Consider the following 72,089-nt stretch of genomic DNA (forward strand, 5'->3'; position numbering starts at 1 on the left):
GTTGAAGAAAAATCCATTTGCGAAAATCCATAATGGGCTCTACAACTAGTTTCTCATTGGTTTGGGGATTTTTATATTCTTTTCTTACTTCTTCACAAATAGGAAAGTGAGATACTAAAAGAAATGATGAGTTGAATGCCAAAGTGGTCCACCCTTCCACCCTTATTTGAAATAGCCAAAGAATTGTCAGTTGACTACAACTCATTAATTACAGTTAAAATATACAATGAATAGTCCATCAAGTAAATATTTTACTGTTTTACTTGTCAGTTCTTTTAGTAAATGCTCCATCACTGCTCATACTTACCAAACAAGTAGAACAATTGGTGATTGGCTACTTTATCGTAGGTGTGCATGAGCAGACAGTCAGGGCAGGTCTGCAGGAACCTGTGATAGGAACTGGCAATTTTCACTGTGCAACAAAACACAAGCATTCATGATGGGAGGATAACAATTCTGATCAACTGAGCATGCAAATTGTACTGTGACAAACATCACACACCTGAGTGACAGATGTAACTGATGTGATTACATGTGTACATGCTGTATGTTGTTCACTGAAGCAACTTACTGTAGAACTCTAAGTCTTTGCCATCAACTAGGGACATGTTCTGAACATTCCTGAGGCAGCGATCCTCCCTAAAACAATGATCAAGCAGAATGGAAGTGGAAAATGGCAACATTAAAATTTCATCTGGATTGATAATGAGACACCAAAAGAAATATTGACTTGCACACCATGACGTTTTTCTCATCTGAATGCATCCTTGACCGACACTTTCAAACCTGATTTGACTTTAATAATAGAAGACTGAGTTCTAAACAGAGTAATCTGTGGCATTTTTTAATCAACACAAATGAGGGCGGCATGGTGGCTCAGTAATGACCACCGTTGCTGTTGCTGTTCCTGGGTTACCCCAGAGTGGACCTCTTTGTGTAGAGTTTGCTTACGTGGGTGTTCACTGGGAGTTCTGGTTTCTTCTGCCACTGCTCTTACTATAGATACTCTTAATCTGAAGAGTTTCACTTTCTGATTAAACTAATATTTTGCAGAATATAAAAATTGCATGATGCAACCACACTAGTTTTTATATAAAGTTGCAATCAGTTCATTTCAGTATCAACCAGCTTTCTGCCAACAGTATAGCAAATTGGAAGTATTGGAATTTCAGGAGTGGGACCACACCTCCAAACATGCTCCTTCCGGTTCTGATCAATGTCCGGTCGTTAAGCGATGACGTGACGAATCCTACTTCCGGGCCTAAAGTAGTCTGCGTTTAATATGGCTTTTGTGTTGTTAACATGTTTAATGTTTTGTATTTTCTTCTATTTAATCTCAAAAAGCTCCTAAAACAGTCAGTGATCACCGTTGACCTCCCTCGGCTTTTATTACCTCTAATCATTTATTTAAGCTCAGTTTTTAAAACCTTAGGATGTAACTACAGCAGACTGAACGACCGGATATGTTCCCCCAGTTCACACCCTCCCTCGCCTTTTCAACTTCTTCTCTTCTATTTTGTACATCGGGAGCCGTCACCAGTCCCCTTCGAGGCCTCCCCCAAACCACAGCTCAATTAATGTCCAAGCCATTCACCTTTATCTACTGAAACACTATCAAACGTTAAATGAGGATGTGAAATTTGAGGTTAAAAAACCAGCAGACCTGTTGACGCAGCGCGAGGTAGGGAGTAACATGCTAGCCAGAATAAAACAGTGTAAATGCAGCTCTCTGAGTGAGAGTTGAGAAACAGGTGGAGAATAGGATATATCCAGAGAACAGCTTTGCTATCAAAAACTATTCCACCATTATCTCCGCCATTATGATTTGTAGAACAGCACAATACATCTCAGTTAATCTGATCACCTCTCAGATGAATGAGCTCCTCACCCTACAGTTAGGTCCATGATTGAAGGCTGCTTCTAACAGCTTGGATGAGTTTACGGACACTGTCACCTCCTATATCCACTTCTGTGAGGACAGCATTGTGCCATCACGCACCAGGGTGAGTTATAACAATGACAAACCCTGGTTTACTCCTAAACTCAAAAAGCTGTGGCTGGAAAAGAGAAAGGCGTTCAGAAGCGGAGACAGGGACTGCTACAGAGAGGCCAAGTACAGGTTCACTAAAGAAGTGGACGTTGCTAAACATCAGCACTCTGAGAAGATGCAGCAGCAGATCTCAGAGAATGACTCGGCCTCTGTGTGGAAAGGTTTTAGGAATATCACCAACTACAAGCCTAAAACCCCCCACTCCACTGATGACTTGCTCTTAGCCAACACCCTCAACGACTTTTACTGCCGTTTTGACGAGCCATCAGGCAGCCTTCACACCTCCAACGGCCCCAACAATAGAGACACTTTGGACACTCATTCCCCCACCTCTCCCCCCTCCATAGAGCCATCACCCCCATCAAACACTTCACCTACAACACCTCCCTCCAAACCCCACACCAAGGAGGATTTCACACCACCTCCTCCCACCACAACTCTTCATATTCATGAAGCAGATGTGAGGAAGCAGTTTAATACATCTTATTCTTATCTGTATGCAATATCATTTTGTCAAAGCTACTGGTGTAGATACAAGTTGCATACAAAGTGTCTGTGTGTGCAGTGTGTGGCATGTGATACACATTTGTAAGGCATAATTCAGTATCTTTTAACCCAAATTACTGCACAATCTTTTCTTATTGTCAGCCTGGCTGCGGGTAGTGCCTACACTTATTCAACAAGTCAAAATAAAACAGTCCTGACAGGGGAAGGCTTCTTGTGAAAAAGCTACAGATCCTGTTGATAGCAAAATTGATGTGCGTACTGAGTAAACAGGTTTGGGGGGCCGTTGCAAGCAGACGAGTAGCCAGCCACAGTCTGTATCTCATAGTTCAGCGGCCACATGTGGCTTTGCTTGTTCTTTCACAGTACAAGTTAATTTGGGTAAACTATGATTGCACAGTTCATGTCATCTTGTGCACCTAACAAGTGCAATATTTTCTTTTCCCCACAGAAACAGTTCTCAAATATATGCAGATGTCAAAATTTATGAATTGTTAGAATTCTTGTAGAGTCTTGATTAAGCAATCCTTGGGTGCCTTGAAAGGTGCTTTCAAATAAAATTATTATTATTATTATTATTATTATTATTGTTGTTGTTATAGTTATATCAACATTATCTAGTTGTGTCAGTGTATCCATCCCTCCATCCACCCATTTGTCCTGTAAATTACACACCAATGTAGAAAGAATATTTAATTTGCTAGTGTTCCCTGTGGCCTATGAGTGGTCCACAATTCTTATACAGGGAGTGCAGAATTATTAGGCAAGTTGTATTTTTGAGGAATAATTTTATTATTGAACAACAACCATGTTCTCAATGAACCCAAAAAACTCATTAATATCAAAGCTGAATGTTTGTGGAAGTAGTTTTTAGTTTGTTTGTAGTTTTAGCTATTTTAGGGGGATATCTGTGTGTGCAGGTGACTATTACTGTGCATAATTATTAGGCAACTTAACAAAAAACAAATATATACCCATTTCAATTATTTATTTTTACCAGTGAAACCAATATAACATCTCCACATTCACAAATATACATTTCTGACATTCAAAAACAAAACAAAAACAAATCAGCGACCAATATAGCCACCTTTCTTTGCAAGGACACTCAAAAGCCTGCCATCCATGGATTCTGTCAGTGTTTTGATCTGTTCACCATCAACATTGCGTGCAGCAGCAACCACAGCCTCCCAGACACTGTTCAGAGAGGTGTACTGTTTTCCCTCCTTGTAAATCTCACATTTGATGATGGACCACAGGTTCTCAATGGGGTTCAGATCAGGTGAACAAGGAGGCCATGTCATTAGTTTTTCTTCTTTTATACCCTTTCTTGCCAGCCACGCTGTGGAGTACTTGGACGTGTGTGATGGAGCATTGTCCTGCATGAAAATCATGTTTTTCTTGAAGGATGCAGACTTCTTCCTGTACCACTGCTTGAAGAAGGTGTCTTCCAGAAACTGGCAGTAGGACTGGGAGTTGAGCTTGACTCCATCCTCAACCCGAAAAGGCCCCACAAGCTCATCTTTGATGATACCAGCCCAAACCAGTACTCCACCTCCACCTTGCTGGCGTCTGAGTCGGACTGGAGCTCTCTGCCCTTTACCAATCCAGCCACGGGCCCATCCATCTGGCCCATCAAGACTCACTCTCATTTCATCAGTCCATAAAACCTTAGAAAAACCAGTCTTGAGATATTTCTTGGCCCAGTCTTGACGTTTCAGCTTGTGTGTCTTGTTCAGTGGTGGTCGTCTTTCAGCCTTTCTTACCTTGGCCATGTCTCTGAGTATTGCACACCTTGTGCTTTTGGGCACTCCAGTGATGTTGCAGCTCTGAAATATGGCCAAACTGGTGGCAAGTGGCATCTTGGCAGCTGCACGCTTGACTTTTCTCAGTTCATGGGCAGTTATTTTGCGCCTTGGTTTTTCCACACGCTTCTTGCGACCCTGTTGACTGTTTTGAATGAAACGCTTGATTGTTTGATGATCACGCTTCAGAAGCTTTGCAATTTTGAGACTGCTGCATCCCTCTGCAAGATATCTCACTGTTTTTGACTTTTCTGAGCCTGTCAAGTCCTTCTTTTGACCCATTTTGCCAAAGGAAAGGACGTTGCCTAATAATTATGCACACCTCATATAGGGTGTTGATGTCATTAGACCACACCCCTTCTCATTACAGAGATGCACATCACCTAATATGCTTAATTGGTAGTAGGCTTTCGAGCCTATACAGCTTGGAGTAAGACAACATGCATGAAGAGGATGATGTGGACAAAATACTCATTTGCCTAATAATTCTGCACTCCCTGTACTTCTAAACCTAAAAAAAGATGTAAGAGAAAAGAATTCTGATATCCCAGAATTAATTACTTAATTTATTTACTGAGTTGCTTGACCTACCCTGATAATTTGCCCAGGCGTCCTCTCACAGTAACATGTTTTCTGGGCTAGATGCATAAGCACTGTTAGGAGTGCCTTTCTAGGATAGTGCTCTATAACTGTTTAAGTATTATATATTTAACAGATAGCACTGTAGATAGATCGATTCCTGTTGTTTGTATTATTATTCACTCAGTTTTATTCATTCATTTATTTATTTTTCTTCATTCACATTTCTAACCAAGCACTCCATCTCACACACACACTGGATTAATCCTAATAAACCAAAGCAGTTTGTCTTGTGTCTGTAATAACTGTGTGTCCAAGACACAATTATTACTATTGTTGTTCTATAAGTTAAAATTAAGTCATGAATGTTGAAATGAATGACACGCGCTGTACTTGATTATTATGTACAGTTTGTCCAAAAGTTTAACAAACTCAGGTCTTGTTTGGTAAAAAAACTAAAGTTGAGATTGTTTTTCTTTCTTTCTTCCTTTTTCTTCTTCAAAGTCACGCAGTACTGAACAAAAGCATCACAGGCGTTGAAAACCTATAAAGTCGTTCTTCAGCTTACATATGTTGGTCACCTCACAGGTGTCATTTGATGCCTTTGTCAGCTTCGCTATGTTTTTTTTTCTCGGTATTTTTCCGTGTGTGTGTTTTCTTCTCATTTCCTGGTGCAGTCTGTCACATAGAGGCGCCTGCTTTTCATAGCTGCTCATGTTGTCTTGCACAGTTCAGACGGTGATTTTTCTTGCACCTATATCAGAGACAGTGTGTGGTTGATAGATGTTATCAGTTATCAAGTAAATTCCTATCACAACGTGGCTTATACAGTTTGTGCTACTGCAAATTTACAGCTGGGCTTCAGTCAGCAGTGTTAGTGAGGTACAGCTTAAGAAGTCACACATTTAAAACATATTCCTTCAGTAGATAATATGTCTGGCGCTTAAAGGTTACTGTATTAATATTACTGCTGACCATGTAATGCATTTAGTATGTTGATTTTGCCATGTTAAAGAAGAGCCGCCTTTGTGACGCTGAAAAGTCTGACGTTCAACACATCTTATAACAGAACCCATTAATCTTTATTCACAGTGTGCCCATCGGTTGTTTCTAATTGTTCTGGAAGTGGTGAAAAGTTACATTTTACTGGATGCAAAACATTTCTGTCTTGAATGATTTTTTCCATCCTGGAAAGTTGAACCTCATAAATGAACTAAAGAAATCCCAGAGAGATTTTCCATTTATTATGATAATGGTGTTTACACTTGTTTGTGAAGCTCTGTGATTTAACCAACCTTAAAAACTCTGGTTTTGACTCTGTTCATTCTGCAAACCTCAGGTGGGTTATGTTTGCATCTGCCAATAAATATTTGTAACTGCCTGAATTACCAATTAATTACAAATGAAATAAGCTCATACACTGTAAAACCTAATAAGTTCACAGAACTCAAAAATTGTTGTGTAACAGATTACACAACAATTTTTTAGTGATGTTTTTAAAAGTTTTAAGTTTAACTAAAATAAAAATTATAGTTGCAGTTGCCTTAAATTACCTCAATGTTAACTCATAAATGTTGATATTCCTCAACTTATAATTAGGGAGTAATAAACTCAAAATGTTCAATATTTTTCAACTTAATTAAGGTGGGAAATACACTCAAAATATTTTACATATTGCAACTCATACGATGTGGGAAATAAACTCAAACTTTTTCATATTTTCTAACTTATAATATGGGAAATAACACTTAAAATCTTCAATATTTTTAAAATACTGTGGGAAATACACTTACAAATAATTCTAAACTGTTTGCCCAGTAAATTATAATCAGCTAAAAGTGTTAGAAAACATGAAAGTAACAACACTAACAATTTAACAACTTTTTATTAAACACAATGTGCTTTCAAAAAGGCACAAACAACAGAGCTCACTCATAAAAAAGTGCTTCATAAATAAAACAAGAGAAAAAAGACTCCAAGGGTCTCCATCTCAATTCTAAAATTCAATAACATTTTCAGTATTAACAGCAATTGCAGCTATTAGAACATTGAGGCATTTAACACTTACTGTACCTTGACAGCTGCAGCTCACTTTCTTTTTTAAAAATACATAAAAAAAACAGTACTGTTTCCACTGCTGTACTTATAGGGAACAAACATCAAGGCAGTGCATTTACGTATTAGGCAACAGAACATTAAACATGAATAGTGCATGAACTGAACAGTCATTCATCTTAAATGTGAGGTAGAAGAGGCAAATGATTAGGAAAAAAACAAACAAAAAAGGCTTCCTCAATACTCAGCTCAACAAGTAGTCCATTCTGAGTGATTCACTCATTGAACAAATCATTCTTCAGCATCAGTAGACGCCCTTTCAGTGGTTTGTTGTCCTCAAGGCACATCACAACCTTCTGGATAAATGTGAATGTAAGCTCAAGTTTCTTTGGGTATTGTAGGTCTAGTGCATAGATGTACCCAAAGAGCAGGAGAAATGACTCAGCCAGATTTGTGGGACCATTCACAAGTATTTCATCCTCAACGACAATGCAGATGCTTTCGGGACTGAAGAGGGCCGAATCAGTAGTGTCATCCGTGACAACTGTCAGCTGTTGAAATCTCCCAATTCTTTGAATCTTTGGGCTGAAGGAAGGACAATACTCGGTGTATCAATGCTCAATCAACAATCATTTATTTCCATACAATTCAACAGTCAGAGCATTACAACGTCCGGACGGGAGAGATGCTACCAGAGGGTCAGGCACATGTCTCAAAATGGTGACGGGTTGCTCAGCTTTTTATAGTCTCTAGTGGCCCCCAGCTAGTCGTAAAAGCCAAAACATCACATTCTTTCTCTGTTACAGCGCCTAAGTTATGACCTCGGCAGTTGTTTCTCTGCTCTCTGTAAGGTGGGGGTGTGGAATGTGGTCTATCTCCCCTGTCTTTAGACACAGAGTCTCCTGCTTACAACCTTCTCTTCATGATTCAACAATTAAGCATGTCAAGAAAACAGTGTAACACATTCCCAGCAGATCAAGGATACAGAGTGATGCACATTTATCTAATGAACTAATATGTGAATATGTTCTGTTAACTCAAAAGTATAATGAGAACTAAACTACATACAGATCACACACTCTATATTAAAGGGTATAATGTGATCTACAGCAGTATTCTAATTCAACTACTTTGATTACATATATAAGGTAACATATAATAACAGAATAATCTAACAATTCCCCCTTTTGATCTCTGAAAGAGATCACTTACAACATGCACTCCAGCATTTGCAAGGTCCAGGTCTTCTTGATCCTGAGGCCCTCTGTCCCCCTTTAACGGGTGGACCATATGTGGGATGACCTCTGTGTTCACGCAGTTCAGATGCAAGCAAAGTTAGATTTACAACCATAACAGCAGTTACAGATGACACTCCCATCATTCCCAATTTTCCCACAGCTTTATTTTGGTGCTCCAGTTTTCCACTCCCATTTTAATGCCCCCTTATACCTTTCAAATGTACTTAGACTAGAACCTCTGTCTAAGGAGCTTTTAACCTTTATTTTTATTGCTGCAGCTACCAGTGTCTTCCAGTTGGGTGATTCTCAGCTTCTTACTTCGACCTCCGGGGTTAGACCACCCTTTAGTCATTGCACAGTTCTGGGGATTATTCTGCCCCGATTTCAAACAAAGATCTGTGTGTTTTGGGGTCACCGGCGTGTCCCCCTTTTTGCCAAGAGCCTCTTGAACCTCGTTGGTCTGGTGTTCCTGGTTTTCGCCAACCCCTTCATGGTTATTGCTGTGTTTGTGGGATCCATGTTCTCCAGGAGCCCAAACGCCATGACACTTGACCCCAGTTGCTGTCTCGGCAGTCCCTACATCTGTCTCTGCTGTGAAGGGTCCTCATATCTCCGGGTCCCCGTCTGGTGTCTGTTCCTTTCTCTGCAAGAGACAGAAAACCAAAACACCTCTCTCCCTAGGCTTAATAATCTAATATTGTTATCCATTGTTGTTCTAATGATTCAAATTTGGCTTAAAATATTATGTTCAGGACTCTCTGACCCAGGGACTTATTCTAATCATAATCTATGTGTGTGTAAAAGAAATCAAAAATTAGTGAACCCTTTCTAAGTCTAACACATTATAAGCTTAAGTTTTACCATAGCTAATTTATTAAACACAGAAATAACGTCATAAGATGTTCATAAAACCATTGTTTGATGTTCGGACTCAACTCCCCCTTTTTGACACACTCCCATGTGTCAATTCATTGGAGCTAGACACTTAAAAGAGAAGGTTGGTGACATCATATCTCAGAAAGTATCAGAAATTCTTCTCTCGAGTACCGTTGCTCCAGCCTTGTCATCTCAGAGGATCTTCAATCCTGAAAATGTCCCTTCTCCTCATGTAATAAAGTCTGTCATCCTTGCATGCCCTGGTAACTGGTCCATCCAGAGCTGTAACATTTTGAAATGTACATACAACAAGCCAAACCACACCTTGGTCACACCAACCCTTTTCTGCCCTGAAGATGTCCAACGCCATCTTAGTCTGGACCAGGGTTGTAATAGTTTTGCAATTTTCATCAGTTTTTATTTTTATTTAGCTTCGACTTCAGATTTTCAATTTTATATCAGTTTTAATCAGTTTTTACCAATTGTTTGCTAGTTTAGTTTAGTTTTGATTAGTTACAGTTATAGTTTTAGTTGTGTCTGCAATAATTAAGTGTAGCAAAATCCCAGTCCCATCATATCAGTCATGCTCTTGTGCTTATCCTTGGGTATTGTGACTATTAACTCTTGCAGCACCGGGTGCTCCTAATTTTGGTTCAAGTGAATTTATAAACTTTGTGAAGGGAATTGACTCCTCTGCACACTGGAATAAACATAATCAACATAATCAACATGATCCACATTTTACTGCGTGTTATTTCACCATCTTATTGATTCAAATGCTCCATCCTTATGTGGTTTGCGACATTATGTTTATCCACTCTGTCTCTAAATGTTTGAAGAATTTTCCAGTTTGGGGTTAAATTTTAAGAATTTGACCATAAGTGAAAGTTATGGTGTCATCACCCCCTTCAGGGCTTACCTTTCCCAGTTTTGATGATATCTGCGCCCTATTCTTTGCAAATACCCCCTGTTGGTGGCGAGAAACTGTTGGTGTAGTCAAGTGGGTGCTATAGAAACAAAAGCTCAGGACAGAACAGTTATCAGTCATGTACTTCCTACAAAATTAGCATATATTGAATTTCATATTGATCCTCTGAGCATAATGGTACATTTTAATTTGAATTTATCCAAACTAAACACAATAGGTTTTCTTTCTTTACTTTGCTCTTGTTCTTTTGCAGTACCACATCCTATCAAATGTCCCTGTCAATTATATTCTACATCTAATAACTTACTATTTCAAGTGAGAACCTAAATCACGTGGACCAATGTTTGTTATGGCATATCTCTATTCTGAATGTGGCCAGTCATTCATAGGTATTGTTAAGGTTTTGGCGATTTTCCTCTATAAAATTTAATTGACTTTTTACAGTGGCCTGCTATGGTTAATAATAACATATTCCAGTCATGAGTGGTATCAAAAGTCTTCTCCACTGTAGCATTTGGCATTCCCAATAATATAACATGATACCTTAGTCCAAACACAGCTAATATAGCACAGTTTTCTTAATGCAAACATCAGTAACTCAAAATTAGCAACCACAGTGTTAAGTCTGCAGTTCATACTTATGTGAAGCTAGAGTCTCCTCCTCCAGTCTCTCTTATCCTCCTGCTCCTGAAAAAACAAAACAAAACAACGCGAAGCATCCACCCTTCTCTTGTCGGCTGGGTGAATTGTTTATTGGCATTTACTAATCCTAAAGTGGGTGCAGTCATTGTCTCAGTATCAAGTCAGTCAAAGCTTCCAGTCCGTCCATCACAGTCCAGTCACATGCATACCTCCACACACATTCATACCAGATGTTGCTGATAATGGAGTCTCCCGCGCAACCTATTCGAGCCTCCATCACCAGAAAGATGACGTCATCATTTTAAAGGAAAACAATTCCTTGTTGTTTTTTGGACCGGATTGACTCGGTGCAATCCTTTTAGACTCAGAACTTCTCAGTGTTCCCTATAAGTGAATTTCTCCCAAGCCAATTACAATCATGGAGAAGCACACTTTGCAACTGTTTACAGTAATAATATTTTATAGCGCTTTAAATTTCAATCTTTCAGGCCTGGTTTAAAGAGCTGATTGTTAAATCATGAACTCACAAAATATCACCATATCACCACCGGTGGATCACACCTCTCAGATGTTTTTTCTTCAGTGCACTGTAACAAAAACGAAAACAGACGTAACCAACAAAACACTACTAACAATAACACAAACTAGGGCCCGTTGCAGACATGTCCAAGCATAAAACTATCCCTCTCTCGCTTACGAGAAAGAACACAAGCCAAAGCTCACTGATAAAATCAAGCTAGCGCTAAGCAAAACCAAACAATCAACCAGAAATTCACAGGAACATTTTGCTTCCTGCCGGGACAATATTGTGTGGGAATGAGAACCTCAGGTGCTGTAACACCTTTCGTTCCTCCTTGAATTAAATCTCAATCACAGAAAATGCCGTACTCCGACCTAAACTTACACTATTAATTCATCATCTTGACTCTGTGCCACTGTTCCTCATCAGGGCTGTGTGAAGCACAGCAAAGAATTCAGTCAAGGCCTTGAGCCATAAACAGACATCACGCACAGACATTGTTTTCATAACCAAACCGTTTTAGAGCTTATTCCTAAAATCTACATAAATGCCCTCTGGGTGACATATAACACATTCTAAGTATTTAATGGTAATCAATGGCTCCTCATAAAAATTATGCATTGGGATGTTTGTGTGCAGCATTTTGCATATCAGCATAAGCAAAGCATTCTTCATTGCATCAGCGTGTGTGTGTGTGTGTGTGGATCACTCTTCATTGCACAAGCGTGTGCATGTGTATGTGTGCATCACTTCTCAGTGAATCAGCATTCCAATGTGTGTGTGTGTGTATGTTTGTGTGTGTGTGTGTGTGTGTGTGTGTATATGTGTGTATTTCACTTCATTCTGAATCTGTGTGTTTGTAGACGTGTGTGTGTGTGTGTGTGTGTGTGTGTGTGTGTGTGTGTGTGTTTGTTCATCACTTTCCTGTTCTGGTGTTCTGGGTAAACCACGGCCTGAAGCATGCCCTGGGGTCCTGCCCCCCTCCTTTTCAGTTTGTTTGCGACCATTGCTGCTGCTGCTGCTCAAAGTTCAGTCCGTCCTGGTTCTGACCCCAATTGGGGCAGTCCTTTCTCCAGTGTCGATGTTCACCGCAGGTGAAACCTGCATCTTCTTCTGTGTTTTTTGTCCATTCTGAGGTGCCTTCTGTCCTCAGTTACTCCTCCTGTCTCGGTCACGCCCTTTTTGCCGCCCGATCATCCGTGTTGGTCCATCACTGTCCTGCACAGTGTGAATGCAAAGTTATCAAGGTCAGCATTCTTTCGCTCGGCCTTACTTTTCATTCGGGCTTGGCGGGCGTCTCGTCACAGCTCTGTCAGCTGACGCAGTCTGGGAATTTTCCCCCGTGTAGTGAAACGGGCCTTAGGTTTAGTGCTCTCCGTCTCGGCTGCATGAGATCACATTCCTGCAGGTCTGTTGACATTCTCAGGTCGTTGTTGTGGGTCCAGCTGTTGCAGCATTTGGTCAGTGTCACGTATGGGGGAGAGCAGGAGTCCAGTCAGCCTCGGCTTTCAGGGCCGGCAAAGCAGCCTGTAATTAAATATGTATAGAAAAAACAAAAACAAAACAAAACAAAAACAAACGAAAAACAAAAACAAACGAACAGGAAAATGATGTTGTGTTGGCTGTGTTATTCAGAGGGGAGGCAATGGGGCCAGGCCCTGTGTCAGCCTTCTCTCCCCTTTTTTTTGTTTTTTGTCTCCCGATATAATCAACTCCTAACCCACCAAGTTGACAGGACAACACCGGTATATGTTAAAATTCTTAAGATCATGTTTAAAAGCCCAAAAAAGGAACTTTCTTTCATTCAGTAATCACTTTTATTAATCAATCAACAGAAAACATGTCACAATTTGAATCTTTTAACCACTAAATTTGTTGTGTCTTGCCCGGTTGGTTAGACCAGTGTCCCCTTTTTTTTTTTTTTTTTTTTTTTAAGTTAAATTGTTGTCCTGCAACCCAGAGAGTTTATTTGTCAGTAATGTATTTATCCTTTAACACCAGATGTATGTTAAGTTTCGCTGCTGTAGCCTTGCTGGAAAATCTTCACGTGTTCATGAGTGTAAGCTGTTTCTTCATTGCGTGTATGTGCATTTGTAGGCAGGCAGGTTAATTTTATCTTTTTCTCAAACTAGGCGTTACCTTAAAAGGAGCCTTTCTCTCAGATTTCTCTGCTTGTGTGTTTTTGTTTCACCTTTTTGTTGTGATGCTCCGGACGCCTTCCCAACCTCCACAAGTCCGTTGGCCCCAATTTTATGTGTTAAAACTTCTCTTAATTTCTCCTCTAATTCTCTCCTTGCTGCTGTCTGTTTCACAGCTGCTGATTCGTGCTGGGTGTGGTTCCCATTACCTATAATTTTGCTTCGGCCGCTGTGCTTGTGGGGGCAGTTGGTCCAGGTCCGCAGCTTCCTGTATTAACACACTAAGAGATTTATTTTAATTTCATTTTCATCACATGTTAAACAGATAAGCAGGCAACCCGCCTACCTTGACAGCGTAAACTGTACGCCAGTCTCCCAACACATTCCTCTCTGTACTCCTCCATAATTCTCCACTGCACACCTCTTACTATCTCTCCTTTTTATTTTTATTACACCACAGAGTAATACACCCAATTATGCCCGTCTATCTCTATGTGGCTCCAAATTCCCTCTTTATTTTAATTTCACACTCGTCAGGGGACAGGCACACAACAATTTCAACCACTGAAACGAGGAATTCAACCTTTTTATATTTCTTTACTAATCTAGACTCAACCTTTGTTTGCAAAATGTGTCTTGTTCTAGTCCGGAATAAATGTGAACCCGCGATTACACGGCCGTTCCAGTGTTATTTCCGTAGCTAATGCGGGAGTCCTCAGTTCCCAAGTTGCCACCTTGGCATCCAGACGCCGCTGGGCCTGGCCGCGCGTCCACGACCAGGAGGGTTGCCACACCTTGAACAAAATTATTTCCACAGGTACACTAGGCATCAACCTTTGATCCTAAAATGTGTCTTTGCTCTAATGTCCTCCCATTCACACATCAACCGTCACTGTCACCATGTTCATATTTCACACACAGAAACACACAGAGAGCGCGTCTCACAAGCAGAAACACACACAGAAACCTCTGAGCTCACCTTTGAAAATGCAAGCACACCATAAGCCAGACTCTATTTCACCTCTATTTCATATGCTAAACTTTGGCCGCGTCTTAGAAGTTTTCCCCATTTCTTGCAACAGAAGCCAGTCATAGACAAAGTTAAATGTGGAGGGTAAAGTGGCTGCAACTAGTCCAACGTAGTATGTTATTAGTATCTCGGTAGAAGCAGTTTACTTAACACACTGGAATTCAGCCTCAACTTATGTTGTTAGTATCTTGCGCCAAAAACCAGACACCGACAAATTTACTGTGAAAATACATGTGACTCAGCGAACAGATTAATTTGGAAAGCCCAATATGCACATTTGGTATTTATAATACAACAGGCTGTGCTTACCTTTCTGTTTTAGGCCGGCCTTCTGTTCACTTTGCCCCACGATCTCACCAAAGGCCAAATCTACACCTCCTCAGCACTCCAAAGATCCGGGTCACGGCACCAAGTTGTTGAAATCTCCCAATTCTTTGAATCTTTGGGCTGAAGGAAGGACAATACTCGGTGTATCAATGCTCAATCAACAATCATTTATTTCCATACAATTCAACAATAAGAGCATTACAACGTCCGGACGGGAGAGATGCTACCAGAGGGTCAGGCACATGTCTCAAAATGGTGACGGGTTGCTCAGCTTTTTATAGTCTCTAGTGGCCCCCAGCTAGTCGTAAAAGCCAAAACATCACATTTTTTCTCTGTTACAGCGCCTAAGTTATGACCTCGGCAGTTGTTTCTCTGCTTTCTGTAAGGTGGGGGTGTGGAATGTGGTCTATCTATCTCCCCTGTCTTTAGACACAGAGTCTCCTGCTTACAACCTTCTCTTCATGATTCAACAATTAAGCATGTCAAGAAAACAGTGTAACACATTCCCAGCAGATCAAGGATACAGAGTGATGCACATTTATCTAATGAACTAATATGTGAATATGTTCTGTTAACTCAAAAGTATAATGAGAACTAAACTACATACAGCTCACACACTCTATATTAAAGGGTATAATATGATCTACAGCAGTATTCTAATTCAACTACTTTGATTACATATATAAGGTAACATATAATAACAGAATAATCTAACACAGCAGAGCCACAGGAGTGTCAGTAGGGTCTGGACCATCTGCTGACTGCAAAACAAAAATAATACAAGAATGAGTTCAGCCCCACAAGGACACAAATCATGCTATTGATTAGAGGTGTGAATCTTCATAAGTCGCACGTTTCTTTTAGGATTATAATGTCAACGATTTAATTTGATATTGCGATACATCATGATGCATTACAATAATCTTAATTTGGGTTTGGTTTCAAAACATATGTTTAAATAAATGTTTTCAATAATAAATATATGCCAAGATATTTGTTTTTGTTATTTACCAAACATTTCTCTGACCACAACATGGCACCTACAAAAAAATAGAACACTTGAATTTTAAAAGGGAGAGTTTTTATCTGTGGATTTGTTTTTGTTTAATAATCTTTCAACTATTTTCATGTTTTCTGGTTTATGCGTAACAATCTTCTTGCAATCTTATTCAACAATAGTTGATATATGGGAGAAAACAAGTCAGATGAGGACTGTGTTGAACCTCCTTCCTGATATACACCCTGGTTCTCCTTGAGTTCTGAGTGATGTCATATGTTTGACTGAACAGCTAGGCAAAGGGGTTGATGCTGAGGCCAGTACACTTACATCACAAGTCCTGAATAACGTGGAGGCATCTTCACGCAGGTACACAGGAAGTGCACGAAGGACGAGGGCCCGTCTTGTATTTACATCATGCTGTTCCTAGATGAACATACAATATCTATTAGAATAGTATTTACACAAATGCAGAGTAAAAACAAAGTGTTGGATAGCCATGTTCTGATTGTCATTGTTATAGATCAGGGGTGTCCAAACTTTTTGTGTAACGGGCTAAACTTGTCAATCTAGAAGGGTAACCCAAAAAAATCTAAAAATTTCGAATAATTCAGGGCAAAATTCTCTAGTTTCTTTGTATTTATTTTTTTATTTAAATTAGGACAAATTATAAAACTCACCCACTGACAACTGGTGAAATGTTGACTCTCTGTAGTACTCTTTGCAGTCTGATATCTGTAAACAATATGTGCACAAAGACGACTTATTAATATTCAAAAACATTTTTTGCACAGCACACACACACGTAGTCAGCTCATCTCATCTGATGCAGATCTGCTCCTTGATCAAGTGACATTTGTGTGACGTCGAATCAGCACCGCAGCTGGATGGCCCGATTTACATACCCAGTGCAGCTGATACTCACCACAATAATTTACTAAGATTATATGCACTCCTGTTATTAAGTCCAGTTCAGTCTGTTAATGTTAACCGTTTCAAACTAATGTTGATAGGTGTGTTGCTAAGCTTAATAACTTAAATAACAAACTTGAAATAATAATAATGATAACACACTCATGTTGTTTATTATTGTTCGCTTCATGCTAGCACACACACACACACAGCTCAACAGCGTAAACTACTGACTGTGTAACACGGACAATTATTGAAATAAGTATACTCACAATACGCACGTGCATTACCGGCAAATACGACAACCGGTAGAAACGGACAGTAGAAAGTTTTAGTAGAAAGTTCAAACGCATGGAGCTAGAACTGCCACCGTCAACCTCCCGGGCAAGAATACAATGCATTATGGGAAATGTTGTCCCCCACGGAAAACCGCCAAAACGTTACACCATTCTAATTTGAAATAACATTACGTATTTGTCACATTCGAAAACTTCTAAAATTACAATTACTTGGATTCGAATTCATTTATAACAAACATTCACTGTGCACAAAGTACGAATATATTTCCAGTAAAAAATAAAAAAAGAATGTTTATCGAAATTAAATTTAAACAAAACAAAAACACGTTAGACTTACCAAATTTAGGGCAGTTGATGAAAAAAAATAAGGTGGTGGTCGTGGAGGGTTGAAGTTGGGGACTCTTAATCCACAGGGCTGGCCAAATCTTCCCTGCATCAAGGTAAATTCAAGATGGCTGACTCAGCTTTCCTGAGGGAGCAACAAGACTCCACCCACCAGAACGTCACTAATATATGCTTCTTAAACTTTTTGAGCGTTCCAAAAAAATTAGCTAAAAAATATTGAGCCCTATTCAATTAAAGCTGCATAAAAACCAACAGAGCTCAATACTTTATAGTTTGCTCAACTACAAAATGACATTTGAGTGTTATGAGCTTATTAGTTATGAGCTAGGACAACTGTTAGGGATTACAGTGTATCTTAATCACCGTATACATAAATGTGCTTAAAATACTTTTTTAATTGCTTATTTAGACTTTATAATGGCACCGCAACCTTATTATATATTAGCTCATTAAGGATAAATGTTTATTTTTACATTCAAAAATGACATTTTAAGGCAGGTTAGCTTGTTCAATGATGAGGTTTAATGGATATGAATTTCAAATTTCTCTGTGCCATGGGCCATCTGTCCACTCTCACCTCCTCTGGGTGCTCCTGATATGAGCTTAAGTCCTTCATGACAAGGGCCATTCAAGAGTAATCCCAGGACTTATAGGATGAAGCTGGTTGATTAAAAAGTTCCATTTCTGGATGTAATCAGTGATTACCGTTGGCCCAGATGAAATATCCATGAACACAAAGTGTGCTCCAACTCTTGTGATTTGTCCCAAAATAAATAAAATATAATTAAATTGAATAAAGACTGATTACAGTACATAAGGAATTTCTTTTTCACAGACATCATTATTATAGTCATAAAACGTTGCAATTTCTTACATAGTATTTATATTATTATAATTATAATTATATCATTATTAATACTTTTTATATTATTTTTATAAATATATGCATGTATTAAGCATCTAAAGAATAAATATCTTCTCCTAAAATCGTTCTGCATTGCTTCTTTAGGCCACTGTGAGCATCTATTACGTCACATCTGGCCATTTTCAACATAATTACTTTGATGTGTTTAGAACTTAGATGATATTTTTGTTTTTCTTGGGCTTCATTAAAGCCAAGACATAAAAATAAGAAATAAGATTTAAAAAATGCAATATTCAGTCAGAAATACAGCAATGTTGCAGTTCAGCTCTGATCTACATGGATATGCAAATTTACATACACAACTACAACAAAACTAAAATCTTATTAACTATAAGCAGTCATGCTTTTGATCACCTATTCAAGGCCAAAGGTCTTCACAGCTTTGTAGATTTCATGCTTCTCCACCTTTGACTCTTTCATTTCGCATCTGTCAGCTTCTATCATGGTAAAGACAACAGCAGAAAACATCCATGTGTCCTTATTCTGGGAAATGGAGAAAGAAAAAAAATATTGGAACGATCAAAACTTAACCATAAAAGATTCATATTTCTGAGGATATTGCTGTCATTAAGTACTTTACCTGTTGTGTTTTCTGACCACAAAAGTTTTTCTGCTGGACAAGTGCTTGATTACAGAATAGACAGATGACAATAAATACAAATGTAAGATTTTTTAACTTTTGATCTGTAGCGAACTGTGAGTAACTTTGATTACCTTTGTGATGATCATTGTTGTTTCTTTTGAATGTGTACACGAGGACAGCTATAACAATATTATACCCACACACAGCAGAAAAATAATCGTACTTCCTGGCTGTGACGACGGAGTGTCTCCTGAAACAAGTTTGATGTTACCTCAAAGTTATAAAAATTGTATTAATTAATTGTCACTGTACATACTGGCACTTAAATATTATATAATTTACATATTATATGGATTAATTTAAAAATCAATGGGACGGGTACCTTGAATATTAAGTATAGTTCCATTTCCAGATATTATTTCCCCACATGTGGCCACAGCGCAGTAGTAAGTCCCAGCATCAGAGGAGCTGACGTTCTTAGAGAAGCGATAAACACATCTTTTCTGAGGGTTAGATCTGTTCTCATATTCATTATGTCTTTTCCCGTCAGTGTAGATGATGTTTGGATGAGATCCCGCTCTGAACCAGAAAACATTATGATCTCCTGGACACGTCTTGTTCTCAGAATCAGAGAAGACTGAACACTCGAGAGTCGCTGTGTCTCCCGAATAGACTGGATTTGATTCCATCTGCTTTTGGACAACGATATAGTTTGATGACCTCTGAGTGTTTCCTGTGTAATACAAAACACAAAGACATTCTTCAAAACATGCTCAGAGATTTTTAAAATGTTTGTAAAAGTAGAACAGTTGAATACCTTTTACTAACAAATACATCCCGCTCCATTCACCCCTAACACAACTGCCTTGCTCACAGTGATAGTAGCCCTCATCTTCTTGGACTGTCTTCACAATAGTCAGGTTGCCAAAATTTTTATCAATTTTTGCCTCAAATCTTGATTCAGGAAATTCTGGAGTATAAACAGGTTGTGTAGTTCCATAAAATGTAACAACTAATTTAAGAGCATCTCCGACACTCTGCTTGTACCACTGGACTCTACTGCTGATCTCTTTAGTAGTTCTAGCACATGTTAAAGCTGCTGCTTCACCAAGATGAGCGGTTTTCACTGGAACCAGAGAATCTGAGTGAAAACAAAACATAGAAAAAATCACGAGACAAAAATAATTTAAAATTTAAAAATACTCTTGTTATTGTATATACACACAAATCTATTCAACATAAATAATTATATTTCAGACATATAATCAGAATAAAAAAGCACTTACAGCGTTGATGGAGAAAAAGCAATCAAATCAAAAAAATCAAATCAAATCACTTTTATTGTCACATCACATGTGCAGGCACACTGGCACAGCACATGCGAGTGAAATTCTTGTGTGCGAGCCCCACAAGCAACAGAGATGTGCAAACACAACAACACAAACGAGCAAAATACAAGAATGGCCAACCTGAAACTAATAAATATATGTACAATATATAATAGAGTATGCATTTCTGGATGTGTATACTAAATATTTTCCTACGTGTGTGTGTGTGTGTGTGTGTGTGTGTGTGTATACACATTTTTATAAATTAAATAGTAAAAAAAAAAAAAAAAAAAAAAAAAAAAAAAAATAATAATAATAATAAAATATATAAAATATACAGAGTTGAATATGTGCAAAACAAGTGGCATTTATATACAGTATGGAGTGCATAATGTTAAATGCAGCCCATAATATGATCATCTTGACACTGCTCCTTTGTTGTGGTGTTTCAGCAGGTCTAAGAGGAGAACTGTACATGTTGGGTTAGACTATAAAATGTATTTGATTGGTTAACATAGAGCAGGCTTAAAAGTACACTTCCTGTCACACTGGATGTGTACTTACCTCCCCACATGAACGTTCTAAAACATATTTAGAAATTTTTTTAGAAAAAACTCTTTTTCTTGTTTTCTGAATATTTCAGATTAGTCAATTTTCACATTTGACTATCTGATAGGAGAAGTTAATCACAGAAACAGTAAAATGCAGTTCTATTCCTGGTTGTACTACTTGCTGCAAGAAATATCTCAAATACATTATACTCTGCACTTTAGAGAAAATTTGCAACCTGCATGTTTCATTGGTGCAAGGCCATGTCATGTTATTCTTCGGAATAGCTGAAGAGCAGGATGAACAAATACTAAATGGTTTTGCTTCTTCAAAGACAGAACTAATATGCAAGTTGTAGAGCATTTCATAGAAAACAGCAGCAGACTGTTTTCTATGAATGTGTGTGTGAATGGGTGAATGACTGAATGTAGTGTGAAGCGCTTTGGGGTCCTTAGGGACTAGAAAAAGCGCTATAGGGTTTTATCAATAAAACCCTAAACTGGCACAATTTTGCTGACAGACGTTAGAATGAATAAACAGTACAGATAATCTGTTACCTCAAAATGTCTTCATTTATTATTCATTCATTGGTTTAACTGATAGATCGACACATTTGTATGGATGTATATTGTTCAATTACTTTAGCTCACTTTAGCTCACAAGACAGCACCAAATGCAAACGTGCACCCGGTCAAATCCTTCTGCTCACCGGACCTGGAGTACCTGATGATTAAGTGCCGGCCATTCTGGCTACCGAGGGAATTTACAGCAGTGATTATTACAGCTGTTTACATTCCCCCACAAGCCGACACTGACCGTGCACTCAGGGAACTGTACAGCGCGATCAGCAGCGAGGAAACCGCACACCCAGAGGCGGCGTTTATCACAGCCGGAGACTTTAATAAGGGAAACCTGAAGAAAGTCTCACCCAAACTCCATCAACACATCCATTTTAACACTCGTGGAGATCGGCTACTCGACCACTGTTACACCTCTTTCCGGGATGCGTACAAAGCCCTCCCCCGCGCCCCATTCGGCCAATCAGATCACCGCTCCATCCTGCTCCTGCCCGCCTACAGGCAGAAGCTGAAACAGGAAGCTCCAACCCGGAGGGCGGTGCACTGTTGGACGGACCAATCGGAGTCTGCGCTGCGGGACTGTTTTGATCACGCGGACTGGGAAATTTTCACGTGGCTGCTAGGGACATTGACGAATACACAGACTCAGGAAATGCGTGGAAGATGTCGTCCCATCCAGAACAGTTAAATCCTTCCCAAATCAAAAACCCTGGATTAACGGAGATGTTCGCGCGGCACTGGCGGCACGGAACACCGCCTTTGCCTCCGCGAACACATCGGACTACAAACATGCACATTACCAACTCCGGAAGACGATCAAAGCAGCCAAACGTGAGTACAGGGACAGGGTGGAGCAACAGTTTGACAACCCTCGGAGTATGTGGCAGGGACTAAACACGATCACAGACTTTAGAGGGAAAACCAGCACACCGCAGACCACGGCCTCTCTGTGTGAGGATCTAAACGTATTCTACGCTAGATTCGACACAGCGAACACCATGAGACCGGACAGTGTGCGCACCGCGGATGACGTCAGTGCGCACACTGTGTCTGAGGAGGATGTGCGGAAGTGCTTCAGGAAGGTGAACGCACGCAAAGCTACTGGTCCGGACGGGATTCCCGGCCGCGTCCTCAAGTCATGCGAGGCTCAGCTGGCTGGAGTGTTCACGCACATCTTCAACCTTTCCCTCTCTCTGTCTGTAGTCCCAGCCTGCTTCAAAATGGCCACCATCGTCCCTGTACCCAAATCCTCCACCATCTCCTCATTGAACGACTGGCGACCTGTAGCCCTGACCCCCATCGTAAGCAAATGCTTCGAGAAGCTGGTCAGGGACTTCATCTGCTCTGCACTACCCGACTCACTGGACCCTCTACAGTTCGCATACCGCCACAACAGGTCCACTGATGATGCCATAGCCCTGACACTACACACTGCCCTGTCACACCTGGAGAAGAGAGACATGTATGTGAGGATGCTGTTTGTAGATTACAGCTCAGCATTCAATACCATCGTTCCCTCGAAGCTGGACAGGAAACTGCAGGATCTAGGACTGAGCAGCTCCCTCTGCAGCTGGATCCTTAGCTTCCTGTCTGACAGACGCCAAGTGGTCAGACTGGGCAGCATCACCTCATCCCCCATCACACTGAACACTGGTGCTCCACAGGGGTGTGTACTGAGCCCTCTCCTGTACTCACTCTACACCTACGACTGCACAGCCACTAACAGCTCCAACATCATTGTGAAGTTTGCGGACGACACTACAGTGGTGGGTCTTATCACCAATGGTGATGAGACGGCTTACAGGGAGGAGGTCAGCGCCCTGACCCACTGGTGTCAAGACAACCATCTCAGCCTCAACGTCACAAAGACAAAGGAGTTGATAGTGGACTTCCGGAGGTGCAGAGAAGTACACACCCCCATCACCATCAACGGCGCTGCTGTGGAGAGAGTGAGCAGCTTCCGCTTCCTTGGTGTACATGTCTCACTCTGTATATTTTATTTTATTTATTTTATATATTTTATTTATTGTTTACTCTATTTAATTTGTAAAATATGTGTACACACACACACACACACACACACACACACACACACACACGTAGAAAAATATTTAGTATACACATCCAGAAATGCATATACTATTATATATTGTACATATATTTATTAGTTTCAGATGTAGCCATTCTTGTATTTTGCTTGTTTACATTATTGTATTTTGCACAACTCTGTTGCTTGTGAAGTTCGCACACAAGAATTTCACTCATATGTGCTGTAACAATGTACCTGCACATGTGATGTGACAATAAAAAAAAAGTGATTTGATTTACATCTGGCTGAGGATCTTACGTGGTCTGTACACACAAACAAAACAGTGAAGAAGGCGCAGCAGCGCCTCTTCTTTCTCAGGAGACTGAAAAGATTCGGCATGAGCCCCCGCATCCTCAGGACCTTCTATCACTGTGCCATTGAGAGCATCCTCACTGGATGCATCACCACCTGGTATGGCAACAGCACCGCCTACAACTGCAAAGCTCTCCAGCGAGTCGTGCGGTGCTCTGAACGGATAATTGGAGGTGAGCTTCCCTCCCTCCAAGACATCTACAGGAAGCGCTGCCTGAGGAAAGCGGGGAGGATCATCAAGGACTCCAGTCACCCCAGCCATAAACTGTTCAGACTGCTTCCATCAGGAAGGAGGTTCTGCAGCATCCGGTCCCGAACCAGCAGACTGAGAGACAGCTTTTTCCATCAGGCCATCAGACTGCTGAACACTTCATAGACACCTCAGCTTCACTACTGGAACTTCAACATTATGCACTCCATACTGTACAGTAACGCCACTGTTTTGCACATGTCTCACTCTGTATATTTTATTTTATATATTTTATTTATTGTTTACTCTATTTAATTTGTAAAATATGTGTACACACACACACACACACACACACACACACACACACACACACACACACACATACACACACACACACACACACACACACGTAGAAAAATATTTAGTATACACATCCAGAAATGCATATACTATTATATATTGTACATATATTTATTAGTTTCAGATGTAGCCATTCTTGTATTTTGCTTGTTTACATTATTGTATTTGCACAACTCTGTTGCTTGTGAAGCTCGCACACAAGAATTTCACTCACATGTGCTGTACCAGTGTACCTGCACATGTGATGTGACAATAAAAGTGATTTGATTTGATTTGATTTGACAAATAAGAGTATTCATCATTACTTTTATTACATTTTAATTGTAGAACCAGCTTTTGTGGTAGAAGCAGGAGTAATGTTAATGAGGTAAAATCATAAACAAGTAACTAATACAAAAGTCATTTGTGGCTGATTCCTTGCTTTTTGTTTCACAAGCTGTGCGAAACAAATGATGCATGGAAAATTCAGCAGTGATGAGGCTGCCTGGTTTGAATCCACACAGGATTTTTTTCTCCTTTGATTTTTAGTGTCTGTGCATGGGGGTTATTGTTTGCAAACCTTATCAGGATTTCCAAAAACTCTAAATTTATATAAAGCATCGCTTCCTGTTTTGTACTCAGAACTGAATTGTGCCTGCCCTAATTAATGGGTTTGAGAATCTATCAGAGAGGAAGGCTAGGGTGCCATTTAATATCATATTCTGAAAGCTACTGGTGCAGACAGTTGCATACAAAGTGTCCTTGTGTGCTATGTGTGGCATGTTGCATGTGTGCTGTGACACACATTTGTTAAGGCATACGTGAGAGAGGACTGTCCACTTCTTTTGCGCTAAACTATTGTATTTGATCTTTTTGTAACCGTAACCTAGCTGTGGGTAGTACCTGCACCCAATCAGCAAGTCGACATGAAAGACAAAGTCGTAACACTGTGAACAGGCTACACATCCTGTAGATAACAAAATACTTGTGTGTTCGGAGTAAACAGGTTTGCAGAGAAGTAGCTAGCCGCGGCCTGTATCTCACAGTTCAGCTGCCACATGTGGCTTTGCTTGTTCTTTCACAGGCACTAACGTACAAATACCGCTGCACTTTGAAATGAAAAAGGATAAGTCAATTCGGTTAAACTATCTTTGCACAGTTGTGTGTGCACTGGCCATTGTTAGCTTTTTGATGTGCTCCTAAGTGCAACATTTTTGTTTTCATATGTAAACAGTTCCTGTACATGCAGCAGTCATGTCAAAGTTTCTCTGTTTCTGCAGAAAACGTGTTACTGCCTCTTTCTAAAAAGTACTTACTGGTTTAGCTTGTAAATAAGGCTGTTATATATCAAAATTATCTGGTTGCCTCAGTGTATCCATTCATCCTTTCCTTTTCTGCCACTTATAAAGGTTTAGATCACAGGAGAAGCAGTGTAAGTACAGCTGGAAAAACAGTTCATGCATTTATTATTGGGCTACTGTAATGCCTTATTATCAGGATGTCCTAAAAAATCCCGAAAAATCTCAGTTGATTCAAAATGATGCAGCAAGATTACAAAGAGGGATTACAAAGGGCGACCGTGGCTCAGGGGGTTGGGAATCGCATCTGTAACCGGAAGGTCGCCGGTTCGATCCCTGGGCTCTCTGTCCTGGTCGTTGTGTCCTTGGGCAAGACACTTTACCCTACTTGCCTACTGGTGTTGGCCAGAGGGGCCGATGGCGCGATATGGCAGCCTCGCTTCTGTCAGTCTGCCCCAGGGCAGCTGTGGCTACAACTGTAGCTGCCTCCACCAGTGTATGAATGTGAGAGTGAATGAATAGTGGCATTGTAAAGCGCTTTGGGTGCCTTGAAAAGCGCTATATAAATCCAATCCATTATTATTAGAAAGCGAGAGCACATTTCTCCTATATTGGCTTCTCTTTATTGGCTGTTTGTTAAATCCAGAATTTTAAAATTTAAAATCCTGCTCCTCACATACAAGGTCATGAATAATCAGGCCCCTTCTTGCCTCAATGACCTTATAGTACCATATCACCCCTATCACAGTATTTAAACGTAGAATGGGAGGCAGAGCCTTCAGTTTTCAAACCCTTCTTCAAACCAGCTGCCAGTTTTGATTCGGGTGACAGACACTATCTGTACTTTCAAGATTAGGCTTCAAACGAGATAAGAAATAAATTAAGGATAGCGTTAGGGCTGAATCAGGTGACCCTGAACTCTCCCTTAGTTAAGCTGCAGTGCGTCTAGGCTGCTTGAGGATTTTTTAGTCACCCTTTTCATTCACTATTTATTTTTTAAAATTATAATTTATAATAATTAATTATAATTTGTTATAGATATTTTTTTTTTATTATTAATCTCTGACTCTCATCCACATCATCGGTTTGTCTTGTTTTTATATCTGGTTCTGCTGGAGGTTTCCTGCTGTTAAAAGGAAGTTTTTCCTTCCCACTGTCACCAAAGCACTTGCTCATAGGGGGTCATGTGACGTATGGTGCGCTCTGTTTTCTTTGTATTATTGTAGGGTCTTTACCTTAAAATATAAAGAGCACTGAGGCAACTGTGGTTGTGTTGTGACATTATATTAACAAATCTGAATTGAATTGAATTGAGGCTACCAGATGTCCCTCTCCTCAGCCACTGGGTTATTGAATGGTTTATTTGTGGCTTGTTATAGTGCATCCTGTGAATGCTTGAGTCTGAAGGTTGGGCAAAATGTTGCATTCCTTGAGTTGTTCAGGAGAAGTTTTGTGGCATGAGAGGGCTGTTGTTCTTCTAGGTGAGGGTGATGAAATTGGTGACTGACTTTGCCACGAGAGGTTTGCTTGGGCTACAAAAGTGTTTAGTTGGCTGATATGTATCGCTGTAATATTTACACAAATGCCAGGGCCTGGTTTCAGCGTTAGTGGTTTTAATGTTACAGTTGATGAGCGTAAAAGAGGACGCCACTTGTGTGGCAGGATCTTATACCATTTCCTTTCATCATTTCTCACCTGTCAGGAAATTGCACAATAAGCTAAAGCTTCTTCTAATGCATGTACCGAACTACAATGTCACGTCAGATGAAAACAAGCCAAAACTGTCAATTGTTTGTCATTCATGTTTTGAGGGTGTCAGACTAATTTCAGCCTTTTAAATCTCATATCACAGGATTGCTAACACTTCTTGCTCAACTGTAATTTTGTTAAGAGTACTGAATTTGCTGTTAGTCTAGATGAGCCCTCTCACAACAAAAGAAGATGATCTGTGAAAACAGAGAAGTGTCTCAGAATACGTCACGGGGCGATCGTGGCTCAAGAGTTGGGAGTTCGTCTTGTAATCGGAAGGTTGCCGGTTTGAGCCCCGGTTCCAACAGTCTCGGCCATTGTGTCCTTGGGCAAGACACTTCACCCGTTGCCTACTGGTGGTGGTCAGAGGGCCCGTTGGAACCAGTGTCCGGTAGCCTCGCCTCTGTCAGTGTGCCCCAGGGCAGCTGTGGCTACAATGCTGCACACATTCACATTGTGTGTGAATGTGTGAGTGACTGAATGTAGTGTAAAGCGCTTTGGGGTCCTTAGGGACTAAGTAAAGCGCTATACAAATGCAGGCCATTTACGTTTGTCTTTGTCTGACCAAAATCAATTTAGAAAATATTCAGATCAGTTTTAAAAGTTTGAATACCACACTGTAACAAAAAGAGGGGATCTCTGATTCCGAGGACCCAAATATACATATTTGGTTTTAAATTTTTTTGATGCATTTAATTTATGAAACAGTTAAACAAAACGAGTGAGGACAAAAGAGAGATAAAAACCAAGAGGCCAAGTGGAGTAAACAGTATCCTGACATCATATATTGAATTACAATTTTCAGTATAATTACAATCTTAACTGAAATGAAACACTTTACTGCAGTTCAGCTCTGCTAAAGTGGACATGTAATATCCCTGGGGATGATGTTGGCTTATTTTACTGGTATAAAGTGAATTTTGGATATATTACTGAAACAATTACTTCAGGAAGTTTTTGCAAAATTTTATGACTGACTCAAAATATTACTAATCAGTGAAACCTATTCAGTAAATGTATTCAGAGTTTTACTTTATTATTATTATTATTATTATTATTATTATTATTATTATTATTATTATTATTATTATTATCCATCAATCCATCCATTCGCTTCCACTTACCCTTTTCAGGTTCGCTGGGGGTCATAGTGGGAGAGGCAGGGTACACCCTGGACAGGTCGCCAGTCTGTCGCAGGGCTAACACACAGGGACAGACGACCATTCACACTCACAATCACACCTATGGGCAATTTAGAATAATCAGTTAACCTATCCCCACAAACTGCATGTCTTTGGACGGTGGGAGGAAGCTGGAGTACCCGGGGAGAACATGCAAACTCCACACAGAAAGACTTTGCTGCCCTATTATTATTATTATTATTATTATTATTATTATTATTATTATTATTATTATTATTATTATTATTATTATCTTATTTATTATTGTCTTATTTCATGTAGACACCAAAGGTTTTTCTTTGCTTTAGAGCACCAAAGCACCAAAGTTCAATCAAGGCCTGTTATACTGAAGTTATAATAGTCATTGTCAGAATATCCTTTTATTCTAATATTGGCATGTTTCATTAATCAATAATCCACATGTCTGAGCATAACACATGCTCTGGATGACACATTTTTTGCAGAGCTCACAAGCTCTAACTCTGAGACTGACAGAAAGATATATGACTCTCTGTGTGATACATATATATTTTTTCATATACTCATTGTGTCATATTGTTAATGCATTAAGTTGTTGTATGTCATATTCTGTGCCACAAAAATAGGTATATACCTGTAAAGTCTACACAAAGTATAAAAGTCTGCCTGTTCATGTAAAACACTGTATATCTACACCCCACATATTATCAGACATTACTGTTACCTTTATATTTGTATTGATTGTTATTGTGCTTTTGCACCAGTGTCTATTATTATTGTATATAATATATTAGACAGACTATGTAGCACCACAAAACCTTTAACTTCTACACTGAATGTTATATTTTAGTTTAATTGCTTTAATAAATTTGTAAAAATTTCAAGCAGCCTTTCTTCATTTTGTCATAGCATATGAGGTAAAAATGTATTTAATCCATTGAAATAAGGCTATAACATGACACATGTGGAACAAGTGATAACCTGTGAAAACTTCTTGAATGTTATATATACAATTATTACAACATGTAATAAAATACAGGAGCAGACAGTTATGTTATTATTTATAATAGATTAGACAAACTCTGCAGTGCTACGAATCCTTGCCCTGCTGGGTGATCACTACAGGGAGACTGTGTTGCATCCCCCTCCTTCCCCCTGCCGCCCCAATTTTAACAACAACAGGTAACTAACTGAACATCCATCTGAAGCACAACCGGCCAAAAGACACCAAAAGACAATGAGCAACAATTTTTAACAATAAAATCTTCCAGAACACTGACGGGATGAAGGACCAATATGTTAAGCCAAGCAGGGCTTTGTAACCTTTTAATAAAAAAAAAGAAAAAAAGAAAAGCTGTTAAAAATGATAGCAGTGTTGGATGACGTTAAAAAGGGAATAGTCAAGTTTGGTTAACAGGTTTTAGCATACAAAGAGAAAGGAAAATCTTATGTCTCATTGATCAAGGATATGCAGTGGAACACAGATTTTCTTGCAGTAATTTTTTATTTCAACATAAACACTGATTACAGTACAAAAAGACGGTCTTTCACACAAACACCATGATAAAAACTTTACCATTCCATTAATAGTTTATTATTACAGTCTCTATGCAGGTATTTTAATGTTTTTTTCAGTGGAAACAGTGGAAGACTAAATGTGTTTCAATCTCAAAATACTTTTTCTACATATTCAAATTCTGACGTGTTTAACATATTTAATCAGGTTGCTCTTGATTCTTTTAACTATGTTTACACAGTTGTTTGATTTCAGAAATTTCACAGCAATTGTTATGTGCCGAAAGATTTATGCAAATCAGAGATGGTCGAGCAGAAAAGGTTCCAAGAAATGTGCTGCTCTGGAATTAAGTGACCCTTGAATCAAATTTGAATCAGAATACTTTATTAATCCCTAAGGAAATTGTGTAGGCTACTGGCTACCTTTTCCTGGTACATGAATATCACCCTGAAAATATTATTTACATTAATACTTTACAACAACCTTGCAGTAATTTACAGAAATGTTAATTAAAAAGGAATGGGTTGTTAGCATGACAGGAAAGAAAGTAGGGGAATTATGTGGGCACCCATTTAATCACACCCCCGGTGCAGTAATGTCCATTTTTAACATAATTACTTTGATAACTTGGGCTTTATTAAAGACAGCACATAAGATTGTAAATAAAACAGTCATGACCAGACTACAGTAGGAATCTTGCAGCTTAGATGTGTATGCAAGTGTATATGTAAAGAACTAGAGCATAATTTCAACACATAAAAGCGCATTATCTATAAGATGAAAAAAATCCTCTACTGTAGATTGTTTCATACCAAGCAAGAGTAAGTAGATCTAATCCAGCCCAAAAGCTTTGATGGCGGTGTAGATCTGCTGCTTCTCTGCTGCCTTTGCATCCTTTTTGTTGCAAATATCAGCTTCCATCACGGCAAAGACAACAGCAGAAAACATCTGTGTGTCCTTAATCTATTCAAAAATGTAAAAATGCTTATTAACCTTTAATATTTATTTTTAATTTTCATATTTGTGAGAGTAATCGTAGCATTTAATACTTTACCTGTTGTCTTTTCTGATCACTAAGGTTTTTCTGCAGGACAGGAGCTTGATCATAGTACAGAAAGACAACAAGTTAATATCAATTTAAGAATCTTTTATTTTGTTTATAGTGAACTGTGAGTAACTTCAATTACCTTTGTGATCACTGTTGTTGGTTTTTTTGGTTAAGTAAATGAGGACAGCAGTAACAATGAGATTTATACCCATGACAGCACAAAGCACAAAAACAACTGTACTGGCTGTCTGTGATGATGCACTGCTTTCTGCAACAATAGTAAAAGTGAGAAAACAAAATTAGAGTTGCCTAATAGTAAGATTACAGTAGTTGTGAAATAAAAACGTGTATTAATTACTGGTACTTAAATATAAATGTATATGTAACATGTATATATCTATCTACTTAGCACTTTTAATTCTTATTCTTATTTTTGTTTTCATGTCTATTTAAGCGTAATTTATGACAGTATGTTTGCACTGAAGCACCGCAGCAATTTCCTAATGTTGTAAACCTGCTCAACATTTGGCAATAAAACCCTTTCTGATTCTGATTCTGATAAATATTATCTGATTTATGTATATTATATGTCTTGATTTAAAAATCAGGCACAGATACCTTGAACATCCAGTGTAGTTCCATTTCCAAATAATATCTCCCCACATGTGGCCACAGCACAGTAGTAGGTCCCAGCATCAGAGGAGCCGACGTTCTTAGAGAAGCGATAAACACACCCATCCTGAGGGTCAGATCTTTTCTCACATTGATCAGTTCTGTTTCCATGAGTGTAGATGATGTTTGGAAGAGATTTATTAGATCCATCTCTGAACCAGAAAACATTATGATGTCCTGAACATGTGTTGTTCTCAGAATTTGTCAGAACTGAACACTGAAGAGTTGCTGTGTCTCCTGGACGGAGTGGATTTGATTCTGTCGGCTGCTGTACAACAATATTGTTTGATGTCCTTTCAGTGTTTCCTGTGTAATACAAAATGTAATACAAGTAAATTATTCACCACATTCTCAGAGGCATTTAATAATTTTGTAAAAGTTGGTCAGTTCATTACCTTTTACTAACAAATATGTCCCACTCCATTCAAGTTTAATCCAGGTGTCTATTCCACAGTGATACATTCCCTCATCCTCTTGGGCTACATTCCAAATGGTCAGGTTGCTAAAATCTTTACTATTATGTGCAGAAAATCTTGACTGAAAAAACTCTGAAGAAGGTTTTCCAGAAAGTGACACTAATAATTTAAGAGTATCCCCGACTCTCTGCTTGTACCACTGAACCTTTCTGCTGCCGAGCTCTTCATTTGGTAAAACACATGTTAATGTTGCTGTTTCACCAACATGGACTGTTTTCACTGGAACCAGAGAATCTGCTGTAAAAGAAAACGTTCAGTTTTTATGTTATTATCTCTCTTATTATCTCTACGTCTATCTATATATGAATCTATTCAACATAAATAACACGTTCAGTTTGGTCAGATAGCCAGATAAAACAAAAAACAAACAAACAGAAACAAATCCCCCCTTACTTCCTCGATGAAGAAAAAGCAATGTAATCCATAAGATGACCATCTTGAAAATGCACCTTAGGGTTTTTCAGTAAGTTACGAAGGGGAAATGAGAACACTGGGTTAGACCATAAAATGCGTCTGATTGGTTAACACAGAAAACACTTAAAATAAACTTCCTGTGACACCAATTTCATCTTGATCTTTTTCTAAAACATATGATCTTTTTTCATCTCCTGTCACAATGTTTGTTCACTTCCTTTTTTGACTCTCTATGTATGGTTTAATATGTACTGCAAAAACTGCCTAAAACACCACAAGTTCTGCAGTTCAGGGAAATGTTAAGTTGAGGGACCATAACATTTTGTTCTTCAGTAGTGTTGAACAGCACACAGCATGATTTATTTTCTTCAAAACCAGAACTTATGTGGGTACCACTTTACAATAAGGCTCCCCTTATAGATGCTAATAAATAGTTTATAGCTATATTATTAATTAATCTGTAAATGCTTTATAAACCATTATTAATGGTTTATTATGCATTAGTTAAGGGTGAGAAAGAGGAAAAAAACTGACCGGTTTCTTGCCAAATAGTGAGCCAAATGTGTTCACCTATATATTTCATCTAGAGTTGCTATATTAAACATTTCAGACTAAGTTACTATGCTGTAAGCACAATCAGCATTTGTAAACATATTTTTTATCATATAAAATTGTACTTCAGAAATGCATTATAAATATCCACAACTATCAATCGGAGCTTTGTTGTAAAGTGTAAAGCATAACACCATTTATTTATGACTAATAAACATTTATAAATGACAAAAGTGAGCCTTAAATGTATAATGTCACCATTTATAACACTTAGACCTAAATTACAATCAGTGTTTGAAATAACATTTAACTACTGTCAAAAATGGCAATGTATTGTAAGAGTAACACATGTAACATTAAATGTGTTTTTTAAAACACCAAACAGTCACCCACTCCAAAAAAAGTTCATGCCAGACTGGTTCAAACTGGAAATATTTTTTGTATGTCCTTAAATAAGCGTCCCAGTGGTCCATCAGGGTGTCGCGAACCAAGCCAAGATGACCACTCAAGAACCATCAGGTGTTCCTGATGGACATGTTCTACGGACATGTCCTTTGATGGTCATCCAAGCCCTTTCGATATGCTGTGTATGACTGCCAGATTGAGGATCTACAAACCACCTGCTGTGATTTACAGTGTAATGTCTGTACCCTATGTTTGTCAAAACATTCTTGTAGGCTCTCCACTCATCACTGATAATGGCACTACCCAACTTAGCATGCTGTCTGATCAGAGGAACAAGGTGGCGCCTTGATCGTTTTTCAACAAGTTTTAACACGAGCCTTCGCCTTTTGTCTTTAATTCCCATCATTCCAAATACCCATTTCTTCCTTTTCCATGTATTTCCAAAGCGTCCACATGCATACTGAAAACAAAAAGAATAAAATTAAACAGAATTAAAATTAAAAAGAATAAAATTAAATATCTACAAAGAAACATTCAAAAAGATGGTTGCTTCTACTAATTTTTTTTTACTTATGGTAAAGGTTTCCATGTTTAGAGGACACATTCAGATCTGCATTGATTCTAACAAACCTGTCTGAGAGTTTACCAACCTTTCGCTGATGACGGAGACAGCTTTCATCTATAACCACAAATTCTCTGTCACCACCAAGACGGTGTCCATAGTTTATTCTGTGTCTTTTAATTGCACGTATACAAACATGTCGAATGTGTCTTGCCATGCTACTTAGTGTTCTGGAGCTGCCAGCCACTTCATCATCGATTATATCTATTTGTCTGAGCCTGAGCCCTTGTGAAAATCTGTGATAGAAATTGAGGCAATTATTACTTACTGAGGCCCTAATTTTATTTCACAAGTCTCGTATTGGTGTTCAATTATGAAAGGTGCATTGCTATTAATGTCTACATCTACATATACCTGTAAATGAACTTCATCCAACTGAAAAGAGATGTTTTTGATTTCTCAAAGAGGGAGCCAGTTCTAATTGTTCTGGAAACTTTCCTATGACTTGCTCTTTTGCAGCACCTGAGAACATATCAATGAGTTAAGTAAAGAAATGGACCCTTAAACAAGAGCATTAATTGAAAAGATAATCACAAAATTAAGTATGAAGAAAATAATAATGAAAAGAGGTTAATGCTCCCTCTTGCATTGATAACCGAAATATTTTGTTATATTTACTACATGCACTACATTATCATGCATTATACATACCACATATATTGGTCTTTCTTCACCACGGAAATCATTTTCATCTTATGGTGACAAACTGGACATCTAAGCTTCTTTTTTAGCAGGTGTTTCTTCTGCAGCCATTTAATGAGCCTTAGTGCCTTATATTTAGTTTGTTTTCCTTCTATTCTGGCGCGCAATCTCATTCCCAGAGACATTCTGGTGGAAAAAAATGAGTAATTTATTTTATTATCACCTCGAAACACCGTAAAATACTCTATGGGAGTCTAGTGCAAATCGAGTTAAAGAACTTCACATGCTATATAAAACAAGCCCTATAATCAAAAATAGTCCCACGCAAAAAAGAGGATTGTCTCACCTGTTATAATGTGTCTCCGACTTTGTTATGTAGATCTAACCCGCTGGATTCATGCTAAAAAAATATGTTCTGCTGCCAAAGGGAGGGAAAACAAATTTAATTTAAACGCAGAGGAGCTTATACAACCATCCAATCACAGTTAACTTTATTAAGGAAAGCCCCTCCTCTCAGAGCGCGACAGGCAGTGGAGCGCTCTGGAAGGTCAAGCCAAAGGGGCACGAACAGACACACTGAAGGCGCTCGTTCAAGTTGCTGCGCCATGGATGGAGCAGAAGATAAAAATTTGTGTGCGTCTGCGACTTACACAGTTAGCACAAGGTGAGTATAATGCTAGCTAGCTAGCTAGCTACCGAGCCATTTGGCTGCTAGCTACAGTGGCTAACTAACGTCACATAACATGTGAATAGCTCTATTACTATTGGTTATTCCAAACGATTGATATCACTTAGTTGTATATTTTTAGTTTTGTTTATGTGCATCATTACATTTATATTAAACACCCTGGTAAGGCAGTACACAGAAGAATTATTTGCCTTGTTTTAGAAATGTCTGAACCACCACATGTGCATATAACATAATTTTTACAAAGTGGCTTTTTATAAATTCAAGTTGTAACCGTTTTTAATCAATATTTTATTTGAGTTTCCCAAGTTTAGATTATAAATTATTTTAGTATTGTAATTTAATAATTGTTTGTTCTTTAGATTCTTCTTCTAATCCTGCCCCTACTGCAACTGCCCTTCTTAACAAGGAGCGAGAGAAACTGACTTTTCTTAAGGAGAAACTGGAGCGCGACACCCTGATGGACCACTGGGACGCTTATTTAAGGACATACAAAAAATATTTCCAGTTTGAACCAGTCTGGCATGAACTTTTTTTGGAGTGGGTGACTGTTTGGTGTTTTAAAAAACACATTTAATGTTACATGTGTTACTCTTACAATACATTGCCATTTTTGACAGTAGTTAAATGTTATTTCAAGCACTGATTGTAATTTAGGTCTAAGTGTTATAAATGGTGACATTATACATTTAAGGCTCACTTTTGTCATTTATAAATGTTTATTAGTCATAAATAAATGGTGTTATGCTTTACACTTTACAATAAGGCTCCCATTTGGCATTTATAAATATTTATTATTCATTAATAAATGGTTTTATGCTTTACACTTTACAACAAAGCTCCGATTGATAGTTGTGGATATTTATAATGCATTTCTGAAGTACAATTTTATATGATAAAAAATATGTTTACAAATGCTGATTGTGCTTACAGCATAGTAACTTAGTCTGAAATGTTTAATATAGCAACTCTAGATGAAATATATAGGTGAACACATTTGGCTCACTATTTGGCAAGAAACCGGTCAGTTTTTTTCCTCTTTCTCACCCTTAACTAATGCATAATAAACCATTAATAATGGTTTATAAAGCATTTACAGATTAATTAATAATATAGCTATAAACTATTTATTAGCATCTATAAGGGGAGCCTTATTGTAAAGTGGTACCGGTGTGTCCAAACTTTTGACTGGGAGTGTATAAGTTTTAATTTTCTAAGTAATCACATTTCTAAAGGTACTACTGATATAGAATTCCCACCAGATCTCATTAACAACCCATCCAATCCACACATGCAATGAAAACAAACTATAGATGTGTACTAGAAAAAGTTTTATTTCCTACGAAAATGGTGTGTGGATGCCATGTAGCAGAAATGTAGTGGAAGTGTTGCTGAAAAAAACTGAAGAAGGAACTATCTGCTGAAAAGAGGTGAAGAAGCTGAACTGTCCGCTGAAGACGGCTTTATTTGAAAGGGTACACTGAAGAGAGTCAAGAAAGCAGAGGGAGAGAGAGCGGGGAAGACATGCGGCAATGGCCATAGGCGTGATTTGAACCTGCGCCGCCTGCTCTCAGGGTGCCTACTCATCTCAGGAGGCAAACCGGCACTCATCCCAGAGAGAGATATGACGTAATGTAAAAAAAGAAAAAGTAAAACAGGGAGTAATGGGAACGCACACACAGAGCCGCAGACAGACACACAGAAACATGACTGAGAAAATATGAATAACATGACAAGGAACAGAATGAAACATGAGAGAAGCAAGTCTCAAGAACTCCCAAAAAAGATAATCACAGCCACACAGAGGGCAAAGACACAGGGGGTTCCGTTCTGCTGAAATGGGCCATCGGAGTCTAAGAGCCAAGCATCTATCAACACTCTGTTCATTCTTTCCAATGACCTCTCCTTATGGAAATGACAGTTGGCTATTGTCTTTGAAAGCCAGATTGATGCCGAGCTACTGGAATGTATATTTTTTGTATTTCTAATGGGAATTTCCATATTTCATTACCAAAGGCTGGTGCTTTGCAAGCTGAGAGGATAGCAGGTTTTGCACATACATTTTGGAAAACCCTGTGCTCTCTGACAGGAGGCTGACTAAAAACTGGCTCTGAAACATATGACAAAGAAGACCCAGGACTGTTGAACAGCTATTGGACAATAATGGGGCAACTTTCACCAAGTCCAGCAACTGGTCTCTTCAAATCCCAAACAATTATGAACTGTTGTTAAAAGAAGAGAGGATGCTACTCAGTGGTAAACATGTCCCATACTGTTTTTATATACATTTTACACAGTGTCCCACATCTTTTAAAACTATGGTATACACGTATCAGACTGTGAGACTGAAAACATTGATTTGGATGAATGAAAAACACTACATCCAGATGGACAGAATCCACTTTCTGGCATTACCATTTGTTAAATTCACTTTTAATGTGACATATTTTTATCACTAGAGAATGTAAATAATAATAATAAAGGCAGTTAAATTTAATTTGACGAGGATGAGATGGTATCGTAGTGATAAGATGGTTACCTCAGGGAACTGATTTAAGATTTAAAGTCTGAAGTCATGTATTGTCCACACATGTCAGTAATAATAGGATTAAAAATTAGTGACCAAAGCAGTCTTAGGATACATGGAGAAGAGTGACTGGGGCCTGGTGGTATATCACATATGTTTGGTTCCTTCTGCCCAAACAAGTGGGCTTTACGAATCTTACGATTAGGTATGGTATGGTGGCATTTACGAATACAGGACAATTGTACAATGACAAACACAATGTAATTGCAGAGTGTTAGGCCATCTTTACAATTACTTTTTTTAATGAAGTGTAAAAATGCATTTAGATTCTGCATAGAAATAAAACAAGAAACAAGAAACAGAAGCAGCGGTGGTCTTTATTAATAATTTACTGGTTTAACTGACAGATTAACAAATGCATATTTTTTTATTTTCATAATCTAATATTTTTACAAAGCAGAGAGATTTACATGAAAGTATAATTTTTCATTTAGGCAATATATTTTGTAATTGTTTTCTTCAAGAATCACTGTGGAATAACATTAAAAGAATGAAAAACTTACCAGCAGGTGGCAACAGAGCATTTGTCACCTTGCTGGGCCAGATGTTCCTGCTCTTCTTCTCAATTCAACTGAAAATCATTTCAACTAATTTATGATTCTTTTAAACAAGTAGCAAATAAGAGCTGTCACCTTTATCTATCATCTATCAGCACTTATAGCTATCCATTTTAATTGTAGCAGCAGTTTTTGTGTAGTAGGTCTAATTGTGCTGGTACTTTGTATAAAAGACAAGAAAGTGCTGAACAAATTAGTGTTCAATTGAAAAAGAACTGCAGGGAATTAATGGGCTAACATTTCTGACATCCACCCACCCTGCGGGGGAATGCTGGTTTTTTCTTCTTCCTGTCTTGTCTTTCAGGTTCTGGGTGCCGCAGGTGAGGAGCGTTACGGCTGGATAGCCATGGGATCAAAACGGCCGTGTCTGACGCGCCAGCCCCCCCGGTGCGAGCGTCGCGGTACGGCGGCTCGAGCAACAGGCTGGTAGCAACGTAAAGGCTAAGAGGATTTTGCGGACCTTTTAGCGACTGTGTGGTTTTTGTGTGATTGCACTCCTTCCCGTGCTATTCTGCGCCCCCCTCCCGATTACGTCCTTCTCTTTCCCCTCAGTCTACGTCCATTCTTGTTCATAGTCCCGTTACCTACTGCATTGACTGTTGTAATTCTCTCTTGCATGGTTTCCCCCCAAAATCCCTCCATAAGCTTAAACTTGTTCAAAACTCTGTTGCTTACATTATTACCAAATCACCTCTGTTCTTCAGGAACTTCACTGGTTCCCTGTGAAATTCCAGATAATATACAAAACGTCTTCTGCTCACCTTCATGGTCCTTCATAACCTTGCTCCTGACCTGTTAAGCACTACGTTAAGCACTATGTTTCCACACATAAACAGTTCATGTATGTGCCGCTGTCGGAATTTGAGACTTCTTTGAATTTTTGTAGATTCTTGATTGAGCAATAAAAAACCCAAACAAACATATGCAACAATAAGCCAGTGACACCCAGGTGCAAGTGATTTTCCTCCCTACCATGTGCTACTCCCTATTTCTAAAAGGTAATTACTGGTTTGGCTTGTAAATAACTGTAACTAAGTTTTTTATGCCACTTATCCAGGTTTGGATTGCATAGAAGCAGTCTAAATAGAGACAAGCAGTCCTCCCTCTCCTCAGCCAAGTCCTCCAGCTCATCAGGAGGACACAGATGCATTCCTAAACCAATTGAAAGAGAAAAATCTCTCCAGAGTTTCAGAGTCCCAAATCTTGCCCACGGTGTCCTCCCAGTAGGAAATCCCTGAAACATCTCACCCAGGAGGTGTTAAAGAGGGAGTGAAGTCAGATGCCTGAACTACCTCAACAGGCTCTTTTTGATGTAGAACATTGGCAGCTCTACTCGAAGCCCCTCCTAAATGGTTTGGTCCTGACCCTATCTACAATCTCAGTCATTTGGAGCTTGTGAACATACGAGGGCAGCAACATAGACTGACCAGTAAATTTACAGCTTCGCTTTCACACTGAGCTTTGTCCTCACCACAACAGACTAATATAGTTTCTGCATTGCTGAATATGTGGCCCTGGTTTATATCTCAATCTCCTGCTCCATTATCCCTTTACTCATGAACTCAATATTTTAAACTTCTCCACTTGGGGCAGCAACTTGTCTCGGATCCAGAATGGGTTATTTGTGGATCAGGCTTTTTCCAGTGCGTTCTGTGAATGCTTGAGTTTGAATGCTGGGCAAAATGTTGTTGAGCAGTTTTTGTGGTAGTGCTAAATAAACTGGGGCTAGTGCATCTTCTAGGTGAGGATGCTGCAATTGTTGACTGCCTTTGCCATGAGGGGTTTGCTTGGGCTATAGCAGTTTGTAGTTGGCTGGTATGTATGTGGCCTGGTTTCAGTGTCAGTGGCGTTAATGTTGTGGTTGATGAGTTTAAAAGAGGACACCACTTGTGTGGCGGGCTCTTATTGAGAATTGCTCAATAAGCTAAGGCTTCTTCTAATGCACGTACCTGTCTGCAATGCAATGTTAGATGAAAAAAAACAAAACATTGTCAGTTGTTTGTCATTGATGTTTTGAGGGTCTCGGATTGATTTCAGCCTTTAAAACCTCTGATCAAAGAATTGATAAAACTGTCATTTTCAAATTCTGAATTTGATGGTGGTCTAGATGAGAAGATGTCTTTAAAAACAGACTAAGAATACAAGGTTTTTCTTTATCACTACCAAAATCAAAGTATTCAGATCACTTTTGCAATTTTTACGAGAGGAAGAAATCAAGAGATTTAGTGGAGAATAGACTATCATGAAATCATGCATTGTGTTACAATTTTAGGAGTAATTACAATCCTCAATGCCAAATCTATAACTGTAGGAATTAGTAGCTATTGCTTTGCTTCAATGATAAAACATTAATCTCAATGTATATATATTTTTAACCTATATCTATGTACAATTTAGGTTTTAAAATACAGATTATGCTGGGGAATAATCAGTGAAAACAAACTGTACAGCTAAGTTTGACTAAAATGGTTTGTAAAATTTTACAGGAAGTGGATTTTCTGTGTTTCAGCCAATGACTGTAATTTCCACTTCGTACCCCCTGATTATCTTGTGACCAAGTCTTCCTTTGAGTTGGAAGACATCAGTTGTGCGAGAGAAGGCTGAGGTACCACAATGATCAGAAGGCTGCTTTCTTTGATTCTTCTAAGTACATTGTGTAAGTTTACTTCTGCACTGAAACATGTGACACTGCGATATAGGGTTGAGTAATATTTGTTAAATTTAAGGTGCTTTGTCCTGTCATGTTCGAATCTAACTGATACCGTATTTTTTTTGTTTTTTTTTTTTAGCTTTGACCGAAGGGGATGAGGGTCCTTTCCAGAGCTCTATAACTGTGACTAAACTTGGAGATAATGTGACTCTGACATGTAAAATCCCTTACGATGATGTTGGGTTGTCTTACTGGTATAAGCTGAATTTTGGAAACATGATTGAAACAATTGCCTCAGGAAGTTTTGACAAAATATCACTAAAGGGACCATTTAACAACTCAAGATTCAATGCCACAAAAGTGGGTGATATCTATTCTCTTACCATAACAAATGCAACCAAAGAAGATGAAGCAACTTACTTATGCCAAGGAGGAACGGCATACATAATGGAATTTTTTAATAGCACGCTTTTGGTCGTGGATGGTAACGTATTTTAATTTGACTGTTTTTGTCATATCTGCTTCTAAGCCCAAATAATTACAGTTAATGCTATTTCATGACTTTTTATGATTCACACAGATACAAAAACGCTGCAGAAATCTTTCACCGTGAAACAAACTTCAGACGTGGAGTCAGTCCATCTGGGTGATACAATGAGTCTGCAGTGTTCGCTCCTCTCTGAGAACAAAGATGACACAGATCAGTGTCCAGATGAAGACAAAGTGCACTGGTTTAAAGGTGCATCAGAATCCCATCCAGGCAGCATTTACCACGGCAGTCTCAGAAATAAAGAGGACGGGAGATGTGACTACAGTCTGTCCAAAACTGTAACAAACTCATCTGATGCTGGGACGTACTACTGTGCCGTGGTGACATGTGGACAGATCCTGTTTGGTAGAGGAACTGTGGTTGAGATAGGTATGTATATTTTTTAAAATTACTTTGTTTAATTATATAGAGATCTTAAATGGTCACACTTATAATTGTCTAAAATCTTTTGCTGATTTTTTTCCTACATGTTAATTCACTTCACTGAAACTGTTTTTATGTTTCAGGGAATCATTTGATAAGACTTTAAAAAATATCTGTAATTCTTATATTATGCATTAATGTAAATGTAATATTTGATTTGCTACTGTTACCTGTGGACTTGCGGACTTAAATGGCATACAACTCTTAAACTTCTAAACCTAATAAAAAGCCCAGAATTAATTTCTTAATGCTTTCCACATTTATCAGCATGTCATGGCTCACAGAGACTGACTTAAAATGTTATTAGTAAGTGAAATCCACTTATGGTAAAAACTATTCAGCGTTTCTTTCATGACATTTGATAATATTTTCTGTTTACAAATTATAAATGAGAATGAAAGAATTTAGTGTATTTTGTTTTGTGATTTTAGGACAAAAGTGGGACCCGGTTGTCATTGTGCTCGGCATGCTGCTGGCTCTCTGTGTGATTGTGATCGCAGTTCTTATTTTATCCAGACACTAAAGGTTTTTCTTGCTTTGCTTTCTTAAATTTAGAACATTCATGATTTTTGGAACCAGAATATCAAAGAAAACATTGTAGACAACAAAGGTTAATCCAATGAATTAATAAAACTGATTATGAAATTATTCCTTTTTATACTCATATTGGCATGCTTCATTAATGAAAACATATAAAAGGCCCATGTCATAGCATAATACATCTGGTGGACTGGTTTTTGTTTACTCACTGTAGCTGTGAGACTAACAGTAGGATATTTGACTAACTGTAACACAGCGGTCTCCAACCTTTTTTGCGCCAAAGACCGGTTTATGCCCGACAATATTTTCACGGACCGGCCTTTAAGGTGTCGCGGATAAATACAACAAAATAAAACTAGTACTGGTACCGAAAAAAAGAAAAGTTATTCATAACACACGTGACAAGACCCAGGGAAACCGAGTTAACGATAAAAACGATAACAAAATAACGCTGAAGACCGATAAAAACCCTGAAAACCAGACATTTCACACCTGAGCCTCAACTCTCGCGGCCCGGTACCAAACGACTCACGGACCGGTACCGGGCCGCTGCTGTAACATACAAAATGACAACTCTCGCAAACCGCCTTGAATCAGCTGTTGTTTTTTTATTTAGCACTAAAAATATAAAATTTTCAATTAAAATTTTCATTGATTTGAATGAATTTGGTCATAAAAAACATTGTATCATATTGTTAATGCATTTAGTTATTCTATGCTATATTCTGTGTTACATCTCCTTTGACGAATAAAGTACATCCAAATTATAAAAGTCTACCTGTCTGTTCTCATAAAACAACACAGTGTGTTTGCACATCTCAAAGTGAATAGTACTATCACCTATTGTGGTGGGGCGTGGTCTGCGGTGCCGTGCGGACGCACCTGCACGGCATCCGCAATCACGCCCGCCGTGTTAAAACACGGGGACTCAGGGGTTGGTGTGTTGTTGTGGTGAGATGTAAATAAAGATGGCTCAAAACATGAATGACACTCCGTGGTCCCGCCATGCCTTATTCTCACCACACCTATATTTTTGTGTTTATTGTTATTGTACTTTTGCACCAATCTCTGTCTTTATTGTTATGAATGTATATGATAGATTATGCAGCAAATTCATTTTCTTCTGCCATTTTGAACACCAGTCTTTACTACTACTACTTACTTTCTACTTACTACTCCTCATACATGTTATATTTCTGTATTTTATTTTTAATAAATTAGCAAAAATTTCAAGAAAACTTTTTTTTTCCATTTTGTCATTATGGGGTGTTGTGTTCAGAATTTTAAGGTGAAAAATGAATTTAATTCATTTTGGAATGAGACCTAACCCTAACATAACAAGTAAAGTGTTTTATTGTCAACCCATCAAGTATACAGTGGGACAAAATATCGTCCTCAAAGGTGAAAACTGTAAAAAAAAAAGAGGAAAAAAATCAAATATACATATATACAGAAATAAGATAAACTAAGAATAATCACAACAGTATTGTACTTGCATAGAAATAGAGTAAGAATAAAAAGGAATGAGAATGGAAATAAATAAATACAGCTCACACAGCACATACAGGGAGCAGAGTGTAGTCATTAGCACTGTCGCCTCACAGGAACAAATTGTGCTGAATTTGCATGTTGTCCCCATGTTTGCGTGCCTGCTCTCCGGGTACTCCAGCTTCCTCCCACAGTCCAAAGACATGCAGTTAGTGGGGAGAAGTTAACTGATATTTCTAAATTGAATAGGTGTGAATCTGAGTGTGAATGGTTTTCTGTCTCTTTTAGAGATGGGCCAGAGTCCCTTCCAGGCCCTATGACAGTATCAGAAATAAAGAGGACGAGACATGTGACTACAGTCTTTCCAAATCATCTAATGCTAAAACCATACTACTGTGCTTTGCTCACATATGGAGAAATCCTGTTTGGTGAAAAAAACTGAAGTCGGAATAATATATTTTTAAATTCATATTTTAGTCTTTGTTTATCTGTACTGATTACTGCTGTATTGATTTCAGTGAATAGAGGTCTTCACATGTTAGGTTCAGGCTTTCAAAGGTTATATGAGTTAGATCAGCTTAATGTGTTCACAGCCCGAAGTGTCACAGTGGTTGGAAACTTACATACTACTTCTTCACTTTACAGACTACAGTTTTTTGGTTATTTCATATGCGCCTTTCTGCTTCCTCTGTCAGCTTTGGTCTGTTTTTTCCTCTGTGCTTTTCTTTGCTTGTGTTTTCTCCTCATTTCCTGTGGTGTCACGTAGAGGCACCTGCATTTCAGCTGCTCATGTTGTCTTGCACAGCTTAGATGGAGGTTGTTGTTGCTGTTCTTGTCACAGATAATGGGTGGTTGATTATGGTTATCAACTTTCTCTGCTAACTCAGAGCTTCTGCTTCAAGCTCTGTCACATCATTTCATTCTTGTTATTTATAAAAGAGATTTAGTAATATTAGAATCAAACATAAAAATGATTTTTCATTTCTGCATCACCAACTGAATGTGACACATACAGTTTGTGCTGCTGTACAGCTGGGCTTCGGTCGATAGTGTTAGTAAGGTACAGCTTAATAACTTATAAAATTCATATTCTTTTAGTATGTAATCTTTCTGGCTCTCAAAGATTACTGAATATAAATTAAAATAAACAAATTAATAAATAATATTAAAAAATGATATAATTATTGATCATGTATGGATTTTGATGAGTCACCATGGCCATATAACCATGTAATAGGAGAGCCACCTTTGTGACACTGAAAACTGTGACTTCAAGCTCAAAGTATTTTGTAACATAACTCATTAATCTTTATTCAGATTATGTCCCTCTGTTGTGTAATGAACAAAGTGTAGTTGAGGTTGATTAGAGAAAATGTTCTCAGCAGTCTTTCATCATAAACTGTAGTGTGAGAGAGATTTTTTTTAATTGTTACTAAAGTGGTGCAAATTCAAATTTAAATAGATGCAAAAAGTTATGTCTGACCTAAACCTAAACTGGCTGGACACTGAAAACCATTATTTTGAATCAAAGTTGAAAAAAGCTGCTCAGTCTGTAATTAAATGTGTCCTCTTCCATTCAGCATGGAAATAAAAGAATGAGAAACTTTGAAGAGAATTTTAATTAACAGAGAAGTAAACATGATCAGTAGGTAGTCTCGCTGAAACTCCAGGCAACTAACTGAACATCACAGGAAGCACAATCGGCCAACAGGCGGCGTTGCCAGCACCACTAATGATCAGCAATCTTTCACAATAAAAGCATTCAGAACACTGATGTGATGGAGGATCAATATGTTAAGCCAAACGGTGGTTTGTTCACCTTTTTAATCAACAGACAAGGAAAACTGTCGATTTTACAGGTGTCGTATAACGTTAAAGAGGGAAGGGTCAAGTTTGGTGTTAGGTTTGTAGCATAAACCTATTCGCTGGAACGTTAAGACAATATAATTACACTGCTAAGCAAGACACAAATAGACAAAGTTCTTCATGTTACTCGTGCACGGGAGAGAACCAGACAACCGCTTGACTCCAGTTGGTCTCGTCCGTTCTTCCATACACTGTCCTTTTATTGAGGTTACATGAATATGCATAAGTTCATTAACATATGACGTCTACATACAAACAAGGAGTACCTTGCCTGTGTGTGTGTGTGTGTGTGTGTGTGTGTGTGTGTGTGTGTGTGTGTGTGTGTGTGGGGACTGCTGATCAAAGGGTCAAACATCCTTGGTCAGGAAGAGGGTAGCCTCCCCCTCACCCTAGATGGTTCATCCTAGATAACACGGTGAGGAAGTCCTGCAGTTCATCTAAACAAAGAGCACTTAGACTAGAACAGACGCAACTACGTTAATCCTACCATAAAATAATAAGACACGGTATGACCTCTCATGCTCCCAAAGTGCTGTCTAATACACACAAAGTTTGCAGACTATCAAGGATCAAAACCTCTACCAATCTACAACTAATTACAAAACTCTAAGCATATATAAGTAAATATTTCTAAGCATAAATGACAATCAACAATACAAATCTAACATTTGGTCAACACATTTTAGCATAAAAACGCATGATATTCTCTCATCATGCAAGGATATGCAGTGTAACACAATCAAATTTGCTTCCAACAATTTTTATCCATCCATCTTCTTCTACTTATCCGGGTCCGGGCCGCTGGGGCAGCGGCCTAAACAGAGACGCCCAAACCTTCCTCTCCTCAGCCACGTCCTCTGTCTTGTCCAGGGGAGCACCAAGGTGTTCCCAGACCAGTCGAGAGGTATAATCTCTCCAGCTTGAACATAAACACTGATTTCAGTACATAAAGAATTTATTCATCACAGACTTCATGATGAAATTCTGTAATTTTTAGGCATAGTTTTATATTTTTATAGTCTCTATGCAGGTATTTTAATGTTGTTGTTGTTTTTTTAACCTTGAAAGGATAAATATATTTAAATACCTTTTCTACATAATATTCAGAGTAAATACAAGGTTTTCACAGATGTTTTCTTTAGGCTGCTCTTGGTTCTAACACAACACAGAACGCTATGTGTACAAACTTCAAAAACGTTTCTGCAGACACTATCAGACTATCTGCTACACTATCAGAGACAGTCTAAAACATGTGCTGGTCTGAGATGAAATTATCCTTCAGTCAAATCTGTGGGGAGTTTACTGGGTAAACATTTTCAATGTGAGTAGATATCAACCTGAAAATGGTATATTACTTAAATTAATACTTTAAAACAACCTTGCACTATTTTGCTGAAATGTTAAGGAAAACACTTGGTAATGGGAAATGTGAGGAAAGAAAGGAATATTTAACATGATTACTTAATTTGTTTGGAGGAGTTTTTCTTTTACTTGGGCTTCATTAAAGGCAGCACATAATAATAATAATAATAATAATAATAATAATAATAATAATAATAATAATAATAATAATAATAATAATAATAATAATAACATGGTGGCACGGTGGTTAGCACTGTTGCCGCACAGCAAGAAGGTCCTGAGTTCAATTCCACCATCAGGCCGGGGTCTTTCTGTGTGGAGTTTGCATGTTCTCCCCGTGTTTGCGTGGGTTCTCTCCGGGTACTCCGGCTTCCTCCCACCGTCCAAAGACATGCAGCTTGTGGGGATAGGTTAATTGGATAATCCAAATTGCCACTAGGTGTGAATGTGCGAGTGAATGTGAGTGCGAATGGTTGTCTGTCCCTGTGTGTTAGCCCTGCGACAGACTGGCGACCTGTCCAGGGTGTACCCCGCCTCTCGCCCTATGACAGCTGGGATAGGCTCCAGCGCCCCCCGCGACCCTGAAAAGGATAAGCGGAAGCGAATGGATGGATAGATGGATAATAACAATAACAATAATGTAAATAAGACAGAAAAAAGCAACAGACATACACATTAGATGTGTGTGCAAATGTATATGTACAGAACTACAACAGAACTTTAACACATAAAAGCGTATTATCTATAAGATGAAAAAATCCTGTAATGTAGATGTTTCATACCAAGCAACAGTAAGTAGCTCTAATCCAGCCCAAAAGCCTTGACAGCTGTGTAGATCTGCTGCTCCTCTGCTGCATTCACAACCTTTGTTGTGCAAATATAAATTTTCATCACAGCAAAGATAACAGCAGAAAACATCTGTGTGTCCTTAATCCAGGAAATGTCCTAAATAAAAATATTATAAAATTGGAAAATATTAGAAAATATCAAAACTTTTAACCTTTAATTTGTTTAAGTTCATATTTATCAGAATAATGTTAACATTAAGTACCTGTTGTGTTTTCTGATCATTAACCGGAGCTTGTTGATAGTCTAGAAATATAACATTTAATTAAGAATTAAATGTCTAATAATTATTTATTTTTGTTTATAGCAAATGGTGAGTAACTTCAATTACCTTTGTGATGATCACTGTTGTTTTTCTTGGTTATGTAAATGAGGACAGCAATAACAAGGAGACTTATACACACGACAGCACTGAGCAGAAAAACAACTGCACTGGCTGTCTGTGACAACACACTGCTTTCTGGAACAATAATAAAAGTAGTGAGAAAATAAAGTTAGGATTGGCAAAAAGTAAGAGATATCACATCCTGATGAGAAATATTATATGCATTAATTTCAGAATCATTGGGGTACCTTGCATATTCAGTGTAGTTCCGTTTCCCAATAATATCTCCCCACATGTGGCCACAGCACAGTAGTAAGTCCCAGCATCAGAGGAGCTGACGTTCTTAGAAAGCTGATAAAAACATCTTTTCTGATGGTCAGATCTTTTCTCACATTGATCAGTTCTATTTCCATCAGTGTAAATTATGTTTGGATGAGATTTATTAGATCCAGCTCTGAACCAGAAAACATTATTCACTCCTGGACACGTCTTGTTGTCAGAATCAGAGAGAACTGAACACTGAAGAGTTGCTGTGTCTCCTGGACGCAGTGGATTTGATTCTGTCGGCTGCTGTACAACAATATAGTTTGATGTCCTTTCAGTGTTTCCTGCATAATATAAAATGTATTACAATGACATTCTTCAAAAAATACTCTGAAAGATTAAAAAGTCTGTAAAAGTTGGTCTGTTTATTACCTTTAACTAACAAATATGTCCCACTCCATTCAAGATTATACCATGCTGTGGTTCCACAATGATAAATTCCCTCATCCTCTTTGATTGTCTCCAGAATAGTCAGTTTGCTAAAATTGTTTGCGTTCTTTGCAGAAAATCTTGATTTCAAAAACGGAGAAGCATACACAGGTTCTGTATCTCGATATAGTGTCACAATTAATTTAAGTGTATCCCCAACACTCTGCCTGTACCAGTATACTTTACTGCTGATGTATTTGGGTATATCACACTTTAAGGTTGCTGGTTCACCAAGCTGAACCATTTTCACTGGAACCAGAGAATCTGAGTTAAAACACAACAGCATTTCGTATTAGGTTAAAATGTTTTCAAAATATTATTATAAAAATATTATCGATAAATGCTCACAGATGTATTTGACAAAAATAATCCAGTTTCAGATTTATGGACAGAATAAATTTGTACTTACCTCCTTGATGAAGAAGAAGCAACATCACCCATAACACCACCATCTTGACACTGCTCCTTCTCGGGGGTTTTCAGCAAGTTAAGTTGGTGAACTGAGCGTGTTGGGTTAGATCATGAAAGGAATTTGATTGGTTAACACAGAAGACACTCAAAAGTACACTCCCTGTGTACACTCCCTAACCTCATCTGTTTCTAAAGCATATTATCTTTTTATTCTCTTTGTTCACTTTTCACTTTTGATTGTCTATGTCTGGTTTAGTATTGCAAGAAATGCATCAAATACCTCAAGCTCTGCACTTTAGAGGAATGTTGAGTTTAGGGGCATTTTGTTCTTTAGCAGTAAGGCCAGTGTTGGGTGTAATGCGTTACTGTAATTAAATCACTTTTCCACTGAAAAAGTAGAGTAGCTAATTACTGTTCATTTTAGGTATTTTAATCACAGCTACTTACAATGTACTTGTGTTACATTGTAAAATAATTAAACTCGATGAATATCATTATTTAATTTCAATAGTTTATCTTCTAAACGTAGAAGTAAACTCTGCTGCTTTAACATCGCTGTAGTGCAGCTGCACGTCATTTCGCGCCAGTTTGCTACATAGTCGTATTCTAAAGCAGAAGATGTCGGACTCGGCTGAAGCGAGTGGCTGTTTTTTGAAATGGACATATTCTCTTCACTTTTCTGAAACAAGCAGACAAGAATGTTACAGTAATATGTAAGCTATGTCCTGGGGAGAAAAAACGATCGGCTGCTGTTAATAGTACGAGTAATCTACTGAAGCGCCTGACACGAGAGCATAGACGAACACTTCTGAGTGATCCTTGTTCAGGCAAAACTTGATTTTACTTCAGCAGCACAGAAAGCGTCTGAAGGTGAGCTTAAAAAATGATTGCAGCCTATATTGTGGAAGAGATGCTACCGCTGCGTACTGTAGAGTCTCCGTCTTTAAAAAAATTTATTCATTATTTAAAGAGTTTAATTTCTATTGTTTGCCCACTCAAGGTTTATAGGGATTTTAAAAAGTATTTAGTTAAATTACTTATTGAGTAATTAAGTTACTTTTCTGACACAGTAATTAGATAAGATTTTTAAATACAATATGTACTAAGTAATTAGTAACTTGAAGCACAGGTTGAACCCATGTTGCATGATTTTGCTTCTTCAAAAACCAGAACTAATGTGTAATTTGTGATGCAAATTACATAGGAAACCATCCAGCAGCAGATTGTCCACTAAAAACAACCCACATCAACCCCATGGTAGAGCTAGAAGAAAACCAAGAATAATGGCAAGTAAAAGATTTTAGCTATGATTGTTTTATTTTGTTCATGAAATGTCTAACCACAAATCTTAAAATGAGAAATAATTTGTGTCATTATGATGATAATCATGAAATTAAGGACAGGATTTCATAACACGCGGCACCAGTGCAAAACTGGGTAAAAAAAGATACAATCAGTATTTGCACAGTGTCAAGACTCCGTGTGGAAACTTTCTTTTTCAAAGTTCCACAGCAGTTGACGGAATCAACTATTTGGGATTTCCTAACCTGGACGTGTGAGCATGCATCAAGACATTTAGCAATGCATGTACAGTACCGTGCAAAAGTCTTGAGCAGCAGTTCCTGTCTTTATATTTCTCTGGGAAATATAGTACATAAAGCAAAAACAGTTTGGACAATTCTGTTGAGCTTGAATGTGAATATTTGATATATTCAACTTTATTCTTATATTGGTTTTCTTCTTCTTTCTTGTATATTGCTTTCTTTACTTTCACAACTTTGTGGTTTTGCTACCTAATTTCATTGTGCAGGCAACTGTACATGACAATAAATCATCCATATCTGACAGCCATTTTCTGCAATCATTTAATTTCCTCCAAATCGTCTCCTAATATGGATGAATGCTGGCTGTAACCTCAAGGAAGAAACTGGGAAGTGTTTTTAAAATGTGGAGTTAAATTTGTTAGAAAATGCATTAAAAACGAGTGCAATAAAAATGGCCCACATGGAGAGAAATGGCTGGTGGTTTATTGATTTCACACTGATGTCAAGTAGGCTTCTACAACGTTTCTTTGCCATTGCCATGAAAGATGACATGAGGTAACTGCTCCATTAAAAAACAGGCAGCAACAAACATCTAGACAAAAACCTTTAATGGACTCAATTTTAGTAGCTGACCTTAGAGCAAATAAACAGTAAAAAGTTAAAAAACACTTGCTTCAAAACCTCTGTATTTCCTTTTTATTCAGTCAAAATCTCTTCTTTTATTAGTTACATTTAACTTATATTTCAGTATAGTATATTTAATAGTTTAAAATAATAGTTGTATTGATTTTTTAAATAATACTTGTACAACGTAGAAATATTTAAGTAAAATTACCAATAAGTCACCAGCAGATGGCAACAGAGCATTTGTCACAACTTAGTCAACATGTTGGGCCTGCAGTGACTTCAGCTCAGTCGTCCTTTAAGACAGCAGCAAATAAGAGCAGTCATCATTACTGTTATACACTCATTTTACTCAATAATGAGAGCTAATGTAACAACAGTTTTTATTGTAGTAACATGACTAATTATGGCCTTTTATCCCTATCAAGAAGATAGAAATAAAATATATTTCAAATTTATTTCTAAAATAATTTATACAATTGACCTTAATAACTTAAAACATTTATAATGAAAAAAAAGGCCAAACAAATTTGTGTTCAGTTGAAAAATCAACATTGCAGAGAGCTGGCCGGCTGTCTTATACATATTATGTTGTTGCTTTGAGTGAATTCTGTTGCATCATATCCATATAATACCAGCTTCCTTTTATTAACAAAAAAGAATACAGAGTTTTATTTTCAATCTGTTTGCATTGAGTTCATTTTATGTAAAAAACATAAACAAGTAACTTAGAATAGGTAATTTATCCACAATACTTTAGCTGATGTTTCACAGGCAGTGAGTGGAAAAATCAGCAGTAATGTGGTTGCGTGTTGTGAATCCACAGGGGGTATTTTTTTCTCTCTTGCTTTCTATTTTTAGTTCCTGTGCAGGGGCTAACTTTAAACCTGTTTCCGCAAGGCAACTAAAGTTAAAGCAAATATTTTGTGCACTAGCAACTCGTAGCATATCACGTTAGCACTTGACATGTGATATGACGACTGTTCTGTAAGAATTTCCATTGCAGCAATGTGGTTTCCTTCATAACTTGTTTAGAAAAAGCAATGCACTGCTTAGTCACGCAACATAGTTATGTTGTAAGCCATGTTATGCACAGCATCCACAAACATTAGTATATTAAATAACTGTCTTCTGCCCTCAGCTGAATGTCTCTATCCAGCTTATGCAGTGAGCTAAACATAAAATGGCTTCAGTAAACACTCAGGAGACCGCGTGCCATTCTTCGGAGCTTTACTGATCCTTATTTTCCTTTTTTGTAAAACTGTAATAACAGAAACAGAATACAGTGTATTCACTCTCCATACAAATACACAAAGATTACATTAAATATTGTTGACTTATGTAAACAGTCACTACACAATCAAGAGATACAGAGATGGTAAGAGATACAGCTAACACCACATGCTGGTATGCTTCATGTTAGCAGGCTAAACAAAGGGCTAACAGCTAGCTTGTGCTAGTAATGTAACAAACTCGCTAAACACACAAGAAGCTCATTACTTTGCTGAACAAGGTACTAATAAGTGGGAACAATAAACCGTTTTGCCACACTTACAGATTATGCCTTTTCAAGGGCGTCAGATGCAGGAATTTACAGAGACACAGCCAAATGGACCTTCCCTGTCGAGCGCTGGGAGAAAACCACTGCTTGCGCTCTAACATGGTGCTACCCTGTCAACCCACTAGATGGCAGGCTTTGCCCAGACAAGATCAGGAATAAACATATTTTCTGACATGTTGCAACAGTTAATTACAGAACGAATGATTATGACCCGCCATATAACAAACTTATAAAAAACATGCCTTAGAAATAACAGGAGGGACAGAATACTCCCCGCCTGACGTCTGCAGGACGTCACACCAACTAAAGCTGAATCCCACTATTACAAAGGATATTAAGAGTCTTTCAGACTTAGCTCTTAGGTACCAACAAGACGACTTCACTGATGGGTCTCAGGTACACTCTACATTCGCCACTGCGGATGATCTTGACTTCAATCTTCCTTACTCTGCCATCTTGACTGGGGAAGGTCTTTGTGACTAGCCCTAGTGGCCAGTCAATCCTGTTTTCTTGTCCCTCTTTGAGCAGGACCACATCTCCAATTTGTAGATTGGGCTTTGATGCCCTCCACTTGCGACGACCCTGTAGTCCGCTGAGGTACTCTCTCCTCCATCGTCCCCAGAAGATGTTGGCTAGGTACTGTACACGTCTCCATTGCGCTCTAAACAGGTCCTGATCGTGGAACTGACCTGGTGGTACTGGGGGCGCACCAACCTTTTGTGTGAGTAGCATGGCAGGAGTGAGAATCTCAGGATGCTCTGAGTCAGCAGAAACTGTGGTAAGTGGCCTTGAGTTGACTATTGCAGTGACCTCCGACATGAATGTCACTAACACCTCATGTGTGAGCTTTGCATTTCCGTGCTGCAGCAGCATTACGTCAAGGATCCGCCGACTGACGCCAATCATGCGCTCCCAAGATCCAGCCATGTGCGATGCATGTGGAGGGTTAAATTGCCACTCACAGCTTCTGTCTCCAAGATACTTGTTGATTTTGTCGTTATGACAACCCTTCTTGTCGATTTGGAGTTCTCTGCAAGCACTCACAAAGTTTGTGCCGCAGTCGGATCTGAGTAGTTTAACAGCACCTCGCATGGCAACGAAACGGCGCAGAGCATTAATGAAAGATGAAGTGTCCATTGCTTCTATCACTTCGATATGTATGGCACGAGTGCTCATACACGTAAAGATCACTGCCCATCTCTTGGCCTCTGCTTGACCTCCTCGTGTCTTTCTGACTGTAACAGGCCACGGACCAAAAACATCTAGGCCCACACACGTGAAAGGAGGGTCTGTACACATTCTGTCTTCTGGTAGATCTGACATGATCTGCTCTTGTTGCTTGCCCCTTAATCTGCGGCATATGACACAGTTGAAGATGACACTACTGACGGCTCTTTTCCCACCCACAATCCAAAAACCTGCAGCTCTGATTGCACCTTCGGTGAAGTGTCTGCCCTGATGACATACTTGTGCGTGAAAGTGTCTGATTATGAGCTGGGTTATGTGGTGTTTACTGGGAATGAGCATGGGGTGTGTCTCATCTGTTGACAGTTGAGCTCTTGCGAGCCGGCCACCGACCCTAAGGACTGCATCAGCGTCTATGTAAGGACTCAGCTTGCTAAGTGGACTTTGTGTGCGAATGGACTCACTCTGCTCCATGCGCTTGATGTCATCCGCATACACCTCTTTTTGAACTGCACGAATGATAGTAACCTTGGCCTGCTGGAGCTGTTCTTCTGTAGCATAGTTGTTGCACTTGTGCCATCCACGACATGTGCTCTCTGTTTCACCTTTAAACGACTCGGCAATGTGCAGCAGTCTGGCAATAGTTTTTAGCAGACGACTCCAATTTGAGAATCTCTCGAACCTTGTGGTCCCGAGCTCTTTTTTTGACAGAAAGGTGGCACAGGATACGATATCTGGGCGCAGCTCAGTGTCGTTTTCAGGGCAAACAAGGTCAAAAGGTTCTTTCTGTATTTGTCGTTGGCCTGAATCTGTAAGGAAGGCAGGTCCGCTAAGCCATGTAGAGTGAGACAGATGCTCAGCGGGCAGTGCTCGTGTGGCATGGTCAGCTGGGTTTAGCTGTGTGGGTACGTAATGCCATTGGTGGGTCTGGGTAGAACGCCTAATGCGCTCCACACGGTTATGCACATACACATAAAAGCGTCTTTTTTCATTGAAAATATATCCAAGGACCACCTTCGAGTCGGTGTAGAAGTTCACCTCATCGATAGTAGTGTGAAGCTCCTGCTGGACCATTTCCGCCACTTCTACAGCCAGCACAGCAGCACAAAGTTCCAGTCTTGGAATTGTGATGTCTGGTTTTGGAGCCAGCCTGGCCTTTCCAAGAAGAAACCCAACTTCACTGAGCCCATTGCCTGCTGTGAGTTTCAGGTAAGCGACGGCTCCAACAGCTTTTGTGGATGCATCACAAAAAACATGCATTTCTTTTCTCTGAGATTCAGATAGTGAGATGGATGTATACATGCGGGAGATCTTGAGCTGTTGTAAGTGCTTTAGGGAATCTTTCCATTGTTGCCACTTGTCCTGTTTCTCCCTCGGCAGCGGTGCATCCCATTCGCTAATGTCCATAGAGATCTCTCTCAGAATGGAGCGGCCTTCGATGCTGACTGGCACAGCGAAGCCGAGTGGGTCATACAAACTGTTGATGACTGACAATACACCATGTTTGGTGAAAGGCCTGTCATTGATTTCAACTTGAAATGACAATTGGTCTGTCGACAGGTCCCAGCCTAACCCAAGGCTGCGTTGCATGAGTGGGGCGTGTTGTCCACGTTGGAGTTCCTGCGGGCCTGTGGCTAGATCTTCACTTGGGAAGGCACTGACGACTACAGGGCTGTTGGATGAGATCTTGTGAAGGCGGATGTTAGACTGAGCCAGCATCCTTTGTGTTCTGTGAAGGACGTCAATCGCCTGGGTCTCAGAGGGAAATGACTTTAGCCCATCATCTACATAAAAATGGCGCTCAATAAATTCCCTTACATCACTGCCATATTCTTTCTCTCCTTCCACAGCAGTCTTCTTGAGTCCATAGATGGCAACTGAGGGGGACGGGCAATTCCCAAAAACATGGACTGTCATGTGAAACTCGTCCACTTCTCCATCGAGGTCGTGATCGCGGAACCACAGGAAACGCAGATAATCACGATGGTCCTCTCTGACCGTGAAGTTGTGAAACATCTGCTCCACGTCAGCCATCACAGCATGTGGGTCACCTCGGAATCTGAGAAGCACGCCCACAAGGCTGTTATTGAGATCTGGGCCTTTACACAGTACTTGATTCAGAGACACATTTTCGAACTGGGCGCTTGAATCGAAGACTATTCTGATTTTTGCTGGCTTTTGGGGGTGGTAAACACCAAAGTGTGGGAGATACCAGCATTCTTGGTGGGGTTTGAGAGGGGGTGCCCTTTCTGCATGACCTTTGTCGAAGATCCTTTTCATAAACTCCACATAATGATCTTTCATCTCCGTCTTTCTCTTTAATGTCTTCCGTAGGGACATGAGGCGGTTGAGAGCCTGCTCTCTGTTGTTGGGTAAGCGACGTCGGGGATGACGAAAGGGCAGGGGGGCGACCCAGTTATTTGCATCATCTTTAGCAAACTCTTTGTGCATAATGTTCAGAAACGTCTTATCTTCTGCAGAGAGTGCCATTTTGTCATCATCAGTAGTTTGTTGAAAGATGTGTTTGCCCAGTTCATCTTTGACCTGTGTGCTCTCAAAAAGGGGGCATTCTTCTGTGATCTTCACTTTTGTGTAGATTCTGTTGCCACAGGGAGAGAGAAAACTGGGGCGGCCATTATCCAGTATGTTAGTCTTGTAGGAGTTCAATGTGGGTCTGTGAGCTCCCGAGAGGCAAACATCCCCAACAATTACCCATCCAAGATCAAGCTTTTGGGCATAAGGTGCTTCATTGGGCCCATTTGCCTGGCGTCGAACCTTGTGAGCCTGAATTACATCACGGCCTAAGAGGAGGAGAATATCTGCCTCTGGATCAAGAGGGGGTATTTGTGCAGCTATGTGAGCTAGGTGATGATGAGCAGCTGCAGCTTCTGGGGTGGGTATCTCACTCCTGTTGTCAGGAATCTGATTACACTCTGTCAGTGTTGGTAGTGGTATGGACACTTTTCCGTCCACACCCTCAATGACAAAGCCGTGAGCTCTACGGCCTGTTTTGTTCGTTGTGCCAGAGCATGTTTTCATTGTGTATGGAAAGGCTTCACCATGTACATTAAACATGTCAAAAAAGGGAGAACGAGCCAGTGACACATTACTTTGGTCGTCTAAAATTGCGTACATTTTCGTTTTCATTTGAGGGGCTGTGCTGTGATATACTTTCACCATGCAAATTTTAGAACAAGACCGTCCTTGTTGTCCCTGTCCACATACCTCAGTGCAGTTAGATGTAGTCACTGTGGAGCTCGGGATGTCTGGCTCCCCGCCGTGTGCCTCTGGTGTAGAATCAAAGCTCCCACTTCTCCAAGGGGGTGGCCCGGCATGCATGGCGGAGATGTGGGTATCGCTTTTGCACTCCAGACAACGAATATCAGCTTTACAGTCTTTGGCCCTGTGTTCTGTTGATGAGAGACACTTGTAACAGATCGAAAGCCCTTTGAGCAGACTTTTCCGCTCATCCAGTGTTTTCATCCTAAACCCTCTACATTTTGCAAGTGAATGGGGCTTCATGTGTACTGGACACCGTTTGTCGGGATCAAGAGAGTGAGTGTTAGATTTGTTGCTGGGTGTGCCAACCTGTGTTTTGTTTGCTGTTAGCGGGGCTCTAAAATGTGATTGTCTCACCAGTGGCCTTTCTATCCTCATGTGCCCAGTGCTGTAATTTTGTAGGATAAAGCTGGGGTCAGTTTTCATTTCAGCATTGCTATTTACGAACTGGACAAAGTAGGAGAAAGGCGGATAGTGCACTCTGTGTTCTTTCTTATACTTGGACCCCTGTTTGATCCATGACTCTTGCAGGGTATGTGGGAGTTTTTCCACAATTGGGTTTATGCCTCTTGGAGTGTCAAGAAAGCTGAGGCCTGGCAGATATCCTTCGTTTTTTGCTGCTTCAAGTTCCAGGAGGAGATCTGCAAGTTCCTGTAGAAGGTGATTGTCTCTCGGAGTAACTCTGGGAAAGCTCTCTAGGCGTTTGAACAGAGAAGCTTCAATAACTTCTGATGAGCCATAAATCCTGTCTAGCCTTTGCCATAAACGCTGAAGACCTGTTTCTGGATTGTTAACATGGACAGCCCTGATTCTCAGAGCATGCTGGAGAGACTCCCCACTAAGCCACTTAGTGAGCAGATCGAGTTCTTCACTGCACTTTAGGTTTAAATCTTCAGTGGCATTGTGAAACGTAGATCTCCATGCTAGATAAGTCTCTGGCTTGTTATCAAACACTGTCAGTCCTGCTGTCAGTAGGTCACGACGCGAGAGGAGGGCAGCGAGGTCTGATACATCTGCTTGTCGTTGTGGTTTGGCTGCTCCAACATAGTTGGACCAATGGGGAGGTGGAAGTTTGGGCTGCCAAACAGGTGGAGAACTGGGGGGGTACCCACGCGCAGCTGCTGCTGATATGTCCGGCCCTGTAGTGTGGGTGTTGTCTAAGTCACATTTTTGCTCTCTACTGTGTTTTGACTCACCTTCCATATTAGTGTTATTGTGGAAGTGGGTATCTACATACTCTTGAGTGCGGCTGACAGCCGCAGCTATTGTGGCAGGAATGTCTGGTGGCTTCACAGACTCTGCTTGGTCCAGAACTGCAGCCTCTAGGACCCTTGCAGCTGCAAGTGCTGCTTCTGCTTCTCCCTCCTGCTTCAGAGCATTTAGCGCTGCCTCCATCCGGGCCTTTTCGACCTCCATGTCTATTTGGCGTTTGGCATATTCTGCTCTTGCTCGAGCAGCTTCGGCTTCAGCTCGTGCTCGTGCTGCAGCAAGGCTTGCTGCTGAGCTGTTTGACCGGCGTGAAGCTGCTGAGCTGTTTGACCGGCGTGAAGCTGCTGATCTGCATTCCGACCTGACTTCCAGCTGTGAAAGCTGCGAGGTGTCCCCGTGGTTGGACATGATTGCTGTCGCTGGAGTGTCTCAGGATCCTGGCAGTGCACTTGATGCGTGGACAATCTTTTTACTCTTCTGCCCTCAGCTGAATGTCTCTATCCAGCTTATGCAGTGAGCTAAACATAAAATGGCTTCAGTAAACACTCAGGAGACCGCGTGCCATTCTTCGGAGCTTTACTGATCCTTATTTTCCTTTTTTGTAAAACTGTAATAACAGAAACAGAATACAGTGTATTCACTCTCCATACAAATACACAAAGATTACATTAAATATTGTTGACTTATGTAAACAGTCACTACACAATCAAGAGATACAGAGATGGTAAGAGATACAGCTAACACCACATGCTGGTATGCTTCATGTTAGCAGGCTAAACAAAGGGCTAACAGCTAGCTTGTGCTAGTAATGTAACAAACTCGCTAAACACACAAGAAGCTCATTACTTTGCTGAACAAGGTACTAATAAGTGGGAACAATAAACCGTTTTGCCACACTTACAGATTATGCCTTTTCAAGGGCGTCAGATGCAGGAATTTACAGAGACACAGCCAAATGGACCTTCCCTGTCGAGCGCTGGGAGAAAACCACTGCTTGCGCTCTAACATGGTGCTACCCTGTCAACCCACTAGATGGCAGGCTTTGCCCAGACAAGATCAGGAATAAACATATTTTCTGACATGTTGCAACAGTTAATTACAGAACGAATGATTATGACCCGCCATATAACAAACTTATAAAAAACATGCCTTAGAAATAACAGGAGGGACAGAATAAACTGATTAGTGCCTATCTTGAAGTTTTGAGATGCCAACAGACAGGAAGCCATCAGTTGTGCAAATCGCTATCTGATATTATAGTCCCTTAATACTAGCTATATCTTATTCTTATCTCTGGGGTGCCAATTAGTATTTGTCAAAGCTACTAAAATGGCTAATTTGCATGCAAAGCGTCATGTGGCATGTGTACTGCAAGGCCCATTTGCTATGGCATATGTGAGGGAGGGCAGTTGCACGTGTTTTAACTCAAACTATAACATTTCACTAACTTTAATCTAGCTGCATATAGTGTCTATAATTTATCTGGAAGTTGAAGTGAAACACAAATTCTTAACAGAAATAACCCTAACCACCTCCCCTCCAGTTTCCTAATGAGGATGTTGCAGGTTTGGTAAATGTGGCTGTTATCAGTGGCCACGACTGGAGGGTCAGAGAACCAGTGCTAAAGAACACATTGCACACAACAGGAAAACACAGCTGGTACCTGACAACATCATACAGAGTTCAAAGGTTAAGCTATCATTTCTGAGCCATTCAGTTGGTTCCAAATTCATACTGATTATATGAGTTTCCTTTACTCAGTATGAATTGGGTTAAAGGCTTTTGCTTTTCAAAACCAAGACTCTCAAAGCATAGAGTATGTTGTACATATTATGAAGCCTGTTGTGGTAAATGAACTAAACTTGAACAGTGTTTAAAAATCAAAGGTTGTTCACTTTTAACCAAACTGTGGTTGGTGGGTCTGCAAATATTTTGATCCCCTGACCCACCTCATAAGAAACCAGACAGCAATCATTGTGGTTTCTAATATCTGTCTTCACTTTCTCCCAATCACACCCAAGTTAACCTGGTGGTCTGCAAACCTCTTCTGACCTTTGATCGATTAAACTTTATATGTTACATATTTAACATCATCACATTTTAACTCTCAAAACGTGACTGAAATTATTTTTATTTCGATCTTTAGCACAGCTGTACTTCTGTGGAGTTTGTGATTGAAAGCAGTTCTTTTTGTACTCCTCTGCATTAATGCATTAATTAAACAATGTCCAGTACAGCAGATCTGAAAACTATCAGGTTAACAGTTACAGCTAAAAATAGCTTGCCGAGGCTTGTTTTCAGTGAGCTACATATCCTGTTGATACCAAAATTCATATGCGTTCTGAGTAAACAGGTTTTGGCGGGGTGTCGGAAGCAGAGAAGTAGCCAGCCACAGCCTGCATCGCACAGTTCAGCCGCCACATGTGGCTTTGCTTGTTCTCTCACAGACGCCGACGTACCTATACCACAGTGCTTTGAAATGAAAGTACAAGAGCCTTGTTGATTTTGTCAAACTGTATCTGCACAGTTGCATGTGCATTGGTCATTGTTAACTAGTTTACATGCATCAAGCGAGAGCAATATTCTCCACACATAAAAGATTCCTGTCTATGCACCTGTCATGCAAAAATTTGTGAATTCTGCAGAGTCCTGATTAAGCAACGATAAAACATTTGCAACATCTGAATGATTCCTTTATCTGTGCAACAGGGTTCACACTCTTCAGAATTGCACCTGTACATGTCATACTGTGGGTTTTTGTTGGGTTACTTAGAGTTTTATGGTAAATGGCCTGTATAGCGCTTTGCTTAGTCCCTATTGACCCCAAAGCACTTTACACTATATTCAGTCATTCACACACACATTCACACACTGGATGTTTCTCATTGTTATCTAAAGATGATTTTTTTATTGTTTCTATGTTTTTGCATTCTGAGTTCTGTTCATATGTCTGTATTCTGCTTTCTACTAACTCATTTTCCAGTATTTATTAGATCGGCCTGCTTTGTGTTGTCTTTTTGTCAAGTCTCTCTGAGATGTTTCCAATTTGAATTACTTCTTAATTCATTTTGTAGTTAAAAGTCTCCTCTGTTTTGCATTTAATTTCACTATGTGTCTTTGTCCTTAATTAGTGTCACGTATATTTATCTGTGCATCAGAATGATTGGAGGCAAATTGTGACCTTACAGGTGACTCACCAGCCTGGTTGCTTAATTGATTGACTGGGTTCTGTGGTTAATCTACCCACTGTACCTTTCGCTTCAGTTGTCCTTCAATGCACATATTAAACAAATATATAGGACTGCTTTCTTCCATTTGCACAATATCTCTAAAATAAGAACATTTCATGTCTCAGAGTCACACTGAAAAACTAGTTCATGCAAATATTACTTCCAGGCTGGACGAGTGTAATTCATTATTATCAGGAAGTCCTAAAAACTCCCTGAAAAGCCTTCAGTTAATCCAAAGTGTTGCAGCAAGAGTCCTGACAGGGACTGGAAAGAGAGAGCAGATTTCTCCTATATTGGCTTCCCTTCATTGGCTCCCCATTAAATCAAGAATTGAATTCAAAATCCTGCTCCTCACATACAAGGTCTTAAATAATCAGGCCCCATCTTATCTTAATGACCTTGTAGTACCATATCACCCTATTAGAGCACTTCGCACTAGAGCACTTTGTAAGTAGACCTCTATGCATTGAATCATACTTGTTATTAATCTCATGCTCTCTTCCACAGCGTGTCTTTTATCCTGTCTTCCTTCTCTTGCCCCAACCAGTCAGAGCAGACAGCCTCCCCTCCCTGAGCCCCGTTCTGCAGGAGGTTTCTTCCTACTGTCCCCAAAGTGCTTGCTCATAGGGGGTCATATTCCCAACGACAACGCAGCCCTGCCTCCCATACTACTTTTAAATATCTTAGGAACGACAAGTACAACAGCAGTCTAAAAGCGAAGTGCTCTATTGGGGTGATATGGTACTATAAGGTTATATGATAAGATGGGGCCTGATTATTCTAGACCTTGTGTGTGAGGAGACGGATTTTTAAATTTAATTCTGGATTTAACAGGAAGCCAAGAAGAGAAGAGAAGAGAAGAGAAGCCAGCATAGGAGAAATATGCTTCCTCTTTCTAGTCCCTGTTAGTTCTTGCTTTTCACAGAGTTTTTAGGGCATCCTGATAAAAATGAATTGCAATAGTCCAGCCTTGAAGTAATAAATGCATGAACTACTATTTCAGCATCACTCTAAGACAGGATGTGTGCTGGATGTGTCCTATATATTTGTTTATTATACACATTGAAGGACACATCCCGGTCAAAAACTACCAATAACCTCAGCTTTATCTGAATATAAAAGCAGAAAATTAGGCGTCATCAAGATCTTTATATCTTGAAGACGTTCCTGCAGTACACTGCAGTTCAACCAATTGGTGTGTGTTATCTGGCTTCATGGGTAGATTCATTTGGGTGCTATCCACGTAGCAGTGAATATATATGCTGTCACGATATGATTGGCTGGAAATTCCCACCAGGTTCTTGAGTTTCCTTGGCAGGCCTGTCATCTCTTCAGCAGTTCCACTCACCTGAAGCTGATCTGAGGCGATCAGGCTGGAGAGATTTAAGCTCTACGCTGACGTTCCTTCACTGGCAGTTGGTAATCGGCTCTCCATGCTCCATGTTCTTGTTGCGACATGCTTTACTTACCTTGTTTTCTTGTACCATAGCTCTCCCACTGTTTCCAGCTACTGTCAAGTTCAACCAGTGCTAGATCAATAAACATTGTTAAACACTGTGCCACCTCCGCTTTGGGTTTCTGCGTTTGGGTTCAGTTCAGTTCTGCCTTTTCGGCCATTTTTCGGCCGTATGTTATGTCTTCAACTGATCCTGAGTCTATTAGATAGATGTGATTCAAACCACTGCAGTGCAGAACCTTCAATATCTACAGCATGCTATGATTGCTGAAGTAAAATATTATCGTCAACAGGATGAGAACAGAGATGAATCGACTGTCACAGGCCATAAGAAGATCATTTGTAACGTTCACAAATTCTGTTTTGTTACGGTGATGAGCTCTGAAACTTGATTGGAAATCTTCAAATAAACCATCCCTCAGCAGATGATCAGTTAGCTACCCTTTCAAGAATTTTTGAGATAAGAGGTAAGGTTTGAGATTGGCCTATAACTGACACAGTGTCAAGTAATGACATGTAAGTGAAATTTTAACTACTGCCATATTGAAGGCCTGTGGTACATAGCTGATAAATAGAGATTAACGCATTGATCAGTGGTATGACTTCCTTTTCAGTCTTGTGGGGATGTGGTCTAAAAGACTGATGGTTTTCAGGAAGTTCACTCAGAAATTCAGAAACTCAATTGGAGAAAAAGCAAATATCCTAAAGCCTACTCTTTCAGTCCACTCACTCTCTCTCACTCACTTCCACATTTTAATCATCATGTTTTATTTTTACATACATTCAAAATCCATGTATTACTTAAACCTGACATTTTCTCAGTACATGTTTATTTAAATAAAATAGGAATTTGTGGTCACGGTCTGCGGGAGGAATGAGTGGAGGACCCAAGTGCGGACACTGACGAGGAGACGGAATTAACTTTAACGAAAAATGAGCCTTTTTTGGGGGCTGATACTTAAGCATACAAAAATAAAGCAAACAGGCTGAGACCAAACTGAGACAACTATGAATAAACTGTGACAAGACTAGAGAGACAATGAAAGCTATGAAGACTGATAATACTATGAAACATGAAGGGACACTATGAAGTCTAAAATGAGACATGGGGGAGGGAACACAGACGACACCACACTGAACGCAGGAAGATTGTGAGCTTAAATACACACATGAGGTGACCGGGGGAAGTGGAGACACATGAGGAAACAGCTGACTAGGATGAACATAATGATGCCACAGTGGAAGTGAAAACTAAGTACATAAAACATGGAAACAAGACTTCCAAAATAAACAGGAAACATTATGAGACATGACAGGAATTTGACCACAGAGACATGAAACATGACAGGTAGACATGAAGCAGGGAGACTTAGAACAGGGGAGAAGACACAAAAAGATCTACAAAGCAAAGGACTAACACAGCAACCTAGGCATCGTAGCACTTAATAAGGTCAATTAAACTGAAACTAGAACACAAGTGGAAAGCAAAATACAATAAAACTCAAACACTGGGGTTTCATTATTTATTTATGTAACCTGTAGTGTCTCATGTCTCATTTCCTGAGATTAGAGGATTACCATTCTGCTCTGAAGTGGTAAGGCCCACCAACCAGCATGTGTACAGTGAACTTTAACCATCAAAACATGAGTTTAGTTAATTGATCTCCTTTTGCTCCAAAGAAGAACTTTAATATCATAAGCCGCATTTATTTCTCACGCTTTATTTCAGTTTCATTCAAAGTTTCATCTTTCATTTCAGCAATAAAGCAATTGATTTGCACTATGGAAATATTTTAGTCAATATGTGGTGCAGGTTTTGAAAAATCACAAAAGTTTATAAATTAAAATCAAACTAACATCCACACATAGCTTGAAAGGGTAAAAAGGAACAAACTTTATTCATTTCACATACAAAAGCTAAGTTACAAGAATTAACAGGATTCTTGAAAATACTGAAATTATACCCTAAACCACCCGAAACCTAACAAACCCAAAGACAAACACCAGTATTTTACTTCATTACATATTTGTTTTTGAGTGGGAGTCCAGTAGCGTCAGTAACCTCAGTAGACAACTGCACTGAAAACAAAGTCGCAAAGCACTTAGTATTATACAAAATTTAATCCAATGATTCATGTTCTTGGACAAGAGTTGGCAGTTAAACTCAGTCATGTAAATAATGAATTACACCTCCATTTATACTGCTTTAATATTAAGCTTTGCTTTATTTGAGTGGGTTTAGAAAACAATGAATAAAACAAAAGCTGCTTAGAGAAAGATCAGAACATGCTGTGTATGAGAAGTTATTTCTTGAGACCGAAGTTAACGGTTAGCTTACTGAATGTATGAAACAATTACTGTCACATGGATTGCCATGAGACAACGCCAGCATAGAGGGAAATAAAATGTAGGTTTGCTATAATATTATACTTTCTTTGCACAATTGATAGCAAGATTATTAATTCACGCATATAAGGGACAAAAAACGTTGGGCTGGGCTGTGTGACTGAGACGGAGAGTTGCAGGAAGCAAACAGCTGCACTGCAGATAAAAGTTGAGATGAGTTTTGCTTACACTCATTCTGATCCCCGCAAAAACAAATGTAAGGCATTATAGATCTCTTGTACTGCTTTGGTCAATGAGGGGAGTGCTGATCTTTTTGATTACAGATAGACAACTCAGGCTTTGCTGTTGTTTCAGATGCTCAAACAAAACATAAAAAATGACTAAAACAAAGTTAATCTTTTTAGTGAACAAACCTTCTAATAGGGTATTTACATCTTACATGTGTGCAGTATTGTAGCTACATCTGAAAGCAACTATCCAGTTGAGTTTGTCAGTCACAGCAAATGCAAAGAGGATCTGCTGTTGGGCACAACCAACCTAACTTTGTTTGATTGATCATTATTTATTTAGTTGTGGCTCTCTGCATTTTTTAAGTCTGGATACTAAATTTAAAGCCAAAATCTGTAATTTGGGTATAAGGATGGTTTTGCTTGCATGGTTGGTATGTAAATTATGGAAAGTGTAAGGTCAACTTCAGGGTGTGAGATGAGATATAATAAAATAATAAAAAATATATTATTTTAATAAAAAAAACTGTCAGTTGTTGTTCATTGGTGTTTGAGGGTATGAGGATAATCATAGTCTCCTAAATCTTTGTTCAAATGATTGGTAAAACTATCTGCTCAAGATTTCTGTGGTTATCTTGTGTGGATTGTTCATCATAAACAAACTAAAACACAATTTTGTTTTGAATACAACTGTATTTCCATGTATATATAATTCAGGTTTTCAAATGCAGATTATGTTACTCTTCCTGGAGAATTATCTTTGAAAACAAACAGAACAGCCTATATTCGCTGTAAAGGGCTTGTAAAATATTACAGGAAGTGCATTTTCTGTGTTTCAGCCAATCACTGTGATTTCGACTTTCTAAACCTTGATCCTCTTGTGACTAAATCTTCCTTTGAGTGGGAAGACATCAGTTGTGCAAGAGAAGGTTGAGGTACCACAATGATCGGAAGACTGGTTCCTTTGATTCTTCTAAGTACATTGTGTGAGTTTACTTTTTCTGTACTGTGGGATGTAGCATTGTAAATCATATAAGACAAATTGTATAAGGCTCTGTAATATTTTAAACTGCATGATGATTATACATATTTTTAAGTATTTTGTCCTGTCATGTTCTAACTGCTACTGTTGGTTTCTTTTCTTCAGCTTTGATTGAAATGAGAGAGATTCCTCAGCAGATGTCTTTACATGAGGCTAAACTTGGAGATGATGTGAATCTGACATGTGTGAAAAATAATGCAGAGTTTTCTTACTGGTATAAGTTGAATTTTGGATACTTGCTTGAAACAGTTGCTAAAAGAACTTATGGAAGAATATCCCTCAGTGGACAATTTAACAACTCAAGATTCAGTGCCACAAAAGTAGGTCATGTGTATTCTCTTATCATAAGAAATGTAAGCAAAGAAGACGAAGCAACTTACCTCTGTCATGCAGGATCGGTATATGAACCAGAATTTATAAATGGCACAATTTTGGCAGTGAAAGGTAAAGTATATTCATTTTATTGTTTTCTTTCTATATCTGTGTCAAAATCAAACCAAATACAGACATGTATTTTTGTGAATCACACAGATCCTAAAACTCAACTTAAATCTGTAACTGTGAAACAAACTCCAGACATGGAGTCAATCAAGCTGGGTGATACAATGACTCTGCAGTGTTCGCTCCTCTCCAAGAACGAGAATGATACAGATCAGTGTCCAGATGAAGACAAAGTGCACTGGTTCAAAGGTGGATCAGAATCCCATCCAGGCGTCATTTACCACGGCAGTCTCAGAAATAAAGAGGACGGGAGCTGTGACTACAGTCTGTCCAAAACTGTAACAAACTCATCTGATGCTGGGACGTACTACTGTGCCGTGGTGACATGCAGTGAGATCCTGTTTGGTGAAGGAACAAAAGTGGTGACAAGTATGTTTTTAAAGTCTTATTTAAAATATTATTATTTATAGTGATCATTGTTGCCTGTATTTCTGTGAATATATACTGGAAGTCTTCAGATGCTAGTTTCAGGCCTCTAATAAAGCAACTCTACCTAGATCAGCTTGAGGTTCTGACAATTCTAAATACATTATATAAACATATAATGTTCTCAAGGCTTACAGCCCGCAGCCTGTTTGTGTTTGTCATATTGCAGGTGCCATTTTGCTGCCTTTGTTGCCTTTGCTGTCTTTGTTCTTTTTCTGTTCTTTTATGTGAATGTTTTCTACTCATTTCCTGCAGTGTTCTGTGTCACCTAAAGGCCTCTGCATCTTAGCTGTCCATATTGTTATATGCATTTAGTTTAGATGGTTTTATTTTAAGTATGTCAAGCTAGAGGCCACAAACACTTAGGATGCAATACAATCTCAAAATACAACGCTTCATAATAAAATAAAGAATACAGAATACTAGTATTAGTTTTGGTTTTTTGAAAACCCCATTAAAGATCTGTGAAGCCATACTTGGAACAGCTAAATAATAACGTGTTGATGTTCAGTAGAGGGTTGCGAAGCAAGCTGAACATAGCCAGGCCTTCTTTGTGGTAGCTGGATTTGAGAAAACCTAAAATCTAGTCAGAGATAACAGGTATCATGTTCATCTTTTTCTGTTAACCTAGATTTAACCTCTGCACAATTACACAAAGGGGACACAATTAAAAAAACTTGTCCAATCAGAACATTATTAGAGGAATGGGGGGAAAAGGAATGTAGTACTTAACAAATGTAACTGATAATTTTCTTTTACTTGAGCTCTATTAGCTCTAATTGCAGCTATGTAAAAACACCTGGAAGCATTAAGACAAAACATAAAAATAAGTCATATATGTCACACAAGCAGTACTACTTTAACTTCAGTTTCATATGGTGGTGTTATTATGATACGACCTAACAAGTGACATGTGTATAAAATGTTTTCCTTCAGTCGATAATCCTTATTGCTCTTAAAGCTTACTTTCACTAAAAATAATTAGCTAAAATATTGGACTTTCAGCGAAATGAAACTAATATAACCTGCTACAGACAAGATTGTGTTTTTATCGTATGTTACCGTGGTGATAAAGTCAAGTCCAAAGACATCTGCCTTACTGATGCTGAAAACTTTTACTTTCAGCTCAACATAATTCATTATCCATGAACCTTGGATTGCAATACACTCTGTTGTGTAGTTAAAAAAAGTGCAGCTGATGTTGATGAGAAAAAACATTGTCTGTAGGCAATTTTCCATAAACTACGAGGAGAGAATGATTTTATTTTTTATTGTTATTAACTTGGTAATGAGTAAAATATTAGTAATTAATATAAATCAATAAAAGCCATCTGCATGAAATTTAATTGGGTCTAACAGTGAGTCATGTAGATGTGCGCTAGTACACAATTACATAAATGGGATGTAAAGTGTCTGCTGGGATGTTTTCTCGTTCCAGATGAGTTCCCGCTCAGTGCTGTGCTTGTGACGCTGCTGATCTTCTCTGTGCTTGTAAATTTTGGTCTGATTGTCTCCAGAAAAAAGAAGCCAACTTGTGAACAGTCCAAAGGTACAGTGGTGCATCACATTTCCATTACACCACATTTGTGTGTATACACATTAATAGTATAACATTAGTATACAGTAATAGTTACCTTGCTAGTACCGGTTGCCTTTAGAACTGCCTTAATGTTTCACATCAGAAATTCAACACAGCTTTGGACTCAACAAGGCTTTGCTACTGAACTAACGAATCACATGATAAAGCATTAAGAAATGCTACTAAAACCAGGACATAGCTATGTATTAAACAAAATATCTTAAAATACAGTTGGTTCTTTGTAGGAAACTGTAACTTGGAACAAAATCTAACAGACACCATGTTGAACTGCAGTCCTGTGCTCTGCACCCAGTAATGCACGGCGTGATACATTTTGGTCAGAATTAGAATTATTATCAACTGCATGGATCGATCAGACCTGCCGTGTGAGTCCTTACATATCTATGTCACCAAACTTTAAGTGGCGACTTTCTGGATGAGTCAAAAACATAGATTACTCAAACGTTAAGCACAAGTGCTTTCAAACTGCTTTCATTAGCATGACAATGACTCCACTTGACCTAAGCAGTCATTTCAGCAGACAGATTTTAATCTAATAGTCTATTTCAGAAGTGGTAAAGCAAGAGTTTAGCAGTATGAATCTTCAGGTACAAGCTCAATAAGGAATTAAAAATGATTTATTGATATGCAGAATTCACTTAAACTATTTGGAGATTGGACTCTGATGCCCCATTGCAGCAGAATGAAACGCTGGTGGTGTATGGAACGCCAGGACTGCCATAATGAATTAATTAAATACACCATTAAATAATTAATTAAATGTGGCAATAATTAATTAAAATTGGAATTAATTAATTAAATAAATAGTTATGACACATGTAATTAATTAATTATTGACACCTTTAATTAATTATTTATGTATTTCACATTTTAATTAATTATTGACACATTTAATTAATTAATTATTGACACATTTAATTAATTATATATGTATTTCACATTTTAATTAATTATTGACACATTTAATTAATTAATTATTGACACATTTAATTAATTATTTATGTATTTCACATTTTAATTAATTATTGACACATTTAATTAATTAATTATTGACACATTTAATTAATTATTTATGTATTTCACATTTTAATTAATTATTGACACATTTAATTAATTAATTATTGACACATTTCATTAATTATTTATGTATTTCACATTTTAATTAATTATTGACACATTTCATTAATTATTGACACATTTCATTAATTATTTATGTATTTCACATTTTAATTAATTATTGACACATTTAATTAATTAATTATTGACACATTTCATTAATTATTTATGTATTTCACATTTTAATTAATTATTGACACATTTAATTAATTATTGACACATTTAATTAATTATTTAATGATATATTTATTTATTTCATTTTGGCAGTCCTGACGCCTGGCTCTCATCATGAAATAATTTTATCTGTCAGCCTCACCCATCAAACTCAGGGGGCGGGGTTAACGCTGATCGAGTCAAAACCATTGCTTTGGCCTGGTGGCCATTGTTTCTAGCACACAACAACCGGCATGTGGAAGCTAACAGAACTGAGCTTTGAAAAACCCTGTGTGTGTGTTACCAAATACCGTTTTAATATTTTTTTAGCCGAGAATGTAGTGGTTTAATCTTCATGTGTCTGGTCGGTTTGTCAAGATACAGCCTCTTTGCAAAAGTGTTTCGATGATTTCGGAGATGTCTGCCCAGTCTCACGGCAAAGCGTGGGATAGACCCGCTCGCCTCGCAAGCAATCCCACCGACAAAGCGCAGGCCCTGGTACACAGCTGTAGTAACCCCCGCTGACTTCTTTTACTGAGGTTATATTTATCGATGTTTTATTTCCTGATGTTCTTATGTGTCCTACGTGTTTCAGTCGCCAATTCTGAATTATAACTAACATTAAAAACATGTTTAAGGAGGAGAGAGAGCAAATAAATCTGTTTAACATCTGATCTTTGGGTTTTTGTTCAGTAATCAGCGTGACCTGTGTATAAACGCATAAAAGAGATAACGTTGGTGTTTCTGTCATGTAGTAACTGCTGGCTTTAACTGTACAAAGGTTGTTCGACACTATGAAACACATACAGACTTCATGATGTTCGGCTAATATTTTTATTGTGAATATTAATC

The 72,089-nt window shown here is 38.8% G+C and overlaps 4 protein-coding genes, 1 long non-coding RNA gene and 2 pseudogenes across 7 annotated transcripts in view; 2 read left to right on the plus strand and 5 right to left on the minus strand.

Annotated features, from left to right (window-relative positions):
* Positions 1-2,242, minus strand: part of LOC146581492 (uncharacterized) — a 4,824-nt gene extending 2,582 nt beyond the window's left edge. The window contains exons 1-2 of the long non-coding RNA XR_014888519.1: positions 572-2,242; positions 308-412 (exon numbers count right to left, since the gene is read on the minus strand). This is a non-coding gene — a long non-coding RNA (uncharacterized LOC146581492). The remainder of the gene's footprint in view (positions 1-307; positions 413-571) is intronic.
* Positions 2,243-18,524: 16,282 nt separating this feature from the next.
* On the minus strand, positions 18,525-20,055 carry LOC146581493 (signal-regulatory protein beta-2-like; annotated as a pseudogene).
* Positions 20,056-30,692: 10,637 nt separating this feature from the next.
* LOC146581494 (signal-regulatory protein beta-2-like) lies at positions 30,693-32,493 on the minus strand. The gene is made up of 6 exons (XM_085246578.1): positions 32,451-32,493; positions 31,977-32,291; positions 31,528-31,887; positions 31,049-31,177; positions 30,916-30,959; positions 30,693-30,824 (listed from the first exon to the last, which is right to left on the minus strand). Exons 1-6 carry the CDS (start codon positions 32,491-32,493, stop codon positions 30,693-30,695), a joined length of 1,023 nt encoding a protein of 340 aa, XP_085102704.1.
* An 832-nt stretch (positions 32,494-33,325) lies between these two features.
* LOC146581495 (uncharacterized) lies at positions 33,326-34,877 on the minus strand (annotated as a pseudogene).
* A 3,145-nt stretch (positions 34,878-38,022) lies between these two features.
* Positions 38,023-42,670, plus strand: LOC146581496 (uncharacterized). Its single transcript, XM_085248972.1, has 6 exons — positions 38,023-38,049; positions 38,829-38,950; positions 39,582-39,747; positions 41,289-41,658; positions 41,755-42,093; positions 42,579-42,670. The coding sequence occupies exons 1-6, from the start codon at positions 38,023-38,025 to the stop codon at positions 42,668-42,670; spliced, it is 1,116 nt and encodes a 371-aa protein (XP_085105098.1).
* A 5,534-nt stretch (positions 42,671-48,204) lies between these two features.
* LOC146581497 (signal-regulatory protein beta-2-like) lies at positions 48,205-49,779 on the minus strand. Its single transcript, XM_085283363.1, has 6 exons — positions 49,737-49,779; positions 49,271-49,591; positions 48,823-49,182; positions 48,581-48,709; positions 48,455-48,495; positions 48,205-48,348 (listed from the first exon to the last, which is right to left on the minus strand). The coding sequence occupies exons 1-6, from the start codon at positions 49,777-49,779 to the stop codon at positions 48,205-48,207; spliced, it is 1,038 nt and encodes a 345-aa protein (XP_085139489.1).
* A 17,523-nt stretch (positions 49,780-67,302) lies between these two features.
* LOC146581498 (uncharacterized) overlaps positions 67,303-72,089 on the plus strand; it is a 10,362-nt gene continuing 5,575 nt past the window's right edge. For all 3 annotated transcript variants that reach the window (XM_085283323.1, XM_085283326.1, XM_085283333.1), the window contains exons 1-4: positions 67,303-67,385; positions 67,547-67,885; positions 67,973-68,311; positions 69,807-69,917. In XM_085283323.1, coding sequence (XP_085139449.1) covers positions 67,343-67,385; positions 67,547-67,885; positions 67,973-68,311; positions 69,807-69,917 — 832 coding nt within the window. In that variant the 5' untranslated portion in view covers positions 67,303-67,342. The remainder of the gene's footprint in view (positions 67,386-67,546; positions 67,886-67,972; positions 68,312-69,806; positions 69,918-72,089) is intronic.

This window comes from Mchenga conophoros, linkage group LG2, assembly GCF_057382185.1.
Source record: "Mchenga conophoros isolate Kocher_MC1m ecotype Shallow Benthic linkage group LG2, M_conophoros_male_GT1.1, whole genome shotgun sequence".
NCBI classification, from domain to species: domain Eukaryota; kingdom Metazoa; phylum Chordata; class Actinopteri; order Cichliformes; family Cichlidae; genus Mchenga; species Mchenga conophoros.

Excerpts from the sequence above, each read along its gene's own strand:
- LOC146581494 (XM_085246578.1), bottom strand. The coding sequence starts at position 32,493 with ATGGTCATCTTATGGATTACATTGCTTTTTCTTCATCGAGGAA. Across the intron at positions 31,888-31,976 it reads GACATATTTGTTAGTAAAAG|GAAACACTGAAAGGACATCA; the intron begins GTAATGAACTGA and ends TGTATTACACAG. Across the intron at positions 31,178-31,527 it reads AACTACACTGGATGTTCAAG|AAAGCAGTGCATCATCACAG; the intron begins GTATCTGTGCCT and ends CTATTGTTGCAG.
- LOC146581496 (XM_085248972.1), top strand. The coding sequence starts at position 38,023 with ATGGAGAAGAGTGACTGGGGCCTGGTG. Across the intron at positions 38,050-38,828 it reads AGAGTGACTGGGGCCTGGTG|GTTCTGGGTGCCGCAGGTGA; the intron begins GTATATCACATA and ends CTTGTCTTTCAG. Across the intron at positions 41,659-41,754 it reads CACGCTTTTGGTCGTGGATG|ATACAAAAACGCTGCAGAAA; the intron begins GTAACGTATTTT and ends TGATTCACACAG.
- LOC146581497 (XM_085283363.1), bottom strand. The coding sequence starts at position 49,779 with ATGGTGGTGTTATGGGTGATGTTGCTTCTTCTTCATCAAGGAG. Across the intron at positions 48,710-48,822 it reads AACTACACTGAATATGCAAG|AAAGCAGTGTGTTGTCACAG; the intron begins GTACCCCAATGA and ends TTATTGTTCCAG. Across the intron at positions 48,496-48,580 it reads CAACAGTGATCATCACAAAG|ACTATCAACAAGCTCCGGTT; the intron begins GTAATTGAAGTT and ends TTATATTTCTAG.